At 41.9% G+C, this 72,089-nt stretch overlaps 1 protein-coding gene across 4 annotated transcripts; it reads right to left on the minus strand.

Annotated features, from left to right (window-relative positions):
- Positions 1-6,314: 6,314 nt before the first annotated feature.
- On the minus strand, positions 6,315-43,421 carry cdc42 (cell division cycle 42). Of its 4 annotated transcripts, XM_068017473.1 has the most exons (7): positions 43,315-43,385; positions 39,373-39,404; positions 19,852-20,008; positions 16,979-17,051; positions 14,942-15,051; positions 13,733-13,930; positions 6,315-8,705 (listed from the first exon to the last, which is right to left on the minus strand). In XM_068017473.1, the coding sequence occupies exons 3-7, from the start codon at positions 19,954-19,956 to the stop codon at positions 8,613-8,615; spliced, it is 579 nt and encodes a 192-aa protein (XP_067873574.1). In that variant the 5' UTR covers positions 19,957-20,008; positions 39,373-39,404; positions 43,315-43,385; the 3' UTR covers positions 6,315-8,612. The 4 variants fall into 4 exon arrangements, with proteins under 4 accessions (XP_067873574.1, XP_067873573.1, XP_067873575.1 ...); XM_068017472.1 differs by lacking the exon at positions 39,373-39,404 and having other exon boundaries at positions 43,315-43,421; XM_068017474.1 differs by lacking the exon at positions 39,373-39,404 and having other exon boundaries at positions 43,265-43,366.
- Between the last annotated feature and the right edge of the window lie 28,668 nt (positions 43,422-72,089).

Here is a 72,089-nt window from a genome sequence, read left to right on the forward strand (position 1 = left end):
TTCCCATTGCCAGTCCTCTGTGCTTCCCCTGGTCAACAGATCAGCTATTCCCTCCAGCAATGAGTCTGCCTTCAGTTGGGCTTTTATATGTCAGAGCATTTCTTATAGCATGCAGTAGGCATCTAAGGCAAGAGCCGGAAGGAGCATTCTTATTGGGTTTTGGCAGGCTGAGTCAGAGAACCATGGAGAGCGACTAGAGGCCAGCAGGCTGGCTGTGAATAGACACAAGGTAGGCACTCCACCCACGTACCCCACCCCAGCCGAGTGGAACAAGATGGGATGCCGGAACTAAAGTTCTACACTGTGGTTAAACACTGACCTGTTCTAAATCAGGTCACGGGAGGTGGGGGAAGCGAGGTGCTATTGCACTTCTGCATCCTTTTACTTCCAGAAATGAGGGCAGGATTTCCTTTGCACAATGAGTTTAAACTGTGCCATACTTTTGTTTCACTCTGCTGGAAGTTGGCAGAGGCTGAAATCCCTGTTCCAGTTGCTGAGGACTGAAAACTTGATACAGTTCTTCAGAAGCAGCCTGACATGTGTTCGACTGACAAGCAGCACGGTTAAAAAAATTAATTTCCAATGCTGCTTCATAAAAACATTCTCTAAACCTCAAGAAAACCACAAATGTGCACCGAGGCTCACTTCCCTTACGCACATTCAGCCTTAAACCTGCACGCAATCAATTCATTATTTCCAACCCAAATATACAGGTTAATACATGCATACTGGTCTTTATTTACTAAATATTGTATTTCAATAGTCCAATCCATTGATTTTACTTAAGCTATGTTCGTAAGCTATTGAGAATGCTAGATGCGGAGTCAAAGAACCAACACTGAAGACTAGATAGATCAAAAAAGACTTGCACCACCGGACATCTCAAAGCACTTTACAGCCAATGAAGCACTTTTGAAGTGTAGTCACTGCTGTAGTGTAGGAAATGCGACAGCCAATTTGTACACAACAAGCTCCCACAAACAGCTCCCAATGTGATAAAGACCACATAATCAGTTTTTATGTTGTTGAATGAGATACTGGCCAGGACACCAAGGATACCACCCCCGTTCTTCTTCAATATAGTCCCACAGGATCTTTTATATCCACCTGAGGGGGCAGACAGGGCATGGCTTTAATGCCTCACGCAAAAGATGGCGGCTCCAACAGTGCAACCCTCCCTCAGTGCCACACCGAAGCAGCATTAATTTTTACGTTCAGGTCCTGGAGTGAGATTTGAACCCAGAACCTTGCAATTCAGAGCAAGCGTGCTACCAACTGAGCTATGCTGTGTAGGTGATGAGCTTGGATTTTAAATCCTGCGGAACACAGCTTGAAGGAAGCATGGAGTTAGGCCCTGGGGTTGGTAGTTCGACATGTACCAACACTGATTGGTAGTTTGTGGCACAGGTGTGCTGGGATTGGCTGCCCCTGCTGTTTGCAGGGGGGTGGGGGGGGAAGGGGAAAGAGAAAGTGTGTGAATGGAAATGGCTGCTACAGGGGAGAGCAGGTAAGAGAGAGAGTGTTTACTTTGAGTGGTGTCCCTTGACTGTGCCATTTGCTATAATTGCTCAGCTAATTCTTCAGTACCAGTGCATGAAAGGAGGTCCTACAACTACACTCAGCAAGTATTGAACTTCCTTTAAATGGATTTTTAGTACAGGTGGTGGTAATTTTATAACTACTGCATTCTTGAATCACAAGCTGAAGAGTAACATTTCCCATGGAACTGTACTCCGAATAAGTACCTTCAGAAAGAAATTCAGAAAAGTTTTTTTTTTTAATCCTTATATCAATCTGTATGAGTCAGTAATACAGGCCTTGGTTTGATGTTCTCACTGCAATTAAAATTATGAAACTGAAAATTAAAACCCAATCTTGTGCATCTACAGGTTAATTAAAAGATTTAAAGACTTTCCCCTTTTTTCCTCATAGCTATCTCACCAAAATTTGAGGGATTCCTCAGCTACTGATGTGGTTAACAGAGGTGGCTGCACATTCCTATCCACTAGGATGAAAAGTGATGAGTTTTGTGATAAAGTAGAACTTTTGAAAACAAAACTACAAAAGTTACTACTGGCCATCAGGTTCCTAAAGTTATCACACCAAGTTTGAAACTAGCTTAATGAAAGTTTTATAAAACTTATTAGCATTGATTGGAAAAATGATTAAACTGTAAACCAAACTATTGCCAAGTGTTGAAATTTGATCAGCGATTTCAGGGAACACTGATGAACTGAAGCTCAATTCTGTTAAAAGTAATTTGCATCGACATTGTTAGCTAGCAAGCAAAATAGTATGCAAATACAGTTGTGCTGCTGTTATTCATATGCTTAGCTATTTTATTTACAGGGAAAAATGGATTTCAAATCAGACTTTGATGGCATGAGGTTGGCTGTACACTTTACAGATCAATTAACCCCATGTCCATGGCTGAATCAATGTCAAATGTCCATGGTACAACATGATGCCAATCCTGATTTGTTTTTATGTCTTTAAATGTAGAAAAAACACTTGAGGGGGAAGAGCAAACAAAGTTGGGAGGAAGAATTTCATAAGTAACCAAAAGCTCAAGTCAATGGGTTTTGAGAAGGCTTTCAAGAGGAGAGTAGAAAGGTGAAGGGGTTTAAGGAGGGATTTCCAACTTTGTGGATGAATGATTTGCTAAGTGGCACGACAGAGAATGCTCAAAGTTCAAAGACTGATGAGTAAAGAATGGGATGCGGCAGCATGTTGGTGGGGTGGAGGAAATACAAAGCTGAAGATGGTTTCAAAGCCAAGGCAGAATGGTGGAGGAACTTTACATTCAGTAAAGAATCAAAGACATTGATTAGCAAGGACAAGCAAGGGAAAATAGAACTTGGATGCAGACAGTTGAGTTTATGAATGATGAAAGGCCAGCAAGGAAGACATAGGAGCAATTGAGCCTAGAGATGACAAAAGTATGGATGAAGGATTTACCAGCAGAGGGGCTGAAACAAACAGCATGGAAGTTTTAAAAAAAAAGCCTTTGGATGAAACAGGGATGGGGCAACAATGTGTAGCACAGGGCACAAAAAAGTCTGGTTTTGTACTGGTTATGAAAGTTTATGATCAGGAAGCAAGCCATGTGCTAGATGAATCCAATTACACTGGTAGTCCATGTGATCAGTTTTTGCTAGTTATCTGTAATCTGATACATTACCAACAATTGCACTGATAAGCCAGAGAAGGAGTTGAGGTTTTGAACTGGTCTCAAACAGCTGGACTGATTAAAACAATCCAACCTGAAATGAACAGCATGTTCTTGCCTACATGTTCATACTTTTAAAAAGTATGAAGCATGTAGACACTATTGTATTAGGCCAACTCATTTCCAAAGAATTTCATATTTTGCCATCAGCTGCTAACATGCAGGAACAAGCTTAGTTCACTATTTTGAGGAGTTATGCAAGTGGGTCTGTTGCTTGTTAATAAATTTGTATAAACCAGAGTTTAAATGCCCATGTGAAATACAATTAAATGGAACATGAAGGTGTAATAAAATTACAATTAAAAATTATAACTTATGTAAAAATTTGAATCTTTTGAATAAATCTAAAGCTGGAGCATGGGTTTAGTATTAAGAGGTGGACTCTCTACCCCAATTCACCTCATTAGGTTTTGTAAATGGCAACACCTTCAAAACAAAGTGTTATACCCAGGTCCCGCTTGTACACAAAGCATGAAAAACAATACAATGCTGTTCATGTAGAAACTTGCCCAGCCAAAAACAAAGCTTAAGAATGTGCTGTCTTTAATGCAATTTGTACAGTAACAAGTTATCACTGCTGGAAGAGTTTGAAACTTTAGTGGTATAAATAGGTTCACCCCTAAGATTTCTTGATTTACCATCCAGATGATGGTTGCCTTGCAAGGACCCCACTTGTGTCCTTGACAGACCCACAAGGAATAACTAGACAGAAAACTTGTACCAGCTAAGCAAAAAAGTTAAAATGTCTTATTCTACTGGAGAATACCTTCCTTCCCCTACCTCCCAATATTTTCAACTAATACAGCCAACATACAGAAAGGACCCAGCACAGTCCCACAACCACTTTGTGACCAGGGTAGAAATGGAGCAACACAAGTGATCAGTGGAGTTTGAAGTGTGGGTTAAAGAACGAACTGCAGGTGGGGAGAAACAGCCAAAGTTCTCGTATCTAGCTATTGGTCAGCAATTATGAAAAACTGCATGCAGGAATGTCAACCAATGGTTGAGACTCACTATGTATTAACAAGTTAAGTCAGTTCTACAAAGGGTATGTGATCCATCCTCAGTGTTGTATCCTAGGCCCAACATTACTCTTTAGAATGTATGAAGCGATGTTGATAACAGTTAAGGCTTCTGTTTTTAAAAAAGGTAGTGTCATCTACGAGAGGAATGTTGCAGGTAAGAACAAACAATGAACCATCAGCACCTAAATAAGTATGTGTTGAGCTTTTTAGCCCAGAGGCATTCACTAGACACGAGTCAAACAGGGAACAGCAGGCATCCAGTTACAACCCATACCTAAATTGGATAGAGTAATATTGCTCATTTATTGCTTACTTGATTTTTTACTTCAAATTACTGTAACTAAATGGTATAAACACTAACTTATTGGACTTTAAAAAGCCTAAAAACTAAATCAAGGTGTCCAGCTTTATTCTGCTACGGCACACTTCAATATATTGGAAACAGTGTTCAAGCTGTTCTATATTAGAGATTAAAAATGGCACATTTGATAAAGTGGGTAGAGAAAAAGTGCTCCATTGGTAGAAGAGGCACAAGACACCAATTTAAAAAAAAAGGGGATTATTGGTTCTTTTTTGCCAATGACAAGGAAAAACATTTTACACAAGTAACAATTCTGGTGATTCTGTGAAGTGGTTAGTATTCTGAATACACTCAGTGCAGTAGAGGCAGATTCAATTGCAGCTTTCAAGAGGGAAAAAAAACAGCCATGTGGCTGGAGAAAGAATTGGCAGGGCTATGGGGAAAGGGTGGGTGAGTGGGACAAATAGTTGATCTTGAGTTGTCATGGACATGGGCTCCTTCTGTGCTGCAATGATTACCCACTCATTTTCAACTGGCCCAATATATTCATAATGCAGTAGCACATCAGTTTCTGCCAAGTCTCATTTGAACTCAAGAGCTGCATATGGAGACATGTAAACCAGTAAAAGTAGAGGGGAAAGGAAAAAAGCTAGCCAGCCATTCAGCTCCAGTAGCTGCTACTCTAACTCTGCCACATTAAAACCACTTGTAGCAGTGTTGCATAATCTGTTATGATAACTACATATTACTGACCCAAATCAGTGCATTGTAATACACCAAGTTAAACAAGCTCACCCTATTAAGACAGCTATTAGTTGTAGATCAAGATACTGTTTATATCCAGAATATGGATAGGCTCAACTCTAGTAGTGATAAGCGATCAAAAATCAGTTTCATCTTTGTCATTTATTTTTCCACTTCCCCAGGCTAGGCCCTGGTCTTATAGCCACTTATGATTCAAGCAAAAATCACAACCCAACTCAATTGCACTATTACTGTATGGGAATCTTAATGTGGCACCTGGTCATTTATCACCGGTTTTGTTGTAGATACCTGGAGTTTTAAAAAACTGAACTATGAACATAACTTGAAGTGGCAGACAATATGGTTAGGAAGCCATTCAATATGCAAGGATTTATAAAAGCTCATGAAAAACTGCTATACAAGTTTAAGGCAGTGACTCAAAAATGGAGCTGAGTGAAAGCAGTAAGTACTAGACAAGTGATGTCAGGTTGAGGTTGTCAGTTCTTTCCCAGTTGATCCTCCATCTGTACAGATCGTGGAGCAGACTTCAGCAATCTTTTGCAAGCATATCTTGCCCATTATGTTGGATCTCTACAATGCCCAGTAGAGGGCTAGACTGCTCTGAAAGCACAAACTTATAATTTTGGGAGAAGCTTAGAGAGGACAAGCAAGCCAGCAGTTTCTCAGCTTCTTTATGGGGACTGGGAGATTGCATTCTACATATGTATGGTGACTGGAAGGCCTCAACAGCACTCAGGATCTAAGTACTCAGTATTCAGACAAGATAGACCAAGATGGGCAAGTGTTATTTAGCAGTTGATAAAGGTTATTTGCATCAATCTTGGTTGCAAATTGACAGAGGTAGACTACTCAATATTGTAATTTGAATAGCTCAAGACAAAAAACCTTTCCCCCAGCCCTTTACAAACCTGGAGATTTTTGTTCAAACCCAAGTTTCAGTAGATTCAGGATGCCAAAAACCATTAAGTAATGAAGTAATGAAGACAGCAGAAAATTAAAATGTACCATTTTAATGTTGAGTAGGAAAAATACATTACTTACATGCTACATAAGACTAGAATCATCACTATGCTTCAAGACAAATAAGTTTCCATACAGATACCTTATAGCTAGAATCTCCAGACTATTTCACTAAGAAGCTACACAAGATTAGAGTTCCATAAATGCTATGTTTGGTTAGTTTAAGAGTGAAAGACTGTGGAGCCATTCAATATTTTCCAATGCTGCACGTTAAATATCCTGGTGACACTGGCCAGGACATTTGCTGCAGTCCATGTGCAAGCAACTATATTTTGATCACAAGCATACAAGAGAACTGCATTAAAATTCTAATGAGAATGCAATTGGAAATTACCCATTCTGGTGGAGTGCATGGAATATCATTCAACAAACTGTGGGTTAATTTATAAATAATGGACACATCTGATGTGAAACTCTGCACTTAATTTTATGCACAGTATACATGCACCAGATCCTATACACTAGGGCTGCTCTGATTAAAAATACATTACAAGGCAATTTGAAAGAATTACTAAAGGTAATTTCAGTTTAAATGTAATTTCCAGCAATGGTCGGCATCTATGCCGTTTGCTGTAATCTCCTTTAGAATCCTTGCTCTACAACCCAAAGTGCTATGACCAGAATATTTGTTCTGGACTCTAAACAAAGCCACTTTCCCAGCAAGTCACCATTGGCAGTAAATATTGCATGGCACATGGTTTTATATTGAAAGTTGCATGATTATTGTAGCACCTGAAGTGGCCAATGTACACTCACTGTGCTAAATGGAGCAGCTCTTCACAGTTAAAGTAAATGCCAAATATAACTGAAATGTGCAGTTTGTGCAGTCACCATTACTCACATGGATCTTACTTGTGGTTTTGTAATTATGGCTGTCAGAGTTTGCCAAAAGCTTCATTATTGCCTCAATCTCATTCAACATATTACTAACAAAATAATGGTGTGCAAATCTGGACCACTTTATATAGCATGTGTGGAGCAAGCAGGTATGAGTTCTGACTAACCTGAAGCCTCAAAATGGAGCTAATGGGCTCAGTTGAGATATGCTCTTAAGATTTGTTAAGAATTATTTGCTCCTAGATTAAGACTGTAGTTTAAATAAGTGAAACTGGGACATGGGTTGTTTAGTCAGAATTGCCAGCAGTGCTGTTGGCCAGGTATAAAACGTGATAAAACCCCTAAAATGTCAGCTGGAAAAAAAACCAAATTTTAGCTGGCAATCTCAGCTGGACACATGTTCAACAGATGCAGGTCAAAGCCAATGCCATTTAAGTTACTCAACTCTCGATATAGTATAGTCTTAACAATTGGAAGTGAAAAATGAGCCAACTGGCAATCAATCTCAATACAAAAACAAAGGCCATTAAGGTACAATTTTAATATTTTGAAAATGCATATACAAAGAACTCAACATGAAATAAAGCTTTGTTTTAAACCAAAAGGTTACAAAGAAACCTGACACTTCAAATGGAAATCAAAATTTGGTAACACTGAATTCTACAAAGGATCCTCAATATTTATTCCCAAAGGAATCCAGTCTGCACTTATGCACAACTATCTCCCACACCACTCCCAAGCACAACAGTTCATCAATAGCCTTTTAATGGCTCAAGCATCCAGCAGATTGTGCCAACACAGACTTGAGATCCAATACCTAGCTTGGTCTAAACTGTTCTTGTACTGTCACTAGGACTGCAGTAATGTGTCAAATTTAAAGTTTTCATAAACCAGCCTTAAACTGCTGAGAAATTTTGTCCCTCCTAAACATTTTAGAAGAGCACTGTAAAGTACTGGTGGGAGCAATGTGAAATGATGAATTAACCAAAAAAAAAATCAGCACACCAAGGCACATGGGCCCAGGTGATTTTTCTTATAGCCTACTGATAATCAGACTAATTCTGCTTGGTGACAATACAAAGTGGAACAGTAGTGCTAGGTTGTTGGATGTGGCACTTGAGAGTGTGGCAACATCTTACAAAAAGCCATTAGTTGATTAAACAGAAGCAATTACTGTGCATGTCTCATGTTTGTGGTAAGGAATTTTAGAACAGCAGATTAAAACCTAGTTTATGGATAAGTATCCAGTGGAAAATAATCAGGAACAAGAAAATTCATTGACTACTAAATGTTACATTAGAGGGGGAAAATTTACCATTGGCTATTCGATTCCTCCCATCATCGCACTCGTGGTTGTGTGCAGGTGTTATTGCAGGATGATTTATTTATTTTTTTAAACAATGCTTCAATATGTCAGCCTGCAGACAGACACTGCTCATAACAGTGAACAAGGACGTCTTTTCTTCTTGGGTTCTGGTGGCTCCAGGGCTGCCAATATCGCTTCGTCAAATACATTCTTTAGTCCTTTCTGGAAAGTGGGAGAGAAAGGTGGGGTCTCATTGTTACAGATTCAAAATAAAAAGAACCAAACCAAAAAACATTTGGGCAACAAATCTCATTAACAGGATAAATGCAACTGTGCATCTAATTCTAAAAAGATGTACACTGATTAGCACTAATGTCAAGTTAGTTTAGAACATCTCTAGGATTACAACCGCAAAAGGATTCAGATGTCTTTGCCAAGGTCACCATCTTGCAGTGATGAAATTGCTTCCTCCCTTCTGACTGACCATCTCATCCCAACAGCAGACAATCCTCAACCTTATTTGTCCCAACACTTGATAATTTAGTACCACTTCCAAGTTCTATCAATTTTAAGTACTAATGGAAGACCTGCAATGAAGGTCTCATCACCTTTGCCCACAGCTACAATAACTGGTGCAAGTAGTCCTGGAAGTTTCTGGTCTTAATCACAAGTCACTAAATTTTAGTGTGGGCAAGGAGATAGTTTACTTAAAAACTCAAGCCCTGTACCTCCCCACCTCCTGCCCCTAACAGCAGCACAATAATGTATCACCTAGAAGTGTACATTTACCACTTCAATTTTAAAGCTTGCATCTGGGATGTTGGCACATGCTGATATTTACTATACACACAACTCTACAAACTTACTACATGACAGGTACCAATAACACTCTTGACTTTCTAAGATAAAGGTTCTACAGCTAAACTCTGCTTATCAAATGAAAACAACTCCCATGAATATAGACTTAAAACTGCTATTGGCAAAGTTGTTGGGACTTCTGGTAGTATCTAAAACATTCAACATTTCATAAATCTTGTTGACACCAAGACAAATGAATTAGTAGATATTAAAGCACCCACTAACATTTATACAAAATGCTGGCACTATGCACTGTCCAAAGTTTATTCATTTCTACAACAGCTCAAATGCTCAGTTAGCAAAAATCAGCTGCAGCTAAATTAAAGTATAACACTTCAGTTTGTGCAATATTGCACAAAGATCTATCTCCATGAGAGAATAGTTTGCTTTGCCAGCTACGCAAGTTGAACAGTTTAAAATCTTCAGCTCTAAACTCATTGCACTTTACAAAATCAAAGTTTGTTTTGCAATAGATTACAATTGGTCAAGTCAAAAGTAGAGGTACTTATGAACAAAGCTAGAGATTTTACCTGCAACAATCCAAACAGAAGAAAGCACTGATAACTAGTTTTATGCTACAACTATTGCTATGGGACTACAGTACCTAAAGATCTGCTGTTAAAGCTCAGGCACAGAAGTCACAATAGAGGCAGGAGCAATAATGCAATGTAACCATCACATGTGGCACTATTCAGTTGAAATAAAATTTAGCCAACTTGAGGGTAACAGCTAAAGATAAAAGGATGCCCCTTTGTTTGCCACATAGGCAAGGGATAGAAAAAGATACATCAAGAATCCATATAGAATGCCATCAGCTCAATTTACACAAGTCTCCAATAAAAGGTGAGCCAGAGAACTCATTGAACCAATTTTACTTCAACCAAATTAACAGCAAGACACCCACAAAAGGTGCAACTGTACAATACCTAGAGTACATCACAATTACAGTAGAAACTTTTAGAAAGGTCCAAAGTAGTACCCAACAACTTTTACATATCCATATGAAGGAGAGAATGGAACAGTTTAAAAAAAGGACCCATTTGAATAGCATTTCTATAGGTTTGGATACAGAGAAAAGATGGGACACTTAGAATATACAGCATTTCCGCTTCCTTTGAGTTTCCGGTGGCTCGAGGGCAGCTAGGATAGCCTCATCAAAAACATTCTTCAGACCTCTCTACAAGACAAGGTTGGGGAGGAGAGAGAAAAAAAAGAGGGACAGGGTGGAAAAACAGCATGAAGTTAGAGGAGAGACTCAGGTTAGAAGCAAGACAGTAGTTTTAATAGCACCCACTTAAATCAGGGATTACAAGTACCCAACATGAACTAAACACAAACTAGTCCATACTGGGGTTTAAAAATGGGCAGGCTGTTTCAGGTAGGACCAGAGGGGATGTGATGAGGTATGTCACTGAAAGCCAACTTGCCACTTGGATGCTGACTGACCAAGCTTTGGTATTTGAGAAATTCTGTAGTGCACAATTCAAATTTACTTTGTAACCCACAAATATTGCACCCCCCACATGGAAAAAAAAGCTTTGCTTAGAGGATGTACCTGAAATATGTGCAGAAAGGTGATGCCAACCTGCCCATTATTCCTAGATGGAAATGGCACACCAATTTGCTAGCTGTCACAATATTCTAAAAGCTGTTTGCTGAAGTTGTTAAAACTGCAAGTGACAGCAATGAGGGTTTTCAGCATCTGAATGCGAAGCCAGGTTAGCATTTCAGCTGGATACCCTGCATCAGGCCACAGGGTTGCCATCTGAAATATTCAAATCAATTTTAGTTACTGAGAGGCAGGATGTACATTTCCAGCATCATCTGCTTTTCAGTGAAAAGCAAGTTGACTCTTGGCAGCAAGATTTCATGTTTAGGGGAAAGTCTTGGATTCCCTCCCTAGTCAAAATTATGCATTTTTAAACAGTTGGAACTCAACTCTAAGTTCTAGAGCTCCAATTCCAATTTGTCCAAAATGAGTTTCTTCTAAAATTTGTATAAAAATTGCCTAAAAACTAATTTATTGCTTTTGAAGTACTAAACCTCAGACATGTTCAGAAAGTTCTTTTGCCAGGAAAAGTAACATTTACAATACAGCAGTAATCTGAACAAGGACCAAAATTTTCCTATTGAATAGAGGGCAAGGAATCACTTGCTGTTAAGTCTTAAACTAGAAAGCCCCTTTTTTTTTTTTAATATATAAATTGTGCTGAACTGCTCATTTCATTTGGACAGGTGGGGGCAAACTGCAACTGGCTATTTAAAAACCAAATTTTCAATTATCTTATACTGAACTGATGCAGCCTCCACATCTTGAACAGTGGAATAAAACCACCAATACTAGTCTTGTGAACAGCCACGAGTGAGAGAGACAAAAAGCTACCAGCATTGATAACCATGCCTCAGTTTGAGGACAGTGGTGCACAGGGAAAAATTGGATATAGGTGACAGCTCAAAATAGGACCAGACAAGTTTGATACCTGTAGGTGTGCAGCAGCTATTAGAATTCCCCCCCCCAACCCCATCTAAAATTAAAGTAGAACAGGAGGGCATAGATAAAGTCCATCTCAACTCCTTCCCCCTCCCCAAAAGGTCTATCTTAACACACTTAAGTTCTTCCTTCACAAGGAAAATTATTGAAATGAAAACCCATCTACTATGAAGTAATGTGTATTTAATATAACTAACAGATCATCCAGGAGGCTATTTTCCTTCCCCAACTAACACAGGAAGCATGACCCAACCACAGGCCCTAGCTGCAGGTGTACATAGAGACCTGGTCTCTCCAGGTTACAAAACAAACCCAAGTATTTATTTGCCAATATGAGTCATTTTAATAGTGAAAGCAGGTGATCGATTATAATGCATAAATTCTATGCATGACCCAAAACTAGTCAAATGAAAAACAGTTAAAACTAGATATTAAAAGAGTGAGCCATCCTGAAACAGGCCAATGTTCAGGAGGACATGATAGATTTAGAAAGCAAATCTGGTATAATGGACAGATGAGATCAAATGGCCTTCATTTAAGCTCATCTCATCTGCAAGATAGTGTAGCCAACATTAAAAATTAAGTTAGCTGGCAGGCCAGAAAGATTAATGGGCACTAAACTCATTTTCCAATTTGCAAGAGACAAAAAAGGAACAGAAGATTTTCATGGATTCATATTTTGCTGCTACATTATTGTCCCAATGACACCCAAAATACTGTTATGTAGGCAATAGTTCAAACTGCCAGCTGGGTCAGAAACTCCACAATAGAGAGCATGAAGTCATTTAACTTGATATTTTATTGGAAGTCAGACCAGGTGGTCAACTCATTCTGTACCCCATTTGATAGTCTGTTCCTATTAAGTGATATTGCAAATCAATTGTTCACATGTATACAGGGCATTGGTGAGACCACATCTGGGGTACCGTGTACGGTACTGGTCTCCTTGGAGGCAGTACAGAGAAGATTTACTAGAATGGGCAGGCTGTCTTGAGGAAAGATTGCACAGGCTAGGCTTGTATTCACTGGAATTTAGAAAAGAGGAGACTTGATTGAAACGAGATTCTGAGGGGTCTTGACAGGGTGGACACGAAAAGGATGTTTCCAATAGCGGGAGAATCTAGAACAAGGGTCACTTTAAAATGAGTTACCCATTTAAGACAGATGAGAAATTTGAAGGTCATGAGCATTTGGAATTCTCTTTCTCAAAAAAGGTGGTGGAAGCAGAGTCTTTGAATATTTTTAAGGCAGAGGTAGTGGGTGGAAGGTCATCAGGGGTAGGTGGAAATGTGGAGTAATCAGTTCAGTCATGAACTTATTGAATGACAGTGCAGGCTTGAGGGACGTAATGGCCTGTGTATAGCACAAATTAAGCATTTTAAAACAAATACACTCAGGTCAAACAACAGCTGAGTTGACAGATTCATATCTGAAAGTACCTATACAATTTCAGGCTGCCTGGCCAATTGCATTTCATCTTGTGATTTTAAAGCATTTACACATGGAAAATCATGTTTAGACTACACAGCTTAACCAGTACTTTAAAATGGGAGAAAAAAAAATCATGCGAGAGCAGTTAAACATAGCTGAATTGCACAAATAGGCAGAGTTAGCTCACCACTAGAACAGTACAGCAATGCAAATGCTGCTGCCACCACCCCAGGAAATCCCCTTGCTAGGTGATTCTGGTGCCTGTGACAGCACAGACTATGCAACTTTGCACAGCAAAAAAAAAAAAGGGTCAAAATCAAATTTTCCTTACTTGCAGCCACAAGTGTAGATTAATATTTTAATTTAGGTTATGCACCCAAGATGGTATACCACATAATGTGCATTAAAATTAAGCCTCTTTTGGAACAAGTTAATGTTTTACTACAGACAGTATAGTTCAAGCACTCACTTGTGTTAGAGCAGAACACTCCACATATTTGACTGCTTTCAGGTCCTTGGCCAGTTTTTCAGCATTATCCAGGATGATGGGCTTCTGTTTGTTCTTGGCAAGTTTCTCTATGGTTGAGGAGTCATCCCTTAGATCAATTTGAGTCCCAACCAGCAGGAATGGAGTCTTTGGACAGTGGTGAGTTATCTCAGGTACCCACTATATAGATCAGGGAAAGAATGGAATTTAATTTTATTCATATGGTAGTTCACTACAATTTGACCTAAACCTAAAAGCACTGCTTTGAGCAATTATAAAGACCACAACCCCAATGCTGTGCATACAAAGCCCCTTTACAGATTGTTCCAATAGATCTGGTCTGTCCTGTTATTCCTCATACAAGCTCCCAATTTCTGATTACACCATGGCCAACTGCTCTGCAAGGCCATGTAATCCTCCACATGAAAAACTAAGACCAGTTATGGTTTCACAAGGACTTTTTTCACCCCCAATTGATGCTGGAACAATCCTGCCCTGGTTTTTTGCAGTCTAAAACCAATGTGGAATCCCAGTCAACATGCCAGAGCTGGGCAGGCAACAACTGAAGTCCCTGAAGCATGTGGAACAAGTCTGCAAGTTAAAGCTCAGGGAATCACTGCTCGAGCAGTTCTGTTACTGGACTAAATCCAAAAAAGTAAATTTAAAATCCCACTGTAAGTTAAAAATTTGAATTCTTTATCAGTAAAAGTAGCTAAATCAAAGATCCAATTGATTTATTAATGTTCTTTAGGGAAAGTAGCCCATAGTCCTTAGCCAGTCTAGCTCATGTGCCTCCTGTCCCACATCAATATAACTGACTTAACTGTCCTCTGAAGCAGACTAGCACAGTTGCATCAAACCACTACAAAGAATACTGTAGCAGCTGAAGGTCACAGCCAAGCCATTAACACTAGGCAACCAGGCCTCATAAGCAACACCCACATCCATTCCCTTCAAGTAGTTAGGGGGATCACTACAAGGGAATTGCAGAGGGAAATAGTTCAAAAAGTCATTCCAGCCCACTCAGGTTTCTTACTGGAGGATCAGTAAGAGCAGATACTTCTCTAGTTGTCTAATCTGCAGTCTCAAATGTAGAATGAACCAGGGTTTTCCCAAACTGAAAATTAAATTTGCAGCAAGGTGAGGAACTATGCCAAATAGAAATTTCAGTGAGGACTGAAAGATACAAACCTTTTCTTTAACATTTTCAAATGAAGATGGCGACACAACAGAAAAGCACACAAGGAAGACATCAGTCTGTGGATAGCTCAGTGGTCGTAATCGGTCATAATCTTCCTGACCTGGAGACAAATTTAAGTTCCAAGTCAAAAATCAAGTGCCAAACTGTTTACCCAAACAAGGGGAAAAGAAAACATGAAAGAATTTGCAACCCCTGGTGCCGGTACAAGATTTCCATAAACTGTTCTATCCAAAGAGATCTACCAGCTACACAAGTCAGGCAGCTGGACTTCAAGTTTCATCCTTTCGAACAATTAGTAATTTTGGAAGCTGAATCCAATTATCTCAAACCAAGTTAGACTTGGTCACACAACTGCATCAGCAGATGTACTACATAGTTTGTTTAAAAAACTGTCCACCCAGTCTTCCAAATACTGGAAAGAGCTTCTACTAAGTATTTAGTATCCAAGTCAAATTTGGGGCTCACCTTAAATTTAAATACTAGTAGCTCCTTACTTTACATACCAAAAAAGGCCTTTGAACACCACTCGTATCAATTCTTTGATGTGTATATTAGGTGCTGTAACTAAACTTCAAGCCCAGAGGCTGAAGCAGAAACTTCCAATAGAGAATGGGACAGCAATTTAGCAAAAGGTAAAAGCTATGACTCAAGGAGACACGCTTGGTTATTTGTGCAACATGGGAAACATGAATGGTTTGGTTTAAAGATCTACACAGTAGCAGCAATGCATTGTCAATAGGCTCAAGGACACATTCTTACAAACTGACCATTCATTTTAAGTATGCAACTACATCACTTTAGTATTAAAGTCAGTGGAACTGTGCTATTAGCGATCAGGCTGCAGTTGGTAAAAATTTGGATTGGCTGTAACTAGCCAATGGTGCAGAAGGTGACCTTTCAGCCAGTCGAGTCCACAACAGCTCTGCACAGCAATCCAATCAGTCCCATTCCCTGGCTCACTGTAGCCTTGCAAGTTTACTTCAAGTGCTCTTCCAATTTCTTTCTGAAATCAATTCTGTTAATTCTTTATGAATAAATAGAATGTCCCAGGAAAGTCAGACAAGTCCAACATTGTCTAGCCGTCCAATTAATTGAGATATAAAATGGGCTTTCATCTCTGGCATCAATCCAGATTGATGACTATATGCCTTCAAAAGCAGTGAAGTAATAAGTAGCCCCAACCCAGTTAAAAGTAAACATGGACTCAGCATAAACTACCCTTGCTTTGGCACTAACTTGACTGTTTAGGACATGGGAAAATGGCATCAAGCTGGCACAAGTACTGTGTAAGAGTACAATTTGTGGCTAGAAGTACAGCCAAGTGAGCTTTGCTCTGCATCCTCTACTTCACCTGCTCAAAAGAGCAATTTCCTTCCCCAGCACCAACATCCATTTGAAAGCAAAGCCTCAGTAGCAGTATGCCCTCCTGGAGGGAAGAAATGTGAACTCCTGGGAATAATGCAATTGATGCACAAATGACAAGGACTGAACTCAACTCCCAAGGTCACAAACAATAGTAACTAGTAATTAGTTACTTCACTGCCTCCACCTTTCAAATGGAATACAAGGTCAACTTGAAACCATGAGGCTGCACATCCATTACAGCTTTCAGCCCCTGTGCCCAAATTTAGTTAGCAATTAAAGTATGCAAAAACTCAGATTTACTGGTATTTCCAAAGGGAGGAAATCCTGCTAAAGAACTTCACACGTAAAATACAAGATACAGCCAAAGAATTTAATATAATGCAGCCAAATCCAAGTGCCATTAATAATGCATCCTACTGTTGCAAAACTTTGTTTACACCATTTTATAAAAATTCACAACTACACCCCATCACTAGCATATCTAGCTGCACAGACCTAGCAAGTTACAGAAGGCATTTTAAAATGGAAAATCCTTCTGCTCCTGCTAAATGCCTTCTGTGGAGAATCCATGCAATAGTACTAAACTTCAAGCCTACAAGCTCCACCTAGTTTCACTAAACTTGAACCTACCCCTCAAGTTCATTTTAGGTAATCCCTCTTACCTGCAGTGTCAAACAGTCCTAAGGTATACGGTTCACCTCCGATCATAACTGTTACAGCATAGTTATCAAATACCTACAAAAAGAAAAAAAAAGTCACTTGCAACATTGAGGCTGTTTTTAAAAAAAAAAAACTGAAAACCCCTCCACAACTTAGGCTAAATGCAACATGGCTGCTCCTGACCATGTACAAATTGGCAACTGAGTAGAGGCTACATCAAAACCAGATTCAGAATGTCAGGCCCATCTCCATCTTGACCCAGGGCTCCTGAAAAAAGGAGAAAAAATGCCCCACAATAGAAGCGAGATTCCTTCATTTGCATTTAATGCACTGTTGCTTCATGCAGTTTCTACAAAAAAAAAATTGCTATGGACGCAAATATTTTAATGGAGTACACAAATGAAATTTGAGTCACCTATTTGACATTTAAAATATTCCAACAACTCTGGTGACTAGCCACAACTTGTGCGCGAAGAGTTACAAGAAAAAAGGTAGTTTGGCCAGAAAGTTAATTGTTGAAAGTAGGTTCAACATTCTACATTTTGTTATGCAATCACAATAAAGAGATTACATGGCAATCTACATATCCAGCCTGACTATTCAAACATGTCAACTGCACCAGTAACTTCTGGGCAAGTTATGTAAAATTGTTAAATCATGAAAGCAGAGTTAGTTAAATTTGACCCCACCTCAATTTTGCTCCCCATTGTCTTCTAGTTCCAATCCATTAACCATTTAGCTGAATACAGTTAACCATGTGTCAAGATCCAAGAATTAGTCAACTTCACCTACAGATTCACTCCAAAAAGCACATCCTGTTGTCTCAGACTTTTACACAGAATTTACAAACAAGACATGTATGTGGTTATAACTTTGCATGTGCATCCTTTCACTCCACTTCTATCAGCAGAACCACCTATTGTTTTCCCCCTCATTTATCCAACTTCCCCTTATACTGCCCAATGTAATTTATGTGAGCAACTTATACAGTTGAGTGCCCTGGCAATTGAACCTTCCAACAATTATTTATGTAGCACCTTTAATCAAATGTCCTAAGTCACTTTACAGAGGTATGACAGCCACACCAGGTAGTATTAGAGCAGATGGCTAAAGAGGCAAGCATGAGGGTGTACCTCAAGAGGAAAAAGAGGTAGGAAATCCTATAGTTTGGTACCAAAAACAGTATACTGTACACTGAGAAAAAGAGAAAGTCTGCATTAGGAATATGAATATAATGAGTAACAACTTCATTTACAAATGTGAATAAATTTCAAATGGCACTGCCAGTTCAAATTTTGATTCATGGGATTCTTGAAAATAGAAACTTGTTTTTATTCTTCAGACCTATTTGTCTGAAATGCTGAACTACTGGTGACAGTGTTCAACCAAAAACCACTCGTTCAAGCATGGGAATGGGACTCAACTGGATCCACAAAATAAAGTTTCCAATATTAAAGAAAATTGAAAACAAGGCAAAAGTCTCCCATGAAGGCTAAGAAGTGAACCCACTCATATCAGGACATCTGGAATGGAGAGATCAGGGCTAGTGACGATCACCTTTGCACTTTGGATGGGCCTTGGCCAAAAGCAAGTAGTGATATTTGTTTTCTCCTATCCTTAAAAAAGGTACAAGGACTGCTAAAGACTTGCAGGTTGATAGGAAAATTGGCCAATGTAAATTGCCCCTAGTGTAGGTAGGTAGTAGGAGAATGGTGGGGATGTGCTAGAGAATATGGGGTTAATATAGGATTAGTATAAATGGGTGGTTGGTCAGCACAGACTCAGTGGGCCGAAGGGCCTTTTTCAGTGCTGTATCTCTAAATAAAAAATAAATAAACTGCTGTGGCTAACAACTGATATTTAAAGATGGCTGCACTATGACACTGTTGAATGTCCCAATACATATAGTAGCAACAAGGAACACTAAACTAGTGAAGATTCACTACAGAATGGAAATATGCAGTATGAGTTAGGCTGGAGGGGGGCAGGGAAGCCATACAAAAAAATGTATCAAATCAGTGATCCAGTGCTATGGGGGACCCAAGTAATGTTCAACAGCATATCTAACTGGTTTGTACTTGCATTGCAGAAACCTAACTAATAAACCCGATCCTTGATGAAATCCAATCTTAAATTTTCTTGATGCACTCAGCTCTCAATAAGAGATTAGAGCCACAAGTGCAGTTAATCCAGTTGAATGTTACTAAAAACTGGTCAAAACCAGTTTAAAATGTAGTTTGTACCTGCTTACCATTTATCATTCTGAAGTGGAACAATTTCAAAGAATATAGCAAAGATTTTTTTTAAAAAGACATGGCTATCTAAAAATTACTAAGTAGCCAAAACATCTTCCAGTCTGCCTACATCACCCCAGTTAACATGTCCCAAGGGCAGCTTTGCCAACACTAGACTTCAGCACCTCCCACAGAACATAGAAATGCAAGTCTAGCTGGAAGCAGACATCATTTTTCCTCACTGCCATTAAAAAAAAGGACCAAGTTCTGGGAGCTAATGGAATCAAGACAATGGGCAAATTAGAAAACCAGTTTCTTTAAGATGTGGGACACTTATCCTAGTGTTTGTACTCCAATACTTCTGTGTAATGCAGGGATCCAGAGAGCAGCTATGCCACAGCCCAGAGGTCACTTTCTTGAAATAGACACAAACAGGTATTGGAAAAGCTACAAGAGGTTGGTAACTAACTCTCCCACATAGTACAATTCCAAACACATGGACTTTAAACAGCCTGTTCAAGCTTTACTACTTCAATTGTATGAATCAGATTAGCAACTGGAATTAAATTTGATTTTTGTTCGCTTGTTATAAATCATGTGTTCACATTTGGGGGAAAACAGAAAACAGGCTTTACACTTACCGTGGGAACATACTCAGATGGAAATTTGTTTGTTGTATAGGAGATTAAGAGACATGTTTTACCAACAGCACCATCACCAACTACAACACATTTAATAGTCTGCATAGTTAGTCACTTCAGTCTCGACCTTCACGCTGTATCCAATGTATTGCAGTATCTGAAAAAGGAAGATCATATTAGAACTGGCAGAATCCAAGTTTGGCACAAGTCTGCTTAGAATGGCATCAGATGGGTCAGTAAAAAAAGCTGGTTTAATTTGTTCTTGGGATATGGGCAATACTCTTTGGCATCCTTGTCTCAGGAGACAATGGGTAAGCACCTGGAGGTAGTCAGTGGTTTGTGGAGCAGCACCTGGAATGGCTATAAAGGCCAATACTAGAGGCAACACTGGAAACTATTTATTGGGTAGAGGTCTTTGAGAGTCAGCTAATATGGGACTGCAAGTGCCAAGGTGGTCAGCACAGGTAAGGGTGGCAAGTTCCCCTTCCCAAAGAAGGAGTACAAAAGTATGTGAGGATGACAAATGCAGCAATGAGAGTTTACAGCAACTCAAGTGCAGCAGACAGGCTCCTCCCAGGATGTAAAAAAATTCACCATATATTTTTAGGAATTTGAATTAAAACTAACTCAACTTCTCTATTCCTCAAACCATTCTTTGAATGGGCACCCTGCTTGCACCTTTGCTCATGTTCTGTGACAATGTTTGTTGCCTCTTCATTCAATGAATTCTGCAATCATGAACCCATGTTCTTGTTTTAGGAATTTAAAACACTCTGCAGGTATGGTCTTACAGCATGATCAAAATATTTAAATGACTGACTTAAGCCAAACTTGAACTATTTTACATAAAGCCCAGTAGAGAAAATAAAGGTCCAGAAATACATAAAGCTTATTAAATTAAAGGGAATGAACAGTGCCCACAACCATTTAGATCTTTAAAGATTGGTTGTACAAAATGTTGGGTAGGGTGTTAACTGGCTTCTGACAATAGACCCGTAGCAGTAGACATTTGCAAGTTGGCTCACTTTTTCCTCCAAGGGAAGCATCCACCATCTTAGCTGGTCACTATGAAAACCAGCAGAAACCTTGTTTAAATCACATCCAATAGCTGTTTCTCCAGAACCATTACAGGTAAATTACCACAAATAAACTTCAAGCTGCTTTTATGCTACAAACCTCTTGCTAGTGAGTGGCACTGACTCAAGGAGTGGACCCAAGCTAGTTGCAAACTGAAAGTAAAGTTTGAGAGGATACACAAGGTTGGCAAAACCTGGCTTAAAGTTCTCATCATGCTAAAATGAGTTAAGCTGGTTAAAGATACATTGAACAAGGGTTGCTTGTTGTTACTAGGTATCTGATCTAAAATGTAGCAAAATACAACTTTAAAATGCCTACCCAAGTATCCATCTGGAACACTATAAAAAAAGGCATGTTTGTACAGAGTTTATGATAATTTAACAATTTTAGTGACAATGATACTGGGAAGTGATTCAAACTCAATCTGCAGTTGCTGCTGGGACAGAACAGAAGCTCCAGATCATATCAGGAACAGTTCAAGATATACTTTCAATTTCAAAATTGAAAAAGTAGAACTGAATTAAGTGTACAACATGATAAATGGCTGAGGGAAAGACCAGTTTGAATGATACCATCTTACAAGTAAAGGTCTGAACCCTAGCACTAGCCTACAGATAAACTGTACAGCAACTGTTTTTAAAAAAAGAATGTTCAGTGTTCACACAAGGCAGGGTGTGGGATCAATTTCCTCAAATGCATGTAGTTAATCAAGTAAGCATCTTTAAACTGCTGAACTTTAGCATGAAAGCTACTTTAACAAATGAAGTCACAGCTGCTCAATAGCATTCAAGCACATTAAATCACTATGGCAAGTTCCACATCTACTTTGACAGTTGCTAAGTTTCACATTCTTTGCACAAAAAGGGCAAGGAAATTATACCATTAGTTAGATTTCTAATTTCTGGCTTTTTAAAAAGCCACTTCAGCAAGCAATTTTATAAACATGGATTTCTGTTTCAACTATGATTTTACTGCACCATATCCATTAACTGAATAATGTTTCCAACCTCCAGTAGCCAAGGACATAAAAATGAGTTCAAAGTTTCTGTAACAAGATCCCAACACAGTTTTAGCCCAGTTCTTCCACCCTAAGAATATATTTGGATAAGAGTTATTTCCAATGGAAATATTAAAATTTGAAAACTTTGCTTTAACAAAAGGGAAGCAGAATGCCCAAAATGGTGTTACTCTGAAAGAATTTGCAAAACCATAGAAATAAGCAATTCAGGAAACAAAGCTGCAAGTGCCAGATTTTGCCAGACTCAGTACAGGAGGACAGTTCAAAAGTGTTTAATCAAGCAAGATGGCCCAATGTTACAGGGATGCTTGTTCAGTATTACAATGAGTATAATTGCCAATGTTTGCTTTAATCAATATAACTGTTGCTGCATGTTCACTGAGTAAAGCATGTGAATGATTTATATCCAGCTCACCAAATGTTTCCTTGGTCTGTCTGCAATCTCTTCAAAAGGCAGAGCATGCATTTGATGAGCACCAGAGAAAAATTCACTTGTACTAACCATATGGAGCTACAGGAATGCATCAGGAAGAGTTCAGGCACTAATATACATGTTCAGTACTGCTGTCCACCCACATCACCAAAAGAAAGTCCACCACAAACACCTTAAATTGACTAAGAATCAAGGTCCAGGAACTAAAACAATGCAAGGGAATTATGCATACAAGACAATCACAGAAACACCTTAAGCCAAAGTTGCCCCTCTCCACATAATCCAATTTCAAAGGAGAAAATTTACATTGATCCAGATTTTAACTTCTACAACAGCCTGATCAATAAGATACCCTCTGCAAGAAAGTCAGAGGTGCATGGGTATGTACACCATCACCTCCAAGTCACATAAATCATCCTAAATTGGACATACTGCTGTTTCTCCATTGCTGCTGTCAAAATCCTGGAACTCACTAAAAGCACTGTAGCAGCTAACAGAGGTTCACCAGCAGCTGGGGATGGGCCATGTGAGTGACACCAATATCCAAAGAAATGAACCAAAAAATCTCAAACCAAGCTTCGATAACCAATTTTACCACTACCCATTTGTGAACTTCTGACTGGACCTTTACATTCTTTGAAAGCAATGGCAAATTGTTTTGAGTGCTTCAATTTAACTGTTGATCTAGACAGCTACAAGCAAGTTACATTAAATTTAAAGTGAATGGCTTCTCAATAGCCTACTGGACAACGCCAATGTCCAGTTATACCAAGATAGAGACTAGAAAGTTGCCAGTTAAATCTTGCTGATTGCTTATGGGATAAATTTGCTGAGCTGAGGTAAATAGACAAAAAGTCCCAGACTGAATGATCAGCTTGAGCTCCCAGCCAAGGGAGCATCAGGATAGAAAGCTAAACTTCTTGACTCCTTTCCAGCAACTCACATCCTAATCAGATTGAACATGACATGAAGCATTGGTGAACACTGGTTTACAAGACTGGTGCTGCCCTTCCAAGCAGCATAGCAACATTTGTTGTCAAAGACCAAGTTTAAAGCAGAATTTTAGTACTAGCAAAACTATACTTCAGCTCGAAATAAATTCAGAATTTATAGCACACAGTTCTTTCAGCCCAACTGGTGTGCATGCTGCACACAAGCCTCCACACACCATCCCCAACCTGATACTAACTCAATTGGCAGACCCTTCTATTCTTTTCTCAAACACCTATCTAGCTTCCCCTTAAATGCATTTACACGATTCATCTCAAATTGTAGGTGGGGGCAGCTCAGCGGTTAGCACCGCAGCCTCACAGCTCCAGTGACCCAGGTTCAATTCTGGGTACTGCCTGTGCAAAGTTTGCAAGTTCTCCCTGTGACCGTGTGGGTTTCCACCAGGTGCTCCGGTTTCCTCCCACAGCTGAAGACTTGCAGGTTGATGGGTAAATTGGCCATTGTAAATTGCCCTGGAGTAGGTAGGTGGTAGGAGAATTGAGGGAAGGTGGGGATGTGGTAGGGAATATGGGACTAATGTAGGATTAGTATAAATGGGTGGTTGATGGTCAGCACAGACTCAGTGGGCCAAAGGGCCTGTTTCAGTGCTGTATCGCTCTCCAAGATCTACATTCTAACCAATGGATAAAGACATTTTACATTCCACATTGCTTTCAGTAGCGATCATATTTATGACCTAGTTGGAGAGGCAGAATCATCCAAGTCTACCCCATCAAACCCCTTTCAATTTTAGAGACTTATTACATTACTCTTTTCTAGAGGGTAAAAGCCCCAGTGTGTTCAGTTTTTGATCATTTATAACTTTAGTTCTAGCATCATCCTTGTAATTATTTTGCACTCGGTACAAGAATAATTTTTTTTTTAAAACTTTGAGACTGGAAGTGTACAGTTCTTAAGTGTAGGATAGCCAAAATCCTATACAAGGTTAACAACCCCTCTACTCCTCCAGAATGAACTGTAGTGCTTTGTTGGCATTTATAGCTTTAGCCTGTATTGTTACTTAACATATCTATACTCCTAGATCCTTTTGCTCCTCTATCACATTGAGACTTATTTTCCATGAGATGACCAACAACTTAATTATATTAAATCTTTATCACATTGCTGTTGTGAAGCTTGCTCTGCAAATTGCCTTCTGCATTTCCTACATTACAACAGTGACAATTCAGAAGTCAGTTATTGGCTGTAAAGCACTTTAGATGTTTGGTGGTTGCAAAAGGCACTATGTAAATGCAAGTTTTGTTTAAACATTCCAAGGTGCTACACAGGATCATTATAAATCAAAATTAGACACCAAGCCGCACAAGGTGGCTAGGACACATGGCCAAAAGCAGGTTTTAAAAGCAGCACCCTGAAGGAGAAAATGAACAAGTGTGCAAGGCAGCTGAAGGCACAGCCATTGGTGGAGAAAAAACAAGGATGCTCAAGAGGCTAGAATTAGATGAGTGCAGATATGAGGGGTGTAGGGTTGTAGGAGATTAGAGATAGGAAGGGGTGAGGCCATGAAGGGATTTGAAAACAAGGTGAGAAATAAAATTTAAAAAAAAAAAGGCATTCCTTGACCAAGAGCCAATGCAGGTCAATGCAAGGGTGACAGGTGAATGGGGCTTGGTGCTATTAAGGGCAGAGGCAGAGTTTTGGATGGTCAAGCTTAGAGGGTAGAATGGAGTGGTGAGCCAGGAAGGTATGACAAGGGCAGCAGAAAAGTCAAATTATGTTGAAGTGGAAACAGTCAGTCTTTGTGATGGCACAGATGCTACTAGAAGCTTATCTCAGGGTCAAACATCAAGCTGCAAATGTCTGGCTTAGTCTCATGACATTTGCTAGGGAGAGAGAGAGAGGAATCAAATGCTAAGGAATGGAGTTTGGAACAGGGATTGAAGACAATGGGCCCTGTTTTCCCAAATTTAATTGGAGGGAATTTCTGCTCATCCTGTACTAGCTGTCAGTTAAACAGTCTGAATTTAGCAACAGTGGAGGAAGAGCAGAGTGTGGTAGTGGTGAGGTAGAGTTGGGTATTGTCAGATGAGTGAAAACTAATGCTGTGCTTTCAGACAGATGAGGGGCAGCATGTAGATAAGAAATAGGATGGGGCCAAAGACAGATCCTTGGGGATGATACTAGAGGCAACTGTATGCCAGTGGGAAGGGAAGCCATTGCAAGGGATACACTGGGAACTAGGCAAATGCAGTCCCACCCAGTTGGGTGGTAGTGGAGTCAACTGTCAAAGGCTACAGACAGGTAGAGAAGGACAAGGGATAGCTTATCTTTGTCAGTCACAAAAGATGTAATTTGACTGATGAGCTGTTTGTGCTGTGGCAAGGACAGAAGCCTGATGGAAAAACTCATGAAATTCTGGGAAGGTGTAAATGGATTTGAGGCAACACCATGTTCAAGGGCTTGAGGAGAAAGGCTGGAGATAGGATGGTAGCCTGCAAGAACAGTGGGGTCCAGGATCGAGGGAGGTGATGGCAGCAGATTTACAAAGGAGGGAAGCACCTGGAGCACTGTTAAACCAATCAGCTTACATGGCAACCAGGGGAAGTTGAGTCATCAAATTTAGTGGGAATAGGGTTGAGGGAATAGGACTTGGGTCTTGACAAAAAAAAAAATGAGTTCAGAAAAAGATTGGGGTGGAGGAGAATAGAAGGAAAGAGAAAAACTAAAAATTCAGAGCTGGGGCAAGGGGGAGCTTTAGCAGAAGTTGGGTCAGATGGGCTAGTGGAAGGAAGCAAAGTGGTAGAAGCAGCTTATTGATCTGAGACACAGTCATCCATGAACTCTTGGTACATATTCCTTCTACCAAAATGGACCACCTCTCAGATCTACTCTGCAATTTAACTATGAACAAATAAAGGAGAGCCTGGCCTCCATTTTGTTGCATTCAACTACATATTCAATCTACTACTGGTCCCTGACTTCACATGCTGACCCAATTTGAGTCTGCTATGCTGCACTTTTAACTCCGTTTCAAAAACCCAAGTACAATTTCTGCATTACCCTTATTTACTCCAAAGAATACAAGGTTGGTCAGATGTGATTTTCTGTTTTGAAGTCTATGCTGACCAATTTTACATTTTCAGTTATAAGCACTTCAAAAGGGGATGGGTGGGCAGTGGGAAGGAGAGGCATGTGCCAGAGATTGGAGCTTTTGCAATTTGCCAATGTCAACTAGAATAGTGATCAGATTGCTGCAGGTGGTCTCAGTACCCCTAGCTGAAACTAAAGGAAAGAGGCAGGTTTCACATCACATGAATGGTCACTGTTAGAAAGCTACAAAATCCTCCAGAGTTCAGTGACCTGACAGTCTCAGCCCGAGGCCCTAGGTGCCAAAAGAGCAACTTTGAAAGAATAAAAGAGATTTTTTTTCTTGGCAAGGTTATCAAAGGATCGACAGCCAGTAAATGAAGTTGAGGTACAGATCAACAAGCTGTTCCATGTCACAGTATTCTTGTGGATAAGTGCTTCAGGGCTCAAAGCAGGAACTCAAGTTTTCCCAAGGATTAAAGTATGAAACTGCTCAAGTACAGCTACAATGAAAGCAGTGCATTTCACCAAGCACTGCTGAAGAATACAAAGCACATGGCTGGACAAGGAAGTGAACTTTTGAAACGTGGTCCATGATTGCTATTGTGCAGTTATGGACTGTTACATTCAATGCCATGGAGACACCCAAGTACTATCCCCAAAGGTAGTTGCATTCTTCACCTTCAGGGGCAGAATACCAGTTAAAACATGGCTGCCACTGGGTTCTGGCTGCAGTCAGACTTAGTTCTGTGATGGTAAGTCATGTACTTACAGGAAAGTTGCAATTGCTATGCATTAACTTTAAAACCACACAATTTCCATTAGGATCAGAAGGGTGTCTGAAGTGAAGAACAGATGGGCAGAACAGTGGCAAATGGAGTTTAATCCTGTGAAGTGTGAGGTGATGCATTTTGGGAAGACTAAAGGCAAGGTAATAATAAATGAATGATAGGACCCTAGGAAGTACAGAAGGACCTTTGTGTACTTGTCCATAGATCACTGAAGGCAGCAGCACAGGTAGATAAGGTGGTTAGGAAGGCATGTGGGATAATTGCCTTTATTAGCTGAGGCATAGAATATAAGAGCACAGAGGTTATGATGGAGCTGTATAAAACACTAGTTAGGCCACAGCTGGAGTACTGTGTACAGTTCTGGGCACCACACTATAGGAAGGATGTGGTTGCACTGGAGGGTGCAGAGGACATTCACCAGGATGTTGCCTGGGCTGGAGCATTTCAGCTATGAAGAGAGACTGAAGAGGCTGTACGGTTGTTTTCCTTAGAGAAAAGGCTGAAGTGGGGGGGGGGAAACCTGAATGAGGTATAAGATTTGAAGGGCATTGATAGTCTAACCTAAGAAAATTTCCCCTTAGAAGTGTCAATAACCAAGGGGCAGAGATTTAAAGGTAAGGCACGGAAGGTTGAGGGGATTTGAGAAAGAATTCTCACCCAAAGGGTGGTTAACAATGCCTGAAGGGGTGGGAGAGGCAGGAACCCTCAGCATTTAAGTATTAGATAAGCACTTGAAACATGCACAAGGCTACAAGCAAAGTACTGGAAAATGGGATTAGAATAGATAGGTGCTTGACAGCCAGCAGAGACATGGTGGGCCAAAGGGCCTGTTTCTGTGCTGTATAACTGACTCCATGACTCTAATGGAGAGATCCCATGACAAGTTAGCTGTATGTCAGTTCATGATGCACAAATGTTTGAGTGACAGGAGTTACTGGGGTATGCCTGAACACAGTAAATGCTGCCATTGCATTTCTCCAACACCAGGGGAGAAAACATTTGTTATTGTGTTGGCTGTCCAAGTTTATAGGTAACAAGTCAAATATACAAGCTTGAAAGTTATATCTACTAGCTTAAAACAAACCTTTCAAAGCTATGCTTGATCAAGTATTTTGATCTGCTGGCACCCAGCTAGTTCCAAATTCTACTACGAGATATGCACTTTTCGGTAACAAGTGTGCTTCATTGGTGTTCCATTATATGAAGATTTTGAAACACCAACTTAGTACAAATGTAATCTACAGCCTTCTGCTAAAATTATTCTCACCACTAAGTACCTCCATCAACTAGGCAGGCAAATAAAAAGAAAAAGCATGTTTTCTTGAGAAATGCCCTGAATTCTACCAAAGAATCTGTGCTGATCCAGATATTCACAAGTACAGCTAGCAGCAAGTCAATACCTGACTCATTGTCTACCACTCCTTTTCCTGCATCAATTGACAAATGGTGAAATCACCAAAACTTAGGTCAAAACAAATCAGTAGGAATGGTTCTGAAGTGTTTTTGGGTATAAAGACTTCCTGCTTTACTATTTTTCAACTTTATGCAGACTACAGTAATCCACTTCCACAGTAATTTGGGAATTCAGCTTGTGACTGCTGTTACTGTAGGAAGTGCCATTTATTGTAGGGCATTTGACAGCACCTACTGAAAGTGCCCTTCATACAGAGTTCAGGCAAACTAGCTGATTGTGACCATTTCTTAGGAGCTGCTTCCTTCACCAGGTGGTTGTGAAAGGCCCACATAGGACACTCAGTAAATAAGTGTTCTTCTGTCTATTAGAGCCATGACTTGCATTTATATAACACCCTTAATGCAGTAAGGCACCAAGGTGATTCACAGGCATGTTAGTGTAATTTGACAGCCACTCAAGGAGATTTTAGGGCTGGTGACCAACAGGTGGGTTTTAAAGGATCATCTTGAAGTCAGCAGGAGAGGGAACAAGGCTTTAGGAAGGGAATTCTAGAGCCTGGGGCTCAGGAAGCTGAAGGCAGGGCCACAATGGTACAGCAATTAAAGGGAATGTGCACAAAACCAGAATTAGAGGAATACAGATGACAGTTGTGGGTCTGGAAGTAGTTAGACTGAGGGGAGGCCATGAATTTGAAGATTTTAAAGAGAGCAGCAGCACAGGGATCATGTGAAAACAGGACTGGAGAGTTAGGAATACAGGCACAGTCAACCTAGTACACAGAGTTTGATACAGCAATGCCAGACTTGGGCATAAGCATCTACTTTCATTTTCATGTTTGTGGATTTACTCAGCCCTAATTCAGCTGTATGTTACATTTAGTACTTACAATACTTAGATGTCAAACTGAAAAAGCACTTAGCATGGCTTTTGCCTTGCTGGCTGGCAAACTTTCATTCACTTTGCAAGGTGAACACAAAGGTCTTCACTTCAAAGACTGTATACTGCTTGCAGTTGGTCACCCACTTCCATATGATCTTAAAATCTATACTCAACTGCAGCACTAGTACAGTTAACAGCATATCAGACCACAAACGAGAGCAGCATTTACAGCCAATGAAGTACTCTAATTGCTGTTGCAATGCATCATTTCCCAACATTGCAACTCAGCATATAGCCACCACAAACTGGTGCTCTTCCAGTTTCCTTCACATTGGCACCAGTTTGATACAAGGCCAGGCTGGTTAGCTACTTCTATAAATCCTTACTAGATCAGATGTTGATGGAATGGTAGCATAACAGTTGTTACTGGATTCATAACACCAAGGCCTTGACTAATTATTTGACGACATTAGTTCACGTCCCACCATGGCAGCTGGGGAATTTAAATAATCTAATTTTAAATTCATAAAGCTAGCAGATAGTCATTAAAAACCCAACTGGATCACTAATCCTTTGGGAAGGACATCTGCTGTCTTACCCAGTCTGGCCTATGACACCAAACCCACAGAAAGGTCATTGACTCTTAACTGCCCCATGAAATGGCCTAGCAAGCAACTTGATTTTAAGGTGGCAGCTCACCACTTAAGGTCACTGGGCTCTAGGTTGTTCATTTACAAGAGAATTATCAAGCAACTTAGTCTTGGCAGGTGGGGTGTGCCTGACAGTCCTGAGGCACAGTATTTTGCCACATGAACACAGACTTTAATTGCAAGCCCCTAACTAGAAAGACATTTGCATAGTAACAGTGTTGGAACAACTGGGACCCAATCATTGCTTCCCAACATGAAGTGGTCGGACCAGTTTTGGTCACATGGCTAACTGGCTGTTGGAGGTCTGAACGGACTTTTAAAATGCAGAAAAATGTTTGTCAGAAAGCTCCTGGGTCCTGGTTTGAGAGCACTTTCCTGTCTGCTCTCATCTCACTCACCAGCATTGGAAACCATTGAAAACATATGACCAAGAAAAGGTGCCTACAGTGAACAATGTTTAAGAATACTGGGCCCCAACAAAAAGTAAGCCATCTGCAAAGACTTTAGTGAGCTGGAAACAGCACAGTAAACAAGAAATTTCTGAAATTGCCTCAAACCTCTTCATTTTCTTCTTTTCTGTCCCTATTTGCATGTGCATGCTAGCATGAGCAGGTCATATCTGTAGGCATTAACTATTTAGAGTTTAAGGTTGAATAAATTTCACTTTTCTTTAAACCTAAAGAGGCATGTTTGTGCTCATTTCTTTGCCTTATAATTGGAAAGTTGTGAACAAGAATTCACAAAGGGGAGCTCAAAATACTGTTTAAAATTAAACCCTGTAACAAGACCAGGTGAAGACCGTAAAAGACCCCTAGACATCTCACTTGACTGCAACAGGATGTTTTACTACATTAAACTGAATATATAAATGCAAGTTGTGGTGGTCAGATATTTAGTCACTTACTAGCATATTTTGCTTCTGTAATTAGAATTGTTTAGATTGCTAGTTGTAGTGCTGTTACAAAAAAGGTAGCGATTTAACAATCTCAAATTTGAAAACCATCTTTTACCATTACTTAGATTTTATAGAATGAGATACTGCATTGAAACAGGCCCTTTGGCCCACCGAGTCTGCTGACTATCAACCACCCATTTATACTAATCCTACATTAATCCCATATTATCTACTACATCCCCACCTTCCCTCAATTCTCCTACCACCTACTCTAGCGGCAATTTACAATGGCCAATTTACCTATTACCTGCAAGTCTTTGGCTGTGGGAGGAAACCTGAGCACCCAGTAGAAACCCATGCAGTCAGGGAGAACTTGCAAACTCCACAGACAGTACCCAGAACTGAACCCAGGTTGCTGGAGCTGTGAGGCTGCGGTGCTAACCACTGCCACCATGCTGCCTACTAGTGCAGTAAAATCAGCTTGTTTATACAATATGGGCCAGATTTGAGTACCAGAACAGTACAGTGACACTTGTGCACGTGAGGTTTGGTTCACAAAGGTGCTATTCAGGCCTGTAGAGGTCAGCAAGGCAGTCTTGAACTACATAGCTCACTCGCGAGTCAAAAGGATCGTTGCATCTGGTTTCTTATACCTAGGCCAACAGCTAAATTACTACTTCCAAAATGCACCAAAAAAGACCAACACAGGGGAGCTTAAGATTCAGAGTCAGAGACAAGTTATGGAGCCCACCAAGCGACCAATGCAAAACATCCAAAGTCACAACTATTGAACGCATGAGAATTCTTGACCCCTTCAGAAAGGAAATGGAACCAAACAATGATAATGCCATGAAAAACTTGCACTTCAATGAGAGTGATCCTTGTACTTAACACAATTATATAGTCACTGATAAATGTGTTGACTTGTACATTGTAAAACCCATGTTTAAAAATACATGGATGTAAAGCAAAAAATTCAGTTCATTAAAGTATTTTAAACTTCTTTGCTAAAGAGGTACTTAACTTGTGACTATAAATTCCCAATAAACCTATTAAAATAGTTTTCAGCTTCTAGTAAGATAAGCATGAAAGCTACACTTGATGGGGATAATTGTGTCAGTGTTTTGGATGCTAAATCTACTAAATATGCCAGATTTTGAAGCTAGCTGGATCAAAGATCTTTATTTAACACTGCTAGACAATATAAATCTGCACTGAATTGCTGCAAAACAAGATTTATTCAATTGGGAAAAAAATCCATGCCGTAAGCAGGTCACATACTCAAGCCCTTCATTTTGTTCTACAAAACTCACTGGTCGAATTTTAAAGCTTTTGTATGGTCATTGGAACACATGCCACCAGTTCTTAACATGTGGGTCTTATGCAAACAGCTCCAAAAAAACTGGATCATCCAAAGCTGGCTGCCAGGATGACCCATTTAAAGGGGAGCTGAATGCCAGAGACCAATATGGAAAGCCAACATCCCCATAAAAGCAAATACAGAAAATTCACTTAAACTAGGAAGCTTTACCATGGATTACTTCATCAATTCAGCCAACTTTATCTGTAAGGTTCCTTCAAGACGAAGTTGAGGTCACAAATCAGCTGCACTAGTGGAACATGAATGTTCTCATTTCAAAAAGGCAGTCATGCATTTTACAGCACCAAAATTTGCTATGAAATCTATAGAATGTCTAGTGAACAAACTGAGTGTTGATCATGATTCCTAAAACTAAAATCAATTCAGAATTTTGAATTATACTCACTGGTGAGAGTTATTTATTCAGACAGAGCTCAGCAATAAGCCTATTCTTAAGGCTACTACTTTGAAATTACACTGACCAAGATAAACCAAATAAAAGCAAGGTTTAAATTGACGTCACCCAACACCACTTCATTACATACAAAAGTTCCCAGGACACTAGAATAAGGAACTTGAACTTCCATATTTGCATGAGTATAAACAATTATATCTATGGCAGTCACAATAAGGATTTCATGCAAGGATATGGTAGTTACTTGAATTTTGCATTGGTCAAAAGCTAGCCTTTTGCTCAGCTGCAGCCAGTGTGCATTACCAGGAGGTCAACATGCTGGACCAAGAACTAAAACATTACAGGATTAGAGTTTTGAATGATGGTGCATTTGTTAAACTTTCTGCTGGTCTTTCAAGTCTTGCATTTACAATAACTTACAGGAGGCAGCAGGCAACCATGCTGCTCCTGGTTATGAATTACAGCTTCTTGACAAGGGGCAACTATAAAGAACAAAGAACAGTACAGCACAGGAACAGGCCATTTGGCCCTCCAAGCCTGCACTGATCTTGATGCCTGCCTAAACTAAAACCTTCTGCACTTCCGGGGTCCGTATCCCTCTATTCCCATCCTATTCATGTATTTGTCAAGATGCCTCTTAAAACGTGGTACCTGCTTCCACCACCTCCCCCGGCAACAAGTTCCAGGCACTCACCACCCTCTGTGTAAAGAACTTGCCTCGCCCATCCCCATTAGATCCACAAAAATCTGTTTTGCTTGATGATTTGAATTGGTTAGTAATAAGAATCAAGATGTTTGCCAATTATAACCACAGCCTGTAAAAAAAATGGAGTTTTTGCACCAAAATCTCACTAAGAAAAATCTTAAACTGACAGGGATCAGCAACATATTATACATAAATGTTTGAGTTTGCAAATTGGAGCTCATTTCCCAGATAAATCTAATTTCCTGTAAGAGCAGAGGTTGGCATTGTAGTGTGCAAATACTGGGTTCCCCAAAATATGGAAATTTGAAGTTATTTATTCTGACCCAAAAGTAAAATAGCAATTTGCTTAGTGCAAAGTCAGTTATATGATTGTTTTAGAAACTAACAAATTCAGCATACTAAGTCTAAATGTTACATCTTTCTTCTTTGGCCTCCTTGTCTCAGGAGACAATGGGTAAGTGCTTGTAGGTGGTCAGTGGTTTGTGGAGCAGTGCCTGGAGTGGCTGCTAGAAAGGCCAATACTAGTGTTACATCAGTACTTCACTAATTGTTAATCAAGTAGATGAACCACTTGATCAGAAAACTCTAGGGCTGGCCAATCTTAGCTGTGGAAAAGAAAGCATTAAATGGGCTTCAATTCCCTGTAAGCAGGGGAAGGGAATAAAAGGCAACCTTCCCACCCCTAGCCATTATCTGGCACATACTGCGTGTCATATTTATGTAGACCAATGGCATCACCTGGACAGTTTGGGGTTGTCATTGATCAAACTTAGTTATGCAAGGGGAGAATTAGGTAGTTCTTTTCCTAGAAAAGGAGACAACTTGTGGAATGGTTGCCAGTTCATAGAAGTGAACTCATTTCACTATTCAAGATAGCACTGAATGGGAGAGATAACATTATACAATGTGAATGCATCATATAATGTACATTATAAAGAGCAAACGACCAAGTTCTCAATCACCAAGGGCACAAGAGGAATATTTTAGTACCCCTACCCTACAACCCAATAATCTAGAAGTTCTTTTTAACCTCTAGCAAACAATTTCATGGCTTCCAGATGGGTGGGGAATCCCAAGGCATTTTATAAGCATATTAAGGGCAAAAGGATAACCGGGGAAAGAGGAGGGCCCATTAGGGACTAAAGTGGCAATCTCTGGGCAGCCGGAGGACATAGGTGAGGTTTGAAATGATTACCTTTCATCTGTGTTCACTATGGAGAAGGACAATGTAGGTGTAGAGATCAGGGAGGTGGATTGAGATATACTTTAACATATTATTGAAAGGGAGGAAGTATTACTGTTTTAGCAGGCTTAAAAGTAGATAAATCCCCAGGCCCAGATGAGATGCATCCCAGGCTGTTGAGGCAAGGGAGGAGATGGCAGGGGCTCAGACAAATTTTCAAATCCTTTGGCCACAAAAGGACTGGAGGACAGCAAATGTGGTACCATTATTCAAGAAGGGTAGCAGGGATAAGCCAGGTAATTACAGGCCAGTGAGTCTACCATCAGTGGTTGGGAAACTATTGGAAAATATTCTGAGGGACTGGATTAATCTCCACTTGGAGAGACAGGGATTAATCAAGGATAGTTAGCATGGCTGTCAGGGGCAGATCATGTCTAACTAACTTTATTGAATTTTTTGAGTCAGTAACTAGATGTGTAGATGAGGGAGGGTAAAGCAGTTGATGTAGTCGACATGGAATTCAGTAAGGCTTTTGATAAGGTCCTGCATGGGAGATTAGTTAACAGCCCCTGGGATCCAGGGCAATTTGGATCCAAAACTGGCAGGAGGCAGAGGGTGATAGTTGAGGGTTGTTTGTTAGTGGAAGCCTGTGAACAGTGGTGTACTGCAAGGATTGGTGCTGGGACCCTTGCTGTTTGTAGGGTACATTAATGATTTAGATGTGAATATAGGGGGTACCATCAGTAAGTTTGCTGATGACATGAAAATTGGTGGCGTCGTAAAGAGGAAAGCCTTAGATTACAGGACAATATAGATGGGCAGTGGCAAATGGAATTTAATCCTGAGAAATGTGAGGTGATGCATTTTGGGAGGACTAACAAGGCAAGGGAATATAAATGGATGGTAGGACCCTAGGAAGTAGAGGGTCAGAGGGACCTTGGTGTACTTGTCCATCGATCACTGAAGGCAACAGCAGAGGTCGATAAGGTGGTTAGGAAGGCATTTGTGATAATTGCCTTTATTAGTTCTGGCAGAGAATACAAGAGCAGGGTGGTTATGATGGAGCTGTACAAAATGCTAGTTAGGCCACAGCTGGAGTACTGTGTACAGTTCTGGTCACCACACTATAGGAAGGATGTGATTGCACTGGAGAAGGTGCAGGGGAGATTCACCAGGATGTTGCCTGGGCTGGAGCATTTCAGCTCTGAAGAGACTGAAAAGGCTAGGGTTGTTTTCCTTGGAAAAAAGGCTGAGCAAATACAAGGAGACCAAAATCAACAGAATCATTAGAGGAGTACACAAAAGTGTAGGATGGAGCTTAAGAAAGCAATTAGGAGAGCAAAGAGGGGATATGAGAAAGCTCTGGCTGGTAAAAGTAGGAAAAATCCCAAGATATTATATAAGTAGATCAATGGGAAGAGGATAACCAGGGAAAGAGCAGGACCCATTAGGGACCAAGGGGGAAATCTGTGGGTGGAGCCAGAGGACATTGGTAGGGTGCTGAACAAATACTTCACATCTGTCTTCACCCAAGAGAATGAGGATGTAGATGTGGCACTCAGACTGAGGTTCTTGAGCAAATTGTCATAGGGAGTAACAAGGTATGAGAGGTTTTGGCAGGCTTAAATGGGCAGCACAGTGGCTAGCACCACAGCCTCACAGCTCCAGCGACCCGGGTTCAATTCTGGGTACTGCCTGTGTGGAGTTTGCAAGTTCTCTGTCTGCGTGGGTTTTTGCCAGGTGCTCCGGTTTCTTCCCACAGCCAAAGACTTGCAGGTTGGTAGGTAACTTGGCGATTATAAATTGCCCCTAGTATAGCTAGGTGGTAGGAAAATATAGGGACAGATGGGGATGTGGCAGGAATATGGGATTAGTGTAGGATTAGTATAAATGGGTGGTTGGTCAGCACAGACTCAGTGGACCGAAGGGCCTGTTTCAGTGCTGTATCTCTAAATAAAATAGTGGACAAATCCCCAGGTCCAGACAATTTGTGTCCCAGGATGCTGTGGGAGGCAAGGGTGGAGATTGCAGGGACTCTGACCCAAATTTTTAATTCCTCTCTGGCCATGGGGAGGTGCCAGGGGATTGGAGAACAGCTGATGTGGGCCCATTATTTAAGAAAGGTTGTAGAGATAAGCCAGGGAACTACAGACCAGTGAGTCTCATGTCAGTGGTAGGGAAACTATTGGAGTGAAATTCTGAGTATCTATTTCCACTTGGAGGGGCAACATTTGATTAGGAATAGTCAGCATGTCTTCGTCAGAGGGAAGTCATGCCTAACAAATTTGATTGAATTTTTGGAGCACGTGACCAGGTGTGTAGATGAGGGTTGTGCAGTTTTTTTTTTTTTAAATTTATTTTATTTAGAGATACAGCACTGAAACAGGCCCTTTGGCCCACCAAGTCTCTGCCAACCATCAACCACCCATTTATACTAATCCTACACTAATTCCATATTGCTACCACATCCCCACCTGTCCCTATATTTCCCGACCACCTACCTATACGAGGGGCAATTTATAATCGCCAATTTACCCATCAACCTGCAAGTCTTTGGCATGTGGGAGGAAACCAGAGGACCCGGAGGAAACCCACACAGACACGGAGAACTTGCAAATTCCACACAGGCAGTACCCAGAATTGAACCCGGGTCACTGCAGCTGTGAGGCTGCGGTGCTAACCACTGCGCCGCCCTTTGATGCAGTTTACATGGATTTCAGCCAAGCCTTTGACAAGGTCCCATATGGGAGACTTATCAAGAGAGCAAATGCACATGGGATACAGGGTAACTTGATAAGGTGGATTCAAAATCGGCTTAGCTGTAGGAGACAGTGATGACAGACAGCTGTTTTAGTGACTGGAAGCCAGTGTCCAGTGGCGTACCACAGGGATCCGTGCTGGGTCCGCTATTATTTGTCATTTATATAAACGACAGATGACTGAGGGCAAGATCAGTAAAATCGCGGATGACACAAAGATTGGCCGAGTGGTTAACAGTGAGGTTGAGTGTCTTAGGTTACAGGAAGATAGACGGGATGGTCAAATGGGCACAAAAGTGGCAGATGGAATTTAACCCTGAAAAGTGAGGTGATACACTTTGGAAGGAGTAATGTGACAAAGAAGTATTCAATGAATGGCCTGACACTGGAAAGTTCCGAGGAACAAAGGGACCTTGGTGTTTTTGTCCATAGATCTCTGAAGGCAGAAGGGCATGTCAATAGGGTGGTGAAAAAGGCATATGGGACACTTACCTTTATCAAAGGAGGTATTGTGTTGGAGTTGTACAGAACTTTGGTAAGGCCACAGCTGGGGTATTGTGTGCAATTCTGGTCGCCACATTATAGGAAGGATGTGATTGCACTGGAGGGCGTGCAGAGGCGATTCACCAGGATGTTGCCTGGGATGGAATATTTAAGCTAAAAGGTTGGATAGGCTTGGGTTGTTTTCACTGGAGCAGAGAAGACAGAGGGGTGACCTGATCAAGGTGTACAAGATTATGAGGGGCATGGACAGGGAGCAGCTGTTCCCCCTAGTTGAAAGATCAGTTATGAGGGGACACAAGTTTAAGGTGAGGGGCAGGAGGTTTAAGGGGGATTTGAGGAAGAACTTTACCCAGAGGGGGGTGATGGTCTGGAATGCACTGCCTGGGAGGGTGTTAGAGGCAGGTTGCCTCACATCCTTTCAAAAGTACCTGGAAGAGCATTTGACACATCATAACATTCAAGGCTATGGGCCAAGTACTGGCAGACACGTCAGGTGTCTTTAATGCATCGGTGCAGACTTGAAGGGCTGATTCTGTGATTCTGAGAGGGGGGGGGGACCTGATTGAGCTGAACAAAAATTATGAGGGGCATTGATAGGATCAATAAGAAACTTTTTCCTTTAGCAGAGGGATCAACTGGGGGCACAGATTTAACAAGGCAGGAGGTTTAGAGGGGATTTAAGGAAAAGTTTTCACTCAGAGGGTGGTTGGAATCTGGAACACTGCCTTAAGGGGTGCTAGAATCAGAACCCCTCCCATTTAAGCATTTGAAAACACCATAGCATACAAGGCTATGGACCAAGTGCTGGAAAATGAAATTAGGATAGATAGGTGCTTGATGGCCATCACAGACATGGACCAAAGGGCCCGTTTCTGTGCTGTATAACTGACTGACTATGCATTGTGCAACAACTGTGAGACAGGTTGGATTGTCCGGGAGATTTTTCCCCACTTGTCATTTGTATGGATGTCAGATGGAGAATCAGTTGCAAAAGTGGCAAAAAAGCTCAAACGAGAACATTTACAAGGCCTAATTCTGAATTGAAAAGTGGGAAATAATTTTGTAGATGTTATGCCCACAATTTTCTACTTTGGAACTTTTGAAATTGTCACTACAGCATTGCTATCTGCTAGTTTCTGCTAAACAGATTTTGCAAGGATTTATTTTTTGCGCATGGTTTTAAGTCCCAAAAAACTCATGTGAAAAGATTAAAATATGAAAACAATTTCCCCAAGGCAAATCAGACAGATATACCATATCCAACTGCATAGAGAATACACAAGACATCAAGATCACAGGTCATTGTGACCATCCACTCAAATTAAATACTCTTGGCAGACAACAGAACAAGAGACTTTATGAAAAATCAATTCTGTTTTACTGGTGGGCCTCAACTTACCAAAGACATCTGGTGCCTTACATCTCAGGCACCTGTGAAGAGACAAGGAAAATACAAAAAAGGCAGTATTTGCAAAGTTACAAAATCTTCAGCACATTGCCAGTTTAAAAAATGTGAATTTTTGGATTATTCAATAAAGTTTTAGACTATGGTACCAAAACATTTAAAGTTTAATTCAGTCACACTAAAAATTAGATATTTGGAACATATACAAGAACTGCAAATCATTTGAGAAACTTTGAGGTATGTGAAGCCCATTTATTAAATCAAGAGTATGAGGCAACACACTCCCAGCAACTAAAAAAAAAGTTCAAGAAACTGCCAAAAGCTGAAAATGCACAGGTGGAGGAGAATGCACAAGAGACAGGATATCCACCCAAGAACAGTAGCATCTGACAAAATCTAGGTCAGCTAACAGCACAATTTTCAACAGTAAGACACAGCAAATCTAAAGTACCTGCAATCAATTGAACAAACAGCAGTATTAAGTCTATTTTAATAAATTTGAAGTTAAAAGGCTGAAACACTAGCCAGTTTCTGATCACAATTCCCACACTGGAATCAGAACAGAAAAGGCAACTGGAGACCAACCCATTTCTATTTTCAGTCAGCAAAAGCATCGAGAGCACAGCTCTGATGTCAATAGTAATGCAAAGAATCAGGTTTGTTATTTCTGCTTTGCTCATATCTCAAATGGCAGATTCAAAAAACTGTTTAAATGTTGGCGATTGGTTTTCATTTACTGAAAGTAAAATATTCTATGCTAGTCATGTATTAGGTCCCACTCCCCTATTCCATCTTATTTTCTCAGCCTTGGCAGTGGTGTATTTCCATTCTACTACTTATCCCTCCAACAGGAAGGCAGTAGGGGGTTGCAAACTGTTAAAGTGTAATTAGTTTATTAACATTCAAAGTCACTATTGCATCAAATCTCAGAATCAGCCCCATGTATAACCAGCTGTTGACTTGCTTACATTTTTATTATAGGAACCTTAGCCATAAACATTCATTCAGAAACTAACAGTACAGAATTCTGTAGCTCCTATTTTGGCAGTTTTCAAATTACTCTGATGTTGCTGTTATTTTAGGATCAAAAGCATTAGAAAAAGTAAGTTATTTCAATCCTAAATGTTGCATTGCTACTTTACAATAACCAAGAACACAGGCTGATGTGAAATGAAACTTGAAAGCAGACAGACAGAGAAGTTGTCTTACTGACAGGAAGACAAGATCAAACTTCAAGCTACCAGTGATCAAGAAATACCGATGCAACTCAAGTCAGATACACTAAAGACAGCTAACCACAGCATACAAAGCAAAGTCTCCTCACAGGAAGCAAGACTCAAGCCATCACAGGCAAGATATTTCATTCTTGCCTTCATGTTACAGAAGCAACAGACCAAAAAAAACACAACAGTACCATCTTCCCAGGTTGTGCAATTACCATCCCCATTTTAAGTTGCAAATTAATTCTCAACTTCAAAAATTTGGCCCTGGTGCATAAAGCTTGCTGCACCAAGATTTTTTTCAAGAATTGTAGTGTTTCAGTGCAACGAGCAAAGGGCACATTTAAGAAAGACCACTTCAGTCAGTAACTGCACCTACAACTCAGCTTCTTTGAATCTTAACTTTCAAAAGGTGAACTGGAAATTTGGAAGACTTCAGGAACAGGTCATGGGTCTATTGGATAGACCTGAAGCAACACAAGTGCAGTGGACCAAAATGGTCTCCTTCTGTGATGCATCATTCAAGATTCCATGATTCTCCCTTAGAAAAGAAACTTATGCAACATTAAGCAATAGGCATCTTTTCTCAAATATTGCACTCATGGGTCTTGGTTTGATTTCTAAACAGCTTTTCACATTTGTCAACCCATAAATGTTTATTTTCATGGTGATGGCATTTGGCCATTTTGTTCTAGAACTCCTAACTTCAAATAGCTAATTAAACACTTCATACAGCATTTATAGAATCTTACATGTTTACATTCTTGCTGGTTAAGTTTTGTAAGAATAAAATTCCTCCTTCCCTAGCTGAGGGCTCAGGAAATTCAAATAAAGTTGGAATAATGTAATGCAAAAGCAAAATACTGCCATTGCTGGCAATTTGAAAGAGACAGAAAATGCTGGAAATACTTAAAAGTCAGCCAGCAACTGCAAGGAGAAGATCAATTTTTCAGGTCAATGACCTTGTCAGATGAAGTATCAACCTGAAATTCTATTTAACTCTAAAGATGCTGACTGACCAGAATATTGCCAGCATTTTCTGATTCTATTTGAAATGAAGAAACCCTGAAGAAGTTAATCTTGAGACTCCAATTACAACCATGCTGAAGAGTACTAATCATCTTAAACAAAAAAAAAAAACACTAAACTACATAAAACTAAACCAAACCTATTTTAAGAGTATTCTGGGTATTCAGTCATGATTACACTAGATAGCTTCTGAAGCAGTTTTACAGACTTCCTGTTACTGCAACTCACCACACAAAAAAGGCACATCATCCCAAGTGCACACTTGTAATCAATAAAAGTCATCTACAAACTAGATCAGGCCTTCAAACATAGTTTGAAAAAGGCAAAGATTCTAGCCCAGGAAACAATTTAAATCTGAACTAAACAATCAGACAAAAGCAGGAATGATTCAACATACCTTACCAATAGTGCCAATTGATTTAGTAGAGTAAGCAATGACAAATTAATGCATTTCAGCATATCAATTTCACAGCCTCAAAAAAGGTGACTCACTTTTGAAATCAGTAAAAAAAAAGGAAATCTACAATCACCATATTACAAGTTTTCCTATTGCCATTGGACACTTCATCTACTCAAATACATTACAACTGTTCACATTCTGTAAACAATCTGTCTCAATGGCAGAGAGGGACATAATGACCATAAACAGTTTACATTTACACCAAGGCCCTTAGAAATCAAAATCACTTATTTACTGGGTGTAATTGGTGATACTGTACATAACTAGTCAGATTGTCCAGATTTCCCTATTGTCACCAGCAGCAATGCAGTTTCCCTGCAGTCTTTACTGCAGTGAAATCCTCAAACAGCTGACAGAACATTTTCCATGTTTTCAAACAAAAACTGAAGAGCATAACCCTCAATTCAAACTAGAATCAAGCAACATTTGTAGCCATTTGATCAAATCTAAGAAAATCTAATTTATTCTTCAGGCTTTCCCAATCTTGATTTCACTCTAAAACACAAGTATGGGGAAAAAAGCTTAACTGAAATAGAAAATGCATCGTTCAGACATCATACTCTTCAACTTCCTCTTTAATTCCTTGTACTACAGTAAGCTGAAACAGGAAACCCATTTCTGAAGATAACTATTCTTTTTAAGAAAGGTACTTTTCTCCCCCTCAAAAGGCAATGATGTTAGTGTCAGACCATAGCTAGAATTCAGAGAAGGAAACCGCCTACAAACTGCGGCATTTGGTGGGATCCAACTAAACACTCCCCTCCCTATCTACATAGACCATACCGAATGCTTACTGTTAGATAATATTGTGCACAGAGAACCGTGGGGATACACCACCCCACCCGTACTCATAACGATGCCGCGGGACAATACCCCGGGCCGGGAAGGTGCTGCCCGCCCACCACCGGCTAGCGGATCCCGCCGCGACAGCAATTAGGCACCGGCTCCGACACTCGGCCTCTCCCGAAGAAAGGCCTCAGGCACCAGATTAAACCCGCTGCTCCGCGGCACCCGTCGTACCGCCCGGGTCTCAAACCAACCCAGACCCCCGACGCAGGAAGCATAGGCTGGGCCCCGGAGCCGAAGCGGCCACTCCCCACCCATCCATCCTACCAACGGCCCTCAAACTCACTCACTCACTCACTCACACTCTCCCTCCCCACTCGGCCCGTTATACCTGCTCCGACAAATCGGCAGAAAGACAAGCTACATTCCCTATTACCATACCCCGGGCTCAGCCTTCCCGCTTTTCACAGGCCCCGACAAACGACTTGACTATACCGGGCGTTGGCAACTGTACGGGGTCGCCTGCTCTGCTTTAAAGCACAGCAAGGGCACGTTGCGATGGCGTCATCACGTCGACTGCTGCTCGACAACTAGGACGCACGTATGCGTCATGACGCTGATTCCTGCTGAAGCTGGACGCACACACGCAGGGCACGCATGCGTACGTCAACACGCTGGGTTTGGTAGGCACTGTCCTAGGATCAGCTGATCAGAGAGTTCACTGTTAGGTGCTTTTCCCTGTTACCCCGCCCCCCCACAACTTCTCCTGAAGATGCTGACTCTTGTTGACATGCAGAGTCACAGGCACTGACATCCCCATCAGCCCTTGGTTCTGATAGTCACAGAGAATGAAGCACCATCCTCCAGCAGGCAGAGTCCACCAGCTGCATAGTCCATCTGTGCTGCGTTAAACCACAGAGGACACTTTCTTTATTAAATATTCATTCATTCTCAGGATGGAAGCATCACTGGTAAGGGCAGCATTTATTACCCATTCCTTGTCAGCCTGAAAAGGAGGTGATGAGCCTTCTTTTTGAATCGCTGCAACTTGTGGTTTGATGCAACTTGCTAGGCCACTTCAGAGAGCAATTTAAGCAGCAACCATGCTGTAGTGGGACTGCAGTCACATCTAGGCCAGACCGTGTAAGAACAGCAGGTTTCCTTCCCTAAAGGACATGAACAATGTCAATCTGATATCTCCACCCTCAGCTGCCTCATCTCATAAATCTGATTCAAAGAGTTAATGAAAGAAAGCCATAGTTACTTCTCCCCTCCACTCCGCTTTCTCAGCTTAATCTGGTCTTGAAGACAGTGATTTGGCTGGAATATGACCCGAGCTCCCACCTTAAGCTTCAAGTAGCCATACTTCATGTGTTAATCTATACTGGGACAGATACCAGCCCATTCATGAACTACATAATCCAGTTTCATGACTAGCTACCCAGTAATTTTCAGAACTGAATCTCAGACAGAAAAAGTCCACTTTTTCATCAGTCTCTCCCCACAGATGTTGCCTGACCTGCTGAGTATTTCAAGCATTTTCTGTTTTTATTTCAAAGTCCACTTTTTTGTGCATGCTCTGCCCATGTGCAGATCAGTCCATCTGCAGGAGATAATTGCCTCATGCTAGACACTATTTAACTATAAATTGAGGACATTACTCTTGAGTTGGTCTGACCATGATTAAGTTCTTTCAATTCCCCTTGCCCATTCAAAACCTAACGCTCATCTGAAAAAGTGGCAACAGCTGCCTGGCACTAAGTGTTGGCAGGTTATTTCACCATGCAATAGCATCCTTGCTCAATGTTCATGGTTGCTAGCAAGAATTGCAGGATAGTTATCAAGCTAACTTAAGCTGAACCCTGGCTGACTTAGTGCTTCTGTAAACCAGTTTAACTGAGGCTATTTGTAGCATCCTTACCTGCCACTGTGGCTGTGAGATTGCTGAACTCAGCATAGATGAAGAATTAAAATTTGAATGTTCTTAATTACTACAACTCAGTACCACACTAGGAAAATGAGCGCTTCCTCCCGGCTCAAAAAACCCACCTTCGGCCCATCCATCCGATCCTACTGTTTACTGTTCTGTACCTAACTCCTTTTCCTCTCTAAGGTTCTTGAACTGCTAGCTCTATGCCCATATATACCTAACCTCCCTCCTCAAATTGCCCCCATTCTGGCTTCCACCATACTCACAGCACTGAAACTTTTTTTCCAAAAATTTACTTTATTCATAAAATTGGTAAAATTACATAACTTCAAATTTGACATTACATAAAGTGCAATACAGATGATTTTCTTTCAATAAAGTACCTGAGATGCCTCACTACACTTGCCTTTACAAGTTATATTTACAACGTACATTTACATTCCATGTCAAATATTCTCTGGTGCATACAGCCTGAGGGGTTTTACATGGGTTCCAGCCCCTCGGTATACTATGGCGGGAGGGCCTTACACAGTGGCCTTTCCCCCTTGAACCTTTGCAGCGGCTGCCCCAAGATTTAGTGTGTCCCTCAGCATGTAGTCCTGGATTTTGGATTGTGCCAGTCTGCAACACTTGGTCGTTGACAGTTCTTTGCACTGGAAGACCAGCAAGTTCCAGGCAGACCAAAGTGCGTCTTTCACTGAGTTGATGGTCATCCAGCAGAAGTTGATGTTTATCATGGTGTGCATCCCTGGGAACAGCCTGTAGAGCACAGAGTCCTGCGTTATGGAGCTGCTCGGGTTGAATCGTGACAAAAACCACTGCATCTCTTTCCAGAACAGCCCAGACCAAAGTTATGAATAACATGTTTTGTCATTGTGGTGGATTATCCCTTCTTGTCCTCATTGACATATTTACACCATCCAATGCAGCTGACCATTTCATCCTGTTCTGCACCATGTTGAGTACTGGAGTTAGGTGCCATGATTTCGTCAGTATTATTCAGAAATATGTCGACAAGAAGCTCAGAGTGTGCCAATCATTTTATCTGAGGTAGACAGTCTGGGACAGATATCAGAATTATATAGAAAGTTATGGAAGGAAAAGAAAATTGAACAGCGTGATTGGAAAGCTTTGATTATTCTGTGGCAAGCACAGAAAATAACCAAATTAAACGACAAACTAGAGACAAAACTAGAGGACAAAAAGCAGCATTGTGAATCTCATCAGGATCACTGCCTTATTTACAGGCTGAGATTAGTGATAAGATCAGAAAGCTAATGCAATATGAGGCAGAGTTGGGAGAGAAGGGAGGGACTGGTAGAATGATATCAAGGTAAAACTGATGAACTGACTGCTGCCCCTAAGGGGTGTTCTTAAGCAGCAATTGGAAGACCAGAATGCTGCTGGAAAAGGAGGCAATCATGAGGTGCGTCAAAACCAGATTTGGGAATTGAAAGATGTGTTGAAGCAATAACAAGGTCTTATGTTTGCTGTATTGGGTCGACAGATTGGAGAACAGAAACGTTGAGGGGGAGAAATAGAATGCAATGATACAGCACAGGCTGCATGGGAATATGCATACAGAAGAGAAGAACAGGGAAACTTGACTGCGAGCTGTGATAACAATGGCTTAGAGGGAAAAGTGGAGAGGATGTGAAAACCACCACAGTACTGTTTGATGCTCTGCAATTAAAAGAGATAGTTCAGAATATCCCACAGATTGAACCTAGGGAGGATCCGTGTCCCAGTATAACTTCAATAGAACATGGAGCTGACTTACAAAATTGCAATGAGGGAGAGAGGGTTAAATTGGTACTCAATATGTGCCATCCAAATGTGTCTAAGTCTCTTCCTACCTTGATTAAGAAAGGCTCTGGGACCTGGAAAGGGGTGGAAGAGGCAGTGTGGAAAGCCACGGGTTATGGGTCAGTATCTGTTCGCAACGTCATTTAAGGTTTGTTGGAATGCAAACAGGAGGCTATTGAGCCCTGGAATGTGTTTGCAGACCGATTATGGAATCATCAGCAGGCAGCCTTTCCCAGACACGATCATAAATGTGATGATAGGTTTGAAGTAAGATAGTGGATTCAATACCTGATCGGGGCCTTGCATGACAGATATAATGCAATTAATGATATTTATGTCCTCTCCAATAATAACCACAATGAGGAGTGGGGGGGGGGGGGGGGAGCGGTGGAAGAACTGGAAGTGGGAACAAGTAAAATCTCAAAAGGCAAAGATCCATTTAATCCAATCTCTGGGTGAATGTCCCACTGCCCCTTCATGGCCGAAAGAGGGGCGCCCACAGGATGAGGCCAGATGTCTATGGCAGACCTCATATAACTGCAAGTGTGGGGGTGTACATCCTCAATGTTGTTGGCTGATAATTGGGCGACTCACACGTGTGTTTGGAGAGAGATTCCCTATAAAGGGGTGAGGAGGATGGCCAGCAGGAGGCAGACTCAGCACAGCTGAGTTTCTGTGAGCCCACTGGAGTGAGAGGCGCAGCTGGACAAGGAGCTGAAAACAAAGCCTCATATCGATACCATGTAGGGTTCTCCATTTACAAGGAGTAGGTCCAAGAAAGTAGAAGAAAATCCCGGCCAACTGACTGGGCTGTGTAATGGAGCTCCAACAACACCATCAGCTGTGGAAATTCAAAGGACTTCCAGAAGACAACTGTGCAAACAGCAAGGTTTTGACAGAAAATTCTCCAAGGAGATCACCGGGTGTCAGTGCTACACAGAAGTCACCACAAACTGGCTACTGAAAGAAGTTAACTGTCTCTTGTGAAAGGCTCTCAGAAGGAAAAGCGTGTATGGGTGGAAACTGAACCGAAGGAAAAGTAAGAAAACTTGCTGATACAGCACATTGAAGCAGCAGGCCCAGAATTGGAAAGGGTGAAGGAACTCCAAAAGCTTTTATGAAGGAAATCACTGCATATTGCCAGCCAGGGATCCAGGCTAGAGAAGTCAGCATCAAACACAAACATTGTGTCTTGGACACAATGGCAGAAACCCAGAGGAGCACATGGATATGAACTGTGAGCCAGACGTAGCTACGCAGAGTGAAATGCAAGCTCCGATCCTTAGCAGATGAGTCGAAGAGGAGTTTGAAACTAGGACAGTTAAACAAAAAACTGTGGAAATTGACAAGACGGGGCAATCGCCTTGCGACACTGCCATCAGCTCTGTGCTTGAGCAGGGATCTTTGTCAGTAAAAGACATATGTAGAAGTCAGACACAAAGTGGCTATGACTCAGAGAATGCGGTAGGTACAGAGCCTAAGCCCAACCTCGCAGATAAGGAAGTTCAGCTGGAGATTTGGAAACTCATCAGAGAGACTGAGGATAAATTGAAGAATGAAGAGCCAGAAATGGAAGAGAGGATGTTTGTAGAAGACACTTCTGCAAAGGAATCGTGGAATGAAACTGTTAAAGAAACCCCTCCATTCAGACAAGAACACTGGAATCTCGGGAATGGAACCAGCAAATTGGGAGCTGTGCAGTCACAGGTGGACATTGAAGTGGAAGTCAATGCAGAACCTCTGACAGTGGGTGAAGAAAGGACAAGTGAAATGATGAAAAAGCAGGAAATGAAGAAGGTACTAGAAGCTGATGAGAAAGTCGAAGAAATGAATGACCAGGCCGAAGCAATTGCAACAAAACTGGGCCAAAAAGTAGAGGAGCGGAATATGGAGAAAAGTGAAGAGATGCCCAAGTCAGCACTTTAACTGATTGTGAATAACCTGGTTTCGTCAAAGGACTTTGGTGCACTGCAGACGGCTGTAGACAATGTGGGACAGTCTGTCATGGCTCATATGCTCTCTTGAGAATCAAATGCAGGTCTGGGGTGCATTTTGCCTATTTATGTGGGCCTTTTGGAAGATCCCCATGAGCAGGCAGGAATTCTATGCATTTAGCAATATCTGTAAAAATATTGGTAAATGTTGGTACTTTGTAATTTTTAAGATTGTGCACTCAAGGTGATCCAGCCAGCAGCTTAACACAATTGAAAATAAATGAACCAGAGTTTAAAAACTAAAGTTCATTATGAGGGGAGGGGGGAGGGGAATGTTAGAATCTGCTTTGTTATACTTCCTAATCAAATCATTCTCTGCACACAGGCTACTAATACCCTCCCCCTCTCAGACTCATTTTGGTGGAATTTAGCAGTGCCAACATCAGTTTTCTGTTTGACCTGAGCATAAGACCAAGCTCCATATCCTATCACTTACCAAGATCACCAATTTCCACTCTGCAACAATGTCCATCTTTGCCATTAATTCATTCCCATTGCCACTGAAACCTTCAGCCTCAATTTCTTCAACACAATCCTCACCAGCCTCCTATACTCCAGCTCATGTAAAACTCCATCACTACAAATGGCCTCCGCACCTCTGGCCTAGGTAGAGGGGAAAAATTTCAGCTAGGATTCCAGCTCTTGATTGTTACAAAGTGACCTTTGTGGGAAAATGTATATGTCTGTGATCATTGAGTGAGAACAGGATTGGGGACTTGACTGGGTTTCCTGCATCTCAGATAGCCCCCTGGCATTTGTTCTCAAGGCTGATATAGAACAAATGGCTGCTTGGATAAGGTACTAGAGGGCTGCCAGCTTCCATGGCCCCATATCCCAGCAAGAGTCATCACGGGAGGTTCACCAGTATGGTTGGGGAGGGTTTAAATTAAATTGGCAGGCAGATGGGCACTAGCATATAGATGTAGAAAAGAGGAATAAGGTGCATAAAGGAATGAGAGCGTTGGATAGTACTAGAAGGAAGTTGAAACATATTAGATAGGAGCAGACCAGGCAGGACTACGAAGAGTGCAAAGGCAGGTTTAGAATGAATGTATGTAAATGCACAAAGTGTGGTGAATAAGGTTGGTGAGCTACAAGCACAAATAACCATGGGGGAATATGATGTGGTGGCAATGACAGAAACAGGGCTTGAAACTGGTGGGGACTATGTGCTTAATGTTCCAGGATACAAAGTACAAGGATACAAGGATCAGAAAAGATAGGGAAGGAAAAAAGGGAGGTGGAGTGGCAGTACTGACTGATTAGGGAAGACATTGTAGTGTTGGAAAGGGAGCAAGGACAGAATCCATTTGGTTAGAGTTGAGAAGCAAATAAGGATGATCATGCTACTAGGGGTATTCTATAGGTGAGAGAGAGACAGAGGAGCAAATCTGCAGGGAAATCACAGAGATGTGCAGGAACTATAGGGCAGTGATATTGGGAAACTTTAATTACCCATATATCAATTGGGAAAATGTTAGAGTCAAGGGAAAGGAGGGGGAGGAATTTCTGAAAAGCATTGAGGAGAACTTCCTTGATCAGTATGTTCTCAGTCCAACTCAGAAGGAGGCATAATAATAAAAGCAAAATACTGCGGATGCTGGAAATCTGAAATAAAAACAAGATATGCTGGAAATACTCGTAGGTCTGGCAGCATCTGTGGAGAAAGAAGCAGAGTTAACGTTTCAGGTCAGTGACCCTTCTTCAGAACAGGAGGCATTGCTGGATCTGGTGCTGGGAATGAGGTGGGCCAAGTGGACCAAGAGTCTGTGGGGGAGCAGTTGGGTAAGAGTGATTATTGTACCATAAGGTTAGATTAGTAATGGAGAAGACCAAGGAACAATCTAAAGTAGAATTTCTAAATTGGAAGAGGGCTAACTTCAATGGGATGAGAGGGGGTCTAGCCAGGGTAAAATGGAACCAAAGATTGACAGGAAAAATGGTGACGGAACAATGGGTGATCTTTGAGGAAGAGATGTTTCAGGTACAGCCTAGGTACATTACAACAAGGGAAAAAGATAAGGGAGTTAAAGCCAGGGCTCCTTGGATGACAAGGGAGATAGAGAATATGATGAAACAAAAAGAGGGTGTATGATGCATGCCAGGTGAATTCTTCAGGTGAGAACCAGGCTAAATATTATAAATTGAAAGGGGATGTGGAGAGGAAAATAAGTCTGGTAAAGAGAGAATATGAGAATAGAATGGCAGTTAACATAAAAGGGAACCCAAAAATATTCTACCAGCATGTAAATAGTAAGCGAGTAGTAAGAGGCAGGGTGCGGCCTATTAGGGACAAAGAGGGTGCAGGGCAAGGCTAGAATACTTTATCCGTATGTTGTATCAGTGTTCACAAAGGAAGAGGATGCTGACAAAATATCGTTTGAAGTATAGATGGTAGAGTAATGGATGAGATGAAAACTGATAGAAAGGATTTACTGGAAAGGCTGGCTATGCTTAGAGTGGCTAGGCTTCCTGGCCTGGATGGCTTGCATCCCAGGTTGCTAAAGGAAGTGGGGTGTGGAGATAGTGGAAAGGCTTGCTATAATCTTCCAATCTTCCCTGGATACGGGGGAGATGCCATAGGATTGGAGAGTGGCAAATGTGACATCTTTATTCAAGAAAGGGTGTAACAACATACCTAGTAACTATAGGCCAGTCAGTTTAACATCGGTGGTGGATAACATATTAGAAACAATAATCAGGGAAAAAAATCAACAGACACTTGGAGAGGTTTGAGTTAATTAAGGATAGCCAGCACAGATTTGTAAAGGCAGATCTTGCTTGACTAATCTAATTGAATTTTTTGATGAAGTAACAGAGAAGGTTGATGAAGGAAAAACAATGGATGTTGTCTACATGGATTTTAAGAAAGCGATTGACAAAGTACCACATCAAAGGCTGGTTAACAAAATTGAGGCTGCTGGAATAGGACTTCAGTGTCAGTTTGAATAAAAAATTTGGCTTAAAGACAGAAAACAGTGAGTTGTGGTAAATAGTCATTTTTCAGATGGAGGATAGTAGACAGTGGTGTTCCCCAAGAGTCTGGGACCACTGCTTTTTTTGCTATATATAAATGACTTGGATCTTGGAATGCAGAGTAGAATTTCAAAATTTGCCGATGACACTAAACTTGGAGGTGTGACAAACAGTGAGGATGATGTGAACTACCTGCAACAAGACATAGATAGGCTACAGAATGGGCAGACAGGTGGCAGATGGAATTTAATTTGGAGGAGTTTGAGGTGACGCATTTTGGCAGAAGGAATAGGGAGAGGCAATATATATTTAACGGCACAGTTGTAAAGAGTGTGCAGGACCAGAGTGACCTGGGGTGCATATGCATCGATCTCATCCCCACTTCTGACCTTATGATTAAAGGAAGGTTATTGCCGAAGATGGTTGGGCCTCGGACACTACCCTGAGGAACTCCTGCAGTGATGTCTTGAAGCTGGGATGATTGACTTTCAACAACCACCTTTCTTTGTGTTGGTACAATTCCAACCAGTGGAGAGTTTTCCCCCTGATTCCCATTGACTCCAGTTTTGCTCGGGCTCCTTGATGCCATACTCAGTCAAATGCTGCCTTGATGTCAAGGGCAGTCACTCTCACCTCATATGGGATCTTGGGCTTCATAAATACAGGCGTTGAGTACAAAAGCAGGGAAGTTATGCTGAACCTTTATAAAGTTCTTGTTAGGCCCCAACTGGAGTATTCTGGGCACCACACTTTAGGAAGAATGTGAGGATGTGAGGGTCCTTGAAAGGGTGCAGAGGAGATTTACCAGAATGGTTCCAGGGATGAAGAATTTTAGTTGCAACGTTAGGTTGGAGAATCTGGGACATTCTCCTTGGAGCAAAGCAGATTGAGGGATTTGATAGAGGTGTACAAGATTCTGGCAGGTTTAGATAAGGTAGACAAAGAAAAGTCTACCTATTAGATGATGGTACAAGCACTCGGGGACACAGATTTAAGGTTTTGGACAGGAGATACAGTGTGGATATGAGAAAGATCTTTTTTATACAATGTTTGGTAATGATTCAGGAATGGTCACATCAGATTGGAAGTTGACAAACGTTGTGCCACTTTTCAAGAAAGGAGGTAGAGAGAAAACAGGGAACTGCAGGCCAGTTAGTCTAACATCAGTCGTTGGGAAGATGCTGGAAATTTTTTTAAGGAAGTCTTAACATTGCACTTGGAAAAGCATACTACGACTAGAACAAGTCAGCATGATTTTACTAAAGGGAGATTCTGTTTGACAAATTTATTAGAGTTTTTTGAAGATCTGACTAGTAGGGTAGATAAAGGGGAACGAGTAGATGTAGTATACCTGGATTTTCAAAAGGCATTCGATAAGTTGCCACATAAAAGATTAATAGGCAAGATAAGGGCTCATGGTGTTGGGGGTAATATATTAGCGTGGATAGAGGATTGGTTAACAGACAGGAAGCAGAGAATGAGCATAAATGGGGCATTTTCAGGTTGTCAGGTAGGCCGCAAGGATCAGTGCTGGGATCTCAGCTATTTACACTCTATATTAGTGACTTGGATGAGGAGACAGAGAGTAATGTATCTAAGTTTGCTGATGATACAAATCTCAGAGGAAAGGTAAGCTGCAGGGAGGATGTAGAGAAGCTGCAAAGAGATATAGACAGGTTAAGTGAGTGGGCAACAAGATGGCAAATGGAGTATAATGTACAAAGTGTGAGGTTGTTCACTTTGGTCATAAAAATAAAAAAACAGAATATTTTTAAAAGGTGTGAAACAGGTAAATGTTGATGTTCAGATACACTTGGGGGTACTCATACAAGGAATGCACAAAGTTAACATGCAGGTGCAGCAGGCTATTAGGAAGGCAAATGGCATGTTGGCCTTTATTGCAAGGGGATTGGAGTACAGGAATAAAGAAGTCTTACTAAAATTGTACAGGGCTTTGGTGAGACCGCACTTGGAATACTGTGTGTAGTTTTGCTCTTCACATTTAAGAAAGGACATTGTTATGACCAGGTAAGAAAGAGGTCTAGGGTCCCCTTTCAGCCTTCACCTGGTCTTACTGTGACAGGGTTTAATTTTAAACACACAGTGTTTTAGCTCTCCCTTGGTGAATCATTATTCACCGCTTTCCAATTATGGAGCAAAGAAACCAGCACAAACAGGCTTTCTTAGGTTTAAAAAAGAAAAGATGAAATTTATTAAACTTAAACTCTAATTTGGTTAATGCCTACAGATACATGCTGCTCTCCACGCTAGCATGCATATGTGATACACACATGCAAATAGAGACAGAAAAGAGCAGAAGAAAAATAAAGTGGAAATGTTTGAGGCTATATATGAACAGTTGTTGTTATGGTTCTTCGAGCTCACTGTAGAGTCCTTGATTGTAGGTAGATCTTGCTTTCTTTGGGGCTCAATATTTTTCTTAAACCTTGCTTGCTGTAGGAGACTTTTCTCTCTTGGGGTTCATGTATCTTCAGTGGATTCAGAAGCTTGTGAGAAAGAGATGGGAGAAGACAGGAGAGAGATCTTCTCAGTCCAGGAGCAAACAGACCTTCTCTGCCCAAACTGTTTGTACAAATTCAAAAAACTCAGGTTGCCCAGCAGGTTAGTCATGTGACTAGCTGGTTTGACCATGCCTGTTTGTGTATTCGGCCATCAGAGCAGTCAACCTGGAATGCGAGCTCCCTCACCTTCAATGGCTGGCAATCAAAAGTCCATTGTGGGTTGAATGTGTCAGGGAATGGCTGCCTTGTCCTTCCAAACACTGTCTATTAATATGCAAATGTCTTTTCCAGCCTTGGCTGATCTGTTTAACAAGCCCTTTCTTCATTCCAGTAACAGTTTAAAATCAATGTCCGTGACAAAATTAATGTGCCTCATTCTTGGCAGGTGTGGGCTTAGCATGACAATATACTTGCACTGGAGGCAGTGTAGTGAAGATTTACTAAATTGTCCCTGGGATAAGGGGGTTTTCCTCTGATGAGAGGCTGAGTAAATTCGGCCGATATTCTCTGGTGTTTAGAAGAATGAGAGGTGATCTAATTGAGACATACAAGATTCTGAAAGGGCTTGATAGGGTAGAAGCTGAGAGACTGTTCCCACTGGTCAGGGAATCTAGAACATGGGGACACAGTCTCAGGATAAGGGGTCAATCATTCAGGACTGAGATGAGGAGGAATTACTTCACTCAAAGGGTTGTGAATCTTTGGAATTCTCTACCCCAGAGGGTTGTGGATGCTCCATCATTGAATACATTTAAGGCTGGGATAGATAGACATTTGGTCTCACAGGGAATCAAAAGATACGGGGAGGGGGCAGGAAAGTGGAATTGAAGCCCAAGATTAGCATGATCGTATTGAATGTTGGAGCAGGCTCGATGGGCCATATGGTCTACTTCTGCTCCTATTTCTTGTGTTCTTGTATGATCTGGAACTTGCTGCCTATAAGGGTGATGGAAGTGGAGACAATCAATGATTTCAAAAGGAAATTCATGGCCACTTGAGGGAAATAAACTTAAGGACTATGGGGATAGAGCAGGGAATGGGGCTGGCTGGATTGCTGTACAGAGAGCAGGCATGGACAGCCTGTGAAGGGCCACTGTGAACACCACAACCAATGCTGAATACAGGAGGAGAGAATATACATAGGAACAAAGGTAGGCCATTTCACCTGACAAGCCTGCTTTGTTATTCTGCTGGCCTAGCAACATCTACATATTTAAACCCAACTCCTCCTACTCTTGCTCCATATCCATTCATACCCTGACTTGCCCTTTCAGATGTCTCAATTCATTCTGCATCTGTAGCCCTTTTGCATTCCAGATCTTCACAGCCCTGTGTGTGAATTTATTTGTTCGCAATTTTAACCATTAAAAAGAAAGTCACTTTATGCATTGTGTGATGCTCTAGCCAACTGCACCAGTGCATTAGCCCTGAAAGAAGACTTTCACTCCATCATTCTGGGTTGGATTCTAACCTAGTCCCAAAGGTGAGAGGACAGCATTCTACCCTGTACTGTGCAGCCCCGGTATGAATCATTTCACACGAAGTCTATAGTCGTTATGTTGGTGAATAGTTTATCTTGCTGGTATCAAGAGTAGAATGGACTTTCTCCAACACTCACTCCGTTCTTGACTGGCGCACAGTGGCAGTAGTGTGCGCCATCTACGGGATGCACTGCAACAACTCGTCGACGCTCTTTTGACAGCACATTCTGGGCCCATGGCACCTACTACCTAGGGGGACAGGGGCAGCAGATTCATAGTATCACCACCACCTGTGGGTTTCCCTTCAAGTCACCCACCATCTTGACTTGGAAATATACTACTGTTCCTTCATTATCGCTGGTCAAAAATCTGGAAGCCCCTTCCTGGCAATGCTGTGGGTGTGCCTGTACCACATGGACTGCTGTGGATCAGGAAGGCGGCTCACCATCAACTTCTCAAGGGCAATTATCCTACACTGCTTGTTACAAACTCGAAAAATTCCAACAGATTAGTCAAATAAGATTTTCCCTTTAATAAATCCGTGTTGACTCTGCCTAATCACATTATGATTCTTTAAGTAAGAACAGAAAATGCTGGAAATACCCAGCAGATCAGGCAGCCTCTGTGGAGAGAGAAGCAGAGTTAACGTTTCAGGTCTGTGATAGCTGCTGCCTGACCTGCTGAGTCTTTACAGCATTTTCTGTTTTTATTTCAGATTTCCAGCATCTGTAGTATTTTGCTTTTATGATTCTTTAAGTGTTCTGCTTCCACGTCCCTAATAATAGATTCTAGCATTTTCCCATGATCTGATACTTGAACATCTTAATTTGGGGGAAATTCTGCTCGAAAAGTCTGTCCTACACTCCCATTTCTACATCTGTTGTCACAAATACTTTGAGTAACTAGTGCAGTGGATGATTTATTAGGAACAAACAGCTGCTCAGTCCAAATACGGCTGCCAAGGGTTGTGAATTTGTCTTGTCCCTATGGTCTGGATCTCAGGTCTGGGCCTTAAACACCCACCATCCACCCTACCTGGCCACACTCAGGTGGCAGGTCTTATATGGGCGCAAGACCCAGGGCCACATCACAGCTGAAGTGTCATGTAACCTGCCCTCATAATGAGAACCATGACAACACAGAAACTGCAGGGCTGTACAAAGCACAGCAAAGTGATACAAACTGTGCACGTGTGTCTGCGGGAGCAACGAGGAAAGAGCTAAGTGCATTAAAAGCATCTGAATCTTTGAAGATCACCTACTCGAAAGAAGTCAAACAAAATCTGATTTCTATCAGTAGACTGTGAAATTAGTACTACAATGGACATCAAAGTATCTTAATTCATTGCTGTCCTTGAGAAAATCGCTGAAAAAGTGTAAATTCTCTGAACATATCAAATACCATCCATCATGTAGAGGAGGGGACCTTTTCAACTGAAGACCATGAGTGACAAAGAGCCATGCAGACCACTTTAGAGCTTCTGAAAGTTTACTTGCAGAAGCTCAACATCAGTAACGGTGCATCTGGAAATATTGTGGGGACTCTACTTGGACAACTGACGCCGCGCTGTGCAGATAGTTTGCTTTCTGAGTGACAGATGGCCCTGGACTCTGTATACACAGTGCTGTCCATTCAGTTATCATATGAAGGCGCCGATCTGGATCAGCAACAGGCTCAGCTAGAGGATCTGAACGCATTCCGAAAACAATTAGACAATGATGACATTTCAGTCCTCTTGCAAAAATGTCATCAGATTGCAGAGATAATTACCAAGCATTTGCCCCACAACCAGCTGTGCAACTTGCTCCTCATTGTCTTCAAGGGACTGTCTGACCAACACCCCAGCTGTTCCTTTGCAGCCGCTGTCCTCGTAAAAGTCATCATTAAAAGGCAAGGCAGTGAACTGCGGGAGCAGGTCTCAGAAATACTTGAGATGCTGCGTGTTGAACTAGAGTCAGTTCCTTATAAGGAAATCAAAGTATTTACTTCTACATACTATCACCATTTTGGCCTGGCACATTACAGCAGAAATTGTGTCCCATCTTCTTACCTACCCATCCCTTCGGAGAAATTTATCATCGAGGTGTGGGGATCGGTGGCCGAAGATACAGAATGTGCAGTCAGGACTATCAAGGAGTTGGCGTACACACTTGGGAGAAGAACCTGTCCCATCAGTGGGAACAGAAGACCGTATTCGACTGCTGTATCACTGCCTGCCAACTGCAGGCTGAGTGAGTTTATCACTAACCCTGAGTCAGCAGAGGCAGTGAATACATTATTCCCACTGATCTTCGGTACCCGACTTATTTCCTTAACCAGCTGCATTAATATCTGTCTGCTTGATCGTTCAGATCTGAATCACAGCAAAGAGATTTCGCAGCTGAATTTGGAACATCGTCATGTAGGGATTTGTGTAAGAAGTGTGTACAGGCACTAAAGAGGGAGATAGAAGAGCAGATATGTAGGCAAATCTCTGAGAAGTGCAAGAACAATAAGGCAGTAATAGCAGGGGATTTTAACTACCCCAATATTAACTGGGATAGTTTTCGTGTGAAAGGAATTGAGGGAGCAGAATTCTTGAGGTACATTCAGGAGAACTTTTTTGCCCAGCATGTAGCAAGTTCAACAAGAGAGGGTGCAGTTTTAGACTTTGTTTTAGGAAATGAAGATGGGCAGGTGGAAGGAGTGGCAGTGGGGAGAGCATTTTGGTGGTAGTGATCATAATTCAGTCAGTTTTAACATAATTATGGAAAAGGACAGAGATAGAACAAGAGATAGAGTTCTCAATTAGGGCAAGGCCAATTTTACTAAACTGAGAAGTGGTTTAGCGAAAGTGGACTGGGAACAGCTACTTGAAGGTAAATCAGTGTCAGAGCAGTGGGAGGCATTCAAAGGGGAGATTCAAGGGGTTCAGAGTAAACATGTTCCCACAAAGAAAAAGGGTGAGATGGCCAAATCTAGAGCCCCATGAATGTCAAGGAGTACAGAGTAAGATAAGGTAGAAAAGGAAAGCTTATGTTCGACACCAAGAGCTCAATACTACAGAAAGCCGAGAGGAGTATAGAAAGTGGAGGGGTGAAATCAAAAAGGAAATTAGGAAAGCAAAGAGAGGGCATGAAAGAATATTGGGAAGCAAAATCAAGGTGAACCCGAAGATGTTTTATCAACACATGAAGAGTAAGAGGATACCTAAGGAGAGAGTAGGGTCCATAAAAAAACAAATACGTGACCTATGTGTAGGGGCGGAAGATGTTTGTATGGTTCCTAATGAATACTTTGCATCTGTCTTCACAAAAGAGGGGGACGATGCAGATGTTGTAGTTAAGGAGGAGGCGTGTGAAGTATTGGATGTGATAAACATAGGGAGAGAGGGAGTATTAATGGGATTAGCATCCTTGAAAGTTGATAAATCACCAGGGCCAGATGAAATGTACCCTAGGATGTTAAAAGAAGCAAGAGAGGAAATAACAGAGGGTCTGACCATCATTTTCCAGTCCTCACTGGATATAGGCGAGGTGCCAGAGGATTGGAGAACTGCTAACATTGTACCTCTGTTTAAAAAGGGAGTGAGAGATACAGCAAATAATTACAGGCCAGTCAGTCTAACCTCAGTAGTGGGCAAATTATTGGAATCTATTCTGAGAGACAGGATAAGCTGTAACTTAGAAAGGCATCAGTTAATCAAGGATAGTCAGCATGGATTTGTTAAGGGAAGATCTTGTTTAACCAACTTGATTGAATTTTTTGAAGGAGTAACAAGGAAGATAGATGAGGGTAGTGTAGTTGATGTGGTCTACATGAATTTTAGCAAGGCTTTTGACAAGGTCCCACATGGCAGACTGGTTAAAAACTAAAGTCCCATGGGATCCAGGGAAATGCAGCAAGGTGGATACAAAGTTGGCTCAGTGGCAGGAAACAAAGGGTAATTGTTGACAAGTGTTTTGTGACTGGAGGGCTGTTTCCACAGGCGTTCCACAGGGCTCAGTACTGGGTCCCCTGCTTTTTGTGGTATATATTAACGATTTGGATGTAAACGTAGGGGGCATGATCAAGAAGTTTGCAGCTGACACAAAGATTGGCCGTGTGGTTGATAGCAAGGAGAAAACCTGTAGGCTGCAGGAAGATATTGATGGTCTGGTCACATGGGCAGAAAAGTGGCAAATGGAATTCAACCTGGAGAAGTGTGAGGTGATGCATTTGGGGAGATGTCAAACATGGCAAAGGAGTACACAATTAATGGGAAAATACTGAGAAGTGTAGGGAAGTGAGGGACCTTGGGGTGAATGTCCACAGATCCCTGAAGGTAGTAGGACAGGTCGATAAGGTGGTTAAGAAGGCATATGGAATCCTTTCCTTTATTAGCCGAGGTATAGAATATATAATATATATAGAATATATAATATAATATAAGAGCAGGGAGGTTATGCTGGAACTGTATAACTCATTGGTTAAGCCACAACTTGAGTACTGTGTGCAGTCCTGGTCACCTCATTACAGAAAGGATGTAATTGCACTAGAGAGGGTACAGAGGAGATTTACGAGGATGTTGCCAGGACTGGAAAAATGCAGCTATGAGGAAAGATTGGATAGGCTGGGGTTGTTCTCCTTGGAACAGAGAAGGCTGAGGGGAGATGTGATTGAAATGAACAAAATGTTGAGGGGCCTGGATACAGTGGAGGTGAAGAGCCTATTCACCTTGGCAGAGAGGTCAGTGACTAGTGGGTATAAATTTAAAGTGATTGGTAGAAAAATTAGAGGGGAGATGAGGAAAATCCTTTTCACCCAGAGGGTGGTGGGGGTCTGGAACTCACTACCTGAAAGGGTAGTTGAGGCAGAACCCATCAACTCACTCAAAAGGAGTCTGGATATGCACCTCAAGTGCCGTAATCTTCAGGGCTATGGACCAAATGCTGGAAGGTGGGATTAGAATAGGTGGATTGTTTTTCGGCTGGCACAGACATGATGGGCCAAGTGGCCTCTTTCTGTGCCTTAAACTTTCTATGATTCTAAAGCTCCTTCTAGGCCAAACAACAAATGGGGTCATCGTTGATAACCTTAGTAGAAATGGCGGATGGCACCAAACGATGAAGCTGAGCCACTTCGACAAGGGGGTTGTTCTGCTGGCCAGAGAAATGACAGAACATGCTGGCTACAATCTGCCTCATATCGTGAACCAGCTGGCTTCTTACATCATCAGGCTCCAAGACTGTCAGACAGTTATAGTAATAATCTTCTTTGGAGAACTGCTGAAAGCTCCACTTTCAGGGCCGCAGCTCACAAACACTGTGGTCAACGGTTTGATAAGGTATTTGCTTTATGCCTCTCCTGTTACCCAGTTGCTGTGTGTCAGGGCCCTGAAAAATATTAACTTTGGAGCTCAAAGATGGTCTTGGAGTCTGATGGACACAATGATAACTCTGTTGGGGAATGAGCAGAACTTGGAGTTGCTCACGCATGCGGTGCTGTCCTGCCTGAATAAGAGCGTCACCAAGTCAATGGAAAACACCATCCAGCTCTTGTGGATCCAATCCTTCACAGAATCCAGCCACTCCTCAGGGGGAGCTTGACCAAGTGTGGAATTGGAGGATCCACGTCTTTCTCCCAGCAGGTCCACTCCAACCTGGTGCGCTAGTTGCTGCACTTGGATGGAAGAAAGAGTGAGCAGATCACCCAATCATGCAGTTTAACACTGTGGATGATCTTCCCACTTATTGGATCTGCGAAGGGTTCCTCTGTAATTGAAAGATTTCTAGAGGAGCCCAACGGGAGGTATGGAGACTTCCTCAGACGCATCTCACGTCATTTGGTTCAAGATCTCCCCAACAGGGAGAATGACTACGCCATGGATTGTGAATCATTTTTCAACGATGGCCAGGAGCAGCTCCGAGGTCACGCGAAGGCCTTTTCAACATTCCTCCTGAGGCAGCCAGCATCTTCCTGACTCAGCTGGTGGGCTACCTGGTGGAAGAACTGCACAATCAACTGCTGCTGTCGAGTACCAGAATAAAGCCGAAAAAGACCCAGGCCCTGATCCTCCTCCACCTCCTCCTCTTAACATCGAACTGATCCCCCCTCCCAACATGATTTGTACATTTGTAAATTATTGTAAATAAACGTTCTGTTGTTCTGTAAATAAATAACTATATTGTAATAAATATTCTGTTCAAACAGTGCAGTTTCTCCTGATGAACACACACATGCTCACGCAGACATCAGACATTGCAATTCACGTGGAATCAGTTTGCAGCTTTCTCTACGGCATGAGACTACAATCTAATTAGGTTTGATATAAAAACTGAAAAGGAAAGGGGAATGGAATGAGGGTGGCATGGGATGGAGATAGCAGGGGAGGCATGGAAGGAATGGGATGGGGATGGCATGTGATGGAGGGAATGGCATGGGGGTGTGGCTGAGATGGTGAAATTGGTTAAGAATAGCAAAATGGAGGGGAATTATTATTTGAAAGTGCTAAAATTTGATTTGAATGAAAACGTTTTGGAAAAGCTGTGATGATGGGGAAGCCAAGTTGGATCATCCACTCAGCTCTTCTGGCTGAAGACGGTTGTAATTGCTTCAATCATCTTCAGCCTTGTCTTTCGCACTCTCATGCCATCATTCAGGATGTGAATCTTCTCTGAGCCTCCACCTCCTGTTGTTTAATTGTCAACCACCATTCACGACTGAATTAATTGATTGTGCGATTGCCTTGCTGTCTATAGCATGCTGCTCTCACTGTTCAGCACAGGTGTAGTCTTGTGTTGTAGCTTCACAAGTTGCAATTAATTTTCAGGTACACCTGGTGCTGCTCCTGGCATGATCTTCTACACTCCTCATTGAACCAGGTTTGGTGTCCTGGCTTGATGGTAAAGGTAGATTGAGGGATATGCTGGGCCATGAGGTTACAAATTGTGCTGTTGGCCTTTAGCACTTCATGGATGCCCAGTTTTGAGCTGTTAGATCTGTTCTGATTATATCCCATTTAGCACATTGATAGTACTACATAACACAATCGAGGGTGTCATCAATCGACTCCACAAGGACTGTGTGCTGGTCACTCCTACCAATGCTGTTATGGACGGATGCAACTGCGACAGGTAGATTGATGAGGATGAAGTCAAGTAAGCTTTTGCCTCACTGTGTTCTCATCACCTGCCAACAGCCCAGGCTTGCAGTTATATCCTTTAGAACTCAGCCAGTAATGCTGCTACCAAGCCACTCTTGGTGATGGGCATTGGTATTTGCCTCTGATTAAGCTTGGAGGATTCAGTTTCCAAAATAGGTGGTGCTATATGATATTTAACGTTCCATCACTAAGATGAAAGTTGCTTTTGTCACCAGCACCTGCTTCTAAAAATTAGGCCTGTTGCCCAATGCTATTTGCCCCACTTCTTCACTGCTGTCTCCTCCCACTAAGGCCCACCTGAAGTTTGGTCCTTGAAGCTTCTAGCTCTACAATCCAAGAAACTGCATTCATGGAAATCAATTTAAGCACGCTTCAAATTATTTTTTTTTGTATCTTCACACTGCTCCTTTGGAAGGAGTGTGTGATAGTATAATGCTTTACAGGCTGATTAATAATTCACTAGGCTGCAACAGGAACACTTTTTTTACCACCTTAACCACTTTTACACGAGTTGTTAGGGTGGTTAGTCCTATGTGGCAGGAGGGTTAGTCACACACAGCTGACATGAAAAACCCTCTGGATTATCAACCCAGAGCCTGAGCTCCGATCTCCACTCATGGGTACAGTCCACAGTGCTGAGGGAAGTGAAGGTTGAAATCACGGAGGCACTAGCCATAATTTTTCAGCCTTCCTTAGACTCGGGGGTGATGCCAGAGAATTGGAGAATTGTAAACATTACACCCTTGTTCAAAAAAGGGTGTAAAGATATGCCCAGCAACTACAGGCCAGTCAGTTTAACTTCAGTGCTGGGGAAACTCTAGAAAGAATAATTCGGGACAAAATTAATAGTCACCTGGACAAATGTTGGTTAATTAAGGAAAGCCAGCATGGATTTCGAAAGGGAAAATCAGGTTTAACTAACTTGCTGGAGTTTTTTGAGGAGGTAACAGAGAGGGTTGATGAGGGCAATGCCGTTGATGTGGTGTACATGGACTTTCAAAAGGCGTTTGATACAGTGCCACACAACAGACTTGTAAGCAGACTTGTAGCTCATGGAATATAAAAAGGATGGTAGCAACATGGATACAGAATTGGCTGAATAACAGGAAACAAAGAGTAGTGGTTAGTCGATGTTTTTAGGGCTGGAGGAAGGTTTGCAGTGTTGGGACGCTTGTTTTTCCTGATATATATTAATGACCTAGACCTTGGTGTACAGGGCACAATTTCAAAGTTTGTGGATGATACAAAACTTGGAAGCTCTGTGAACTGTGAGGAAGGTCGTGTAGAACTTCAAAAGGACATAGACAAGTTGGTGGAATGGGCAGACAGGTGGCAGATGAAGTTCAATTCAGAGAAATGTGAAGTGATTCATTTTGGAAGGAGACAATATAGAATAAAGGGTACAATTTTAAAGTGGGTACATGAGCAGAGGGAAAGGCCCTCCTTAAAATCTGCCCCATTCATTAGGTCACTAACTCGATGAACTCCTTCCTTGGCTCAATGTAAACTGTTGACTGATTACACTTCTGTGAAGCTGCTTGCGATGTTATTTTCAACATTAAAAGTATGAATGTAATATTGTTGTTTTTGTCATCGTCCTCACTTTGATTCCTCCCTTAACCAATACTATCAAAAATAAATTAATGGATCATTCATCAACGTTGTTGCTGTTTTGCAGGAAGTGTAAGCAGAACATAGTTAACCGGGATGCACTATCCAAGGTCAGTGTACTGGAAACAGCAAGGGTTTTGGCGGTGGGGGGTGGGGGGGGGGGGGGGTGGGCGCGGTGATTTAGAAAAATAATGAACAGAATAGGGCTCTTTGTATTCACAGTGAAACATATAGAAAGAAGTTGCCAAATAATAGACTGTTACAAGAAATGAGTGAAACTTGATAGACTTGTTGTGGTTTTATCCCTTCCCCCCTTGCAAATCTTTGGGCCACGGTGAATGTTCAGTGCATTCGCAAGGTCATATATTGGCAATGATATTAAAGTGCTAAAGTGAGACAGATTTCAAACGCATTGAAACAAATCAGTTACTTTCCTAGAAGCAAAGCAATTCTACTGTGCAACTCCTACCAGTGAACAGTTGTTGTGAGAGTAAACACAGCACACATTCTGCACCACTGTGTGTCGTAAGCAGCGATGAGATGAATGATTGATGGGCACTCTCCAGTCATTTTTTTTCTCATGCCTAAGAACCAAAATGTCACCTTATAGGTAAAAAAATGTGAGATAACACGCCACGGGATGAACAATAAACTCCTTTATCAATGAGAAACACACTGGCAATCTTACTGATCTCTCCTGATCTCTCTGACTGGTAGACAAATAATTCTTTAACAGACCAAGTATCTCAAGCTACAAACTACAAGGTTTATTGAGAATTCAGATGAAACAGAAGCAAGAGCAGACATGGTAGATTTGACTAGATTAATGAACCTTAACCCCCCACCCCCGGCCCCCCCATTTCAAAATAATAATAAATCCTGACAGGTTAGTCGTTTGTAACACTTTGAACACACATCTTGAGGGAGAAACCTTTGCCAGAACTTTTAACTTGAGTGGGCGGGGGTGCTGCGGAGCAGTGGGGGGGCACAGGCTGGGGGTAGAATATAACAGGCAACATCAATCTGGTCACCCATAATACACCGCACTCAATTTTCCTTTCAGAAAGTGAGGTGGGGTGTGCAACGAACAGCCAATCCGATATCATCTGTTGTGTCACAGTGAATGCCCATGGAGTCCTTCGTTAACATACGGCGATTAAGCTAGAAGGAAACCGCCAAACTGGTTGTCATAAGAGATTCCATAGTCGGGCGGCATACACGAATCTCTGTAGCCGTATATTCAGTCACGGATGGTGTGTTGCCTTCCTGGTGCCAGGGTAAAGGACATCATGGAAAGGGTGCAGGATATTTTGCAGGGGGAAGAGAATGAACCAGAGGTTGTGGTGCACATTGGTACCAATGACATAACAAGGGCAGGTATTGAGGCCCTACAGTCAGATTTTCAGGAGCTAGGGAGGAAGTTAAAAAGTAGGAACTCAAAGGTAGTAATCTCTGGACTACTCCCAGTGCCTGTGTTTATTTCTGTTAAATGGGCTAAGACCATGGAGCCGTTAATAAGCACAAGTGTCTGGCCCCCTGGCTAAATTCCTGCTACAGCAATCTTCTGGTGGGCTAGCATTCCCAAATGATCAGCTCTATCTCCTCCTTACAACACGGTGCGAATACATGTTTCTAGACTGGGATAGTTTGTATGTCTACTTGTTAGTCACCTAGCCCTTAATTAATTATTTAATTAATTGCCAGATTAAACCCCCTCACTTTTTCATCGCAAACTGCCTGATCTCCAGTATTCTTTTTTTAAATGCAAGTCAGTACATGCAAAAGTGAGCATGCAGCAGTCTAATTGTAACAAGCCAACTGATTTTCTAATGTCCTTCACAGAAGGAAACTTGCCATCCTTACCTGCCCTCTGAAGTGGCTTAGCAACTCACTTAATTGTAATTAGGAATAGGCAATGAATACTGGTCTTGCCGGCAATACCTATATTCCAAGAAAGAATTAAAAAGAAGAGCCAGCACAGATACAGCATCCCTAATGGTCTCTTTCCATGCTGCAAGCTTCTATGGTTCCACATAACAAGTGAAGAAAGCTTCTAACACCCATAGCTTGCCGTTTACATGCATATTTTCTGCAAATTAATTTTAAAATGTTAGCGAAGAATAGGAACTCTAATTTCCTCCATTTACATAGCTATAATCTATAGGTGATGAGAGTCCTGGTCCAGATAATGCATGCATTTCTTCTGAGCTAACTGGTCCGAATGATGATCACAATCCTGGCCAGGCACCAAGTCCCATAAAGAAATACTAAAACAATAGAAGGAGCGACCCTTGGCTCTGGTGCACCCGATGGCATCAGCAGGAGATCGGAGACATTTTCAAGGCTGGGCCTCATCTACGTAATATTAGCGAGCTTCCAGTGCTCAATGAGCACTGACTGGCGCCTCGCCAATCAGGCTCTGTGGAACTAAGTGAGAAGTGTATGTTTAATGTGGGAGAGGGAGGCCATCCAAGTGGGACAGGTGGTGAAGGACCAACAGTGGAACAGATGATTTTTGTGGGACCGGGAGGAGCATGCATTCCTAACTTTGCTGGTAACGCTGCTCCCAGCCCCACAACTAGCATGTGGAAAACTTACCCAGGCTGTTTCTGGGGAGCATTCAAGGGGTCCCTTTAAGCATTGCTGATTGGGTCGCTCCACGTGGTCATGCAACCAGCATAGGAGACCGAATGCATATTTTGGGTGAGAGCGCTGGACACCAATTTCCATGTCCACTCAAAAATTGGGCTTCAAAACAGGGCAGTAAGCAGAGGATTCTCTCTGTGACTTGATAAGAATGATGGAATTCTTGTCCATTGCAGAGTATTCCCTAATAGTGTTGATTGAAAGATTATTTCTGGGCAGGACACTACTAAAACTCCCTACTCCTCTTCAAATGGTGCCAAGGGATTTTTAACATTCCCTGACCAAAGAAAGCTCCAGTTCAACATTTCCTCTGAAGGACAGAACTTCCAACACAGCAACATTCCCTCAGGGAGGCAACCTTAATAATGCCCTCAAGTCTGGGCCTTGAACCCACTACATTTGAACTCAGAGGCCAGGGCACTACCCACTAATCCAGCAGCAGGAGTAGTTTATAGTTGTCAACAAAGGCGCTGCTGCCTTTGAACAAGCCTCCAAATTTCGAACACAGTCTATAAACCTCCAGTGGCAGCAGCATAGACCCATTTTCACAACAACACTACCGCCAAAGTTAGCATTTCCCTGAGATGAAGGGAATAGCACACATGTAACAGACTCAGAAAACCCTCCGTTCAATGATCTTAGTGAAAAAGTTGGCATGGGGACAAAATGAGATTTTTCACTGCTGTGGTCACAGCGACTATATCAGCAAAACTATTGCCAGGAAGAATTTATTTCAGAATTGAGGAAAACCAAAGCTCAGAGGGCAGCAAAGGGAGGAGGTTTTACATACACTGATTTAATTAGTGTGTCGTCGAGTCAGCTTAAATGGTGTCAGTGTAGGGAGAAAACAAAACATAGTTGGTTCTTAAACTTATTCACACTCATTTTGTATTCCTTAATGAGATATATTTCAAACTCTCACCATCACAATCCCTTTTCAAAATCAGTTACAAATAATTCTGATTACTAGCAACATACGCTGGTTTTCTTCTTTTGATTTAAAAACATTTATATATATTAATCCATATGGAGCAGGTGGTCCCAGGTTCAATTAGCTGATCTCAGCCATAGTGGAAGTAGTGGTACTGCAAATGGCATCAGTGCCATTGGGCAGAGTGCTGAGCGGTTTCTACTGACATGCCAAACTGGGCCTGAGTGTGGATGTCGGGTTAGGATTGGGCTTGGCTGTCTTTTGAACCTCACCAACCCTCACTATGGTCAGATAGCCTGTTAACACTCACAGTGTAGGGACAACACCTGAGGTACTGGAAGACACCCAGCAGTAAATAAAAACCCTTTGCCACCAAGAACCAGGGAATAGAGGAGAAAAGTTGCTGGATTTGTTGGAGTTACAGACACAGGCCGTTATGATGATTGGTTAACTTGGATATTTATTGCTGATTTCATTCTCTCCTCCCACCTAAAAATGCTTACTTCTTGTTTGGGTACGGATTCGCCTTCACTGGTCTCCCTCCAGAATCTTACCCAATGGACCCTTGTCGTACGTGAACAGGTATGAGCAGGCATTTGAGGGCATCACAGTTGAACCACTCTTGTTCTCACCCACCATCTACACCCATGCAATTTCCAATAGGGATCACTGGATTGTGATCAGGAACATTTCCACCCTCCCTAGTCCAGATGTACTAAGACCAAACATATTGCTCCTACCACCATCCTAGGTGAGATGGGTTAACTCAGTACAGACCAAGGATCATATTGAGACCTTCCTGATCAGTGCATTAAAGCTGGGTTGTCCACAACCTAACTGAGTCGTTGGGGCACTAAGGCCTAGTTATCAGTTAAACTGTAATTGTAAGCCAGGGTGGAGCAGAATGTAGACTTGATTATCCTCGAGCCAGAAATCACTCAGTCAAAATATGAACATACACATCCAAATTAATTCAAGGAAGTGTGAATTAGCAATATTCTGACTCCAGGCCAGAGCTGAGCATTTCCTTTTTCTGGCAGAGGTAAATAAGATGACAAGCCACTCATCATTGATGTATTGAGAATGACTACTTCAAGCAGTCTGCTTGATAATGATCAGATGATCATTCTAGAAGGGAAATTAATGGGAAGTATGTTGAATCTTTGGTCTTCTATTGTCACCAGCAGTAATTCATAATCCTTCAATCTTTTTTCTGAAAGATCTATTTAAGCCACATAATAGAAGGGAAGAAACCCTGAACTTAATTTTTGAATTGAATTAATCTTGTTATAACTTTATGATAGAAAAGAGAAGGAAGTTGCATCTATAGAGCATCTGTCACAACCTCAGAATGTCCCAAAGCACTTTGCAGCCAATTAAATACTTGTGAAGTGTAGTCAGTGTTATAATGTAGTGAAATGTGCCATCCAATATGTATACAACAAGGTTCAAAAAACAGCAATGAGACAAATGATCACATAATCTGTTTTTGTGATGTTAGTTGAGGGATAAATATTGGCCAGGACATCAAGAGAATGCCCCGGTTCTCCTTCAAATAATCTTTTGTATTCACCTGAGAGGGCAGATAGGCCCTCAGTTTAGCAACTCATCCGAAGGACAGCACGTCTGACAGTGCAGCTCTCCCTCAGTGCAGCACTAAAATGTTAACCTAGACTATGAGCTCCAGTCCCTGGAGTGGGGCATAAACCCACTATCTTCTGGTTCAGAGCCAATAGTGCTATCAACTGAGCCGAGAAAGGCAGTTTTGTTTGGTTAATTTGCACTCCTACCTTCGTGTTCCGCAGGCAGGGTGTGATTTCCATTCCGAGGTTGTGACCTCGATGTCACATCATTTATGATATGATTTAATTGGCCTGGAGTTGTGTTCACCTCCCAATTAGTGGCGGTGGAGGTGGGAAAGAGGCAGGACTTAGGCAGCAGCGGGCCTGATTTAAAAGGTGGGTGAGGTTACTGAGATGGAGGAAAGTGAAGAGCAAAGGGCATTGAGAAAGGAGCCCCCCTCCCCACCCCACCCTGCAAACTGTGTCAGGGCAGTCATCCGTTTTTTGGATGCCTTACTGGAGAAGCTGCTGCAGGCGGTGACTGTGAGAAGAAACATCCCGTTCCCTGGTAGTTGCAACAGAAAGTCTGCAAAGCTCATCAAGAGGGCATGGCTGAAGGTGGCACACAAGGTCAGCAGCAGAGGACTGGTGAGGAGGAACTGGGTGCAGGAACTGGAAGTGTTACAATGACCTTCTCAGGTCTACAAAGGTGAGTCCATAAATAGACCAAGATGGCATGCATCCTGGTCACAGTCACCAGAGTGCAAAAGAAAGGGACATCCTGAAGGCACATAGCGTACTCCTGACCATGGGAGAGATGTGCGCTCAGCATGAAGATCCATCAGCGTAGATCAGAACCCTAGTGATGCTGGACAGGAGGCTGGAATGCAGAAAGCATCACCTAATGCATTTGAAAAGCTGCAAGTGGTGAGAGAAAGAGGTATTGTCCTAACTGCATCGTTCTTCACCTTGCAGGCCAAATGGGAGTTGAAAGCCAGGGAGAATGAGAGGGCATGCTGGGATGGTGGGCTGCCACACATTTTGAGGAGCTGGCCCTTGACCTGGCCAGAGCGTCGAACCACAGGGATGCTGGTGTTTGAGAAACAGGGGTCCATCATAGACAGGGTGAAAAGATCTCAACATCTCCACATTCAAGTGATGCATGGTAATCCTCCCCGTACAACAAGCTGTCAATGCCTAAGCCGTCATTTCATTGTTTCTACCAGCTTGAGCATCAGTTGACTGTCTCGATCTCTCATAATCATCCTTTTTTATGTCTCCCACAGGACCAGCCGCAGAGGTGCAGGAGGACGAGCAAAGGCAACAAGTTCCCAAGGAGTCAGAGGAGGAAGTCACCTTGGAGCCTGCACCATCACATCTTTCCTGCGCACCATCCACCAGTGCAGATACTCACACCAGGGTGGGTCCTCGTGCATTATTAGAGAGGGTGGCACAGAGTGACGCACAACACACATCAGAGATGGAGGATTCAGGGGAAGCAGAGTTGGCTGAGGCCAGTCCCCCTCGGGGGATGGAGGATGGATGCAGCCCTGCTCAGCAGGGTGGAGATGCAGAGCCTAGGGAGTCACAAAACAGGTGGCTCTACCTGGAGAACCAGCGCGAGATGTGTGCCCACATGTAGGAGTTGTCTGAAGCACTGCAGAGGAATGGGATGAGAATGGTGGAGTCCATTCATCTCATGTGCTCCACAATGTCTCAGTGCGTACGAGCTCCTCCATTGAAAGAGTGGAAAACCTCATGGAGAGCCGTACTTAGAGTGGATGCAGGAACAGCGCACTGACCTTCACAGAATGCAAGCCGCAGTCTGTAGCTTTGACTGGTCAGTGACGCAAGTGCAGCAAAGAAGCATGGAGTAGATGTCAGCTGCATTTGGGCTGGTGGTTCCCTCCAGCGATCAAGAGCATCATTGAAAGGGTTGAGGTGGCGACAGATGGTGATGAGGGAACCACTCCTCGCGTCGCACCATCATCATCATCTACCCCATGGCTCCTCTGATGGGTGAAGCATCTGTGGAGTCACGCCCTGTGACAGAGGCTGTCCCCACAGCACTGTCAGTGCAGCAGCCTTTGGAGGTGCCCCCCCTACACCTCGCCTCAGCACCTCCACAAAGAGGCCAACTGCAATGGGCATCTCAGTTCCAGACAGGCTCTAGTGGGAAGACCTCATCATCAGCCTCAGGGAAGCACCTTGTGGAGGTGACCGTGAGTGCAGGCCAACGCATCAGTAATGTTACTTTGTGAGTCACGGGTGTTTCTGATGTAAATAATACTGAAATGTTAAGCGATAAAGCACGGGGAAAGTTGTTGCACTAAGGCTGCCTTGTGTGTTTCCATTTCATGTTGGCAAAATGCAGGAGAATGGGAAGTGAGGGTTGGCAGAGTGATGGAGTGTGCTGGTGGAGATTCTGGAGGCTTCCTGCCCCTCTTTCCTAACACCTTTGCCCCTGTTGCCAGGGGTCTGTTTCTGCTCCAGCAGATGCTGGTCCTCATTGCTGGTCGGAGCAAAGCTCAGAGAAGTTTGATCCCATTTCCTGTAATGCCTTCCTTCATTGGCAATGGAATGTAGAGTATTTCTGAACCGCCTCTCCCATCATGAACCCATGAAACCTGTTAG

This window comes from Heterodontus francisci, chromosome 37 (assembly GCF_036365525.1).
Source record: "Heterodontus francisci isolate sHetFra1 chromosome 37, sHetFra1.hap1, whole genome shotgun sequence".
Lineage (NCBI taxonomy): Eukaryota > Metazoa > Chordata > Chondrichthyes > Heterodontiformes > Heterodontidae > Heterodontus > Heterodontus francisci.

What these genes read in the sequence shown, in the direction of transcription:
- cdc42 (XM_068017472.1), bottom strand. Translation starts at nt 19,956, where the DNA reads ATGCAGACTATTAAATGTGTTGTAGTTGGTGATGGTGCTGTTGGTAAA. An exon ending in TTGAAAATGTTAAAGAAAAG is followed by an intron (nt 13,931 to 14,941) that starts GTTTGTATCTTT and finishes TGATCTATATAG; the next exon opens with TGGGTACCTGAGATAACTCA. An exon ending in AGTGTTCTGCTCTAACACAA is followed by an intron (nt 8,706 to 13,732) that starts GTGAGTGCTTGA and finishes CCCACTTTCCAG; the next exon opens with AAAGGACTAAAGAATGTATT.